At 46.4% G+C, this 70,563-nt stretch overlaps 2 protein-coding genes across 9 annotated transcripts in view; both read left to right on the forward strand.

Annotated features, from left to right (window-relative positions):
- The first annotated feature begins 10,352 nt into the window (after positions 1-10,352).
- On the forward strand, positions 10,353-32,133 carry EIF4E3 (eukaryotic translation initiation factor 4E family member 3). 2 transcript variants are annotated; one of them, XM_075095649.1, is made up of 7 exons: positions 10,353-10,591; positions 20,009-20,081; positions 22,580-22,674; positions 24,668-24,728; positions 27,739-27,805; positions 30,036-30,191; positions 30,708-32,133. In XM_075095649.1, exons 1-7 carry the CDS (start codon positions 10,470-10,472, stop codon positions 30,737-30,739), a joined length of 606 nt encoding a protein of 201 aa, XP_074951750.1. In that variant the 5' UTR covers positions 10,353-10,469; the 3' UTR covers positions 30,740-32,133. The 2 variants fall into 2 exon arrangements, with proteins under 2 accessions (XP_074951750.1, XP_074951751.1); XM_075095650.1 differs by lacking the exon at positions 10,353-10,591 and adding an exon at positions 12,074-13,024.
- Positions 32,134-63,567: 31,434 nt separating this feature from the next.
- The window catches only part of FOXP1 (forkhead box P1), a 390,881-nt gene continuing 383,885 nt past the window's right edge, over positions 63,568-70,563 (forward strand). For 2 of the 7 annotated variants that reach the window (XM_075095655.1, XM_075095666.1), the window contains exon 1: positions 63,570-63,672. The gene's annotated coding sequence lies outside the window, so the exon portion shown is untranslated. Of the gene's footprint in view, positions 63,673-70,563 lie in introns of all 7 variants that reach the window. The other 5 variants (XM_075095663.1, XM_075095664.1, XM_075095653.1 and 2 more) reach the window with 3 other exon arrangements.

Raw genomic sequence — 70,563 nt, forward strand, 5'->3', positions numbered from 1 at the left:
CCTTCTGCAAAGGGAGCTGGTCTTTAAAGACCTTGCTCAATGGAGACAGAAGAAAAGCAGAGAGGAAGAATAGCTCCTTCCTGCTCGCTTCTGTCACTGGCTCTGCTAAACTTAACCCACTGAATTGTTGGTGACATGCTGTTCTTCAGAAGCAGCTCTTTTGTGGAGGAGCTCCCTTGTGACATGGGGAATAGCCACAGTGAGACAGGAACTACCCCTGACATGATGGCTTTCTACAGGAGCTCGTAGCTGCGATTCCAGTCCCACAGACGTGCCAAGAAAGTTACAAAAAGCCATTCCTCTAAAATCTCCAGGGAACCTCCGCAGGCACAGATTTTTCCTGTTCCTTCTCTTCCTCTCTCTGTAGTTGTCTCTCACGGGATCTAAACCATCTGCCTGGGCTGTACTTCCCACCCCTCTGTCCTGGAGGCAGTGAGTGGCTGGAGGAGTGCAGGGCAAGGAGAAGCGGATGCAATCTGAGGCTGTGTCAGGGCGCGTGGCTGCCACCGCTGCCGTGGCAGGTGATGCTGCGAGACGCCATGCCCTGCTGGGTTCAGCTCTCGGTGGGTACCAGGGAGGAGGGTGCGGCCCCTCCTCAGGGCTGAGTTTTAGCTACACGCTCTCCTACTAGCAAAGCGGGCTAAGAAGGAGTATTTCACAAGATCAGGCTTTCTCCAGTTTATACATAAGTGGGATTGCTTCAGGCTATTGAACCAGCCTGCTGCAGACTAGCCAAGCCCAGAAGTTTTATCTGTGCTCTAGCAACCTCAAGCCACTGCTGTTCTGCTTGTGCATCTAATGTCTCAGCTGCTTACTGAGGAGCTAATGAGCTTTTGGAGATACATGGGTGCTATAAACTCCTTAGGCCAGGGATAAGCAGCTTATTGCCTTTAGGAGCACTGCCAGCCCTTGGCTCTGCCGCTGTGCTGCTCCTCAGGCCCAATGTTCTTCGTTAGCAATAAAGGTTGTAATGTCTTGCAATAAATAAGTGTATTCCTAATTACATGCATACATGCCTGTGCTGCAGCCATCTCCATGGGCTGAGGTAAAACCTGGCAGCAGGACAAACAGGAATCAGCAGGCTTCACGCACTGTGTCGTCACATCTCCCTGCATGACTGACTTCAGCCCTCGCAAACTGCCTTCCCCGCACAGGGGCTGCGCCACCTCGCCAGTACAGGATGAAGCCACCACCCTCATCATGCTGAAATGGCCTTTGGCACCCAACAGCAAATTCACCGTGGACAGCGTGGGCAGCTTCAGAATGAAAGGTGGCTGTTTTGCTTATGAAACAACTTATTTCCGTCGCTATCCTTTCTCTGCTTTCGGATAGACCTACTATGAATGCCTGTCTAGAAAATTCACGGGGTTAAAAAAAAAAAAAGAGGTAATGCACAATTGAAAGTTCATTTTCAAAGTCACTGTGAAAGCAGGTTTTTAACTCCTTAGTATGAATTCAGCCCTTGCTGTCCTCCACTCGCTGTCTACGGTGTCTGCCATCAAAAGCAATCCTGCTGCAAATGGTCTATGGGCTGCAGTTGCTACTCTTCTAAATGCTGGAGAGAGCCTTCAAGTAAAATCTGCTTGGCTAGCCAAAGCATCATCTTTATCATGTATTTTAATCCACCCAGATAAATTAGCCCAACAGAACTCTTTCAACGTATAACCAGGAACATAATTTGGTATGCAACTCTCCAATTTTTGTTGAGTTGCTCTCCTTGGAGCAGTTTTGGAATTAATGTGATCATCTGGGAGAATTATCTGAGGTGCTGGAAGTACCTTCTGATACCGTCTTTTAACTTGAGTAAATAAAACCTGAAAGCTGATTTCTTTGCTGCTGTATTTGCCTTATAAATTACCTTTCCTGTTGGTTTATACCTGTGCACAGCTCGGGCTGAAGCCAGAACTACTCTCTCAATTTGGTGCTCTGTGCAAATGAATATTCCCTTCTTGCCTATGGCTCCTTCCCCCTCTTCACAGCTGGTTGAAATGGAAGGATGAGCAATGCAAAAAACCTTCATTGTGACTAAAAGTGTGAGATTCGACAATATCAGAGAGTCCCTGAACACTTGTGGAATGCTAAATTCTTCGTTAAAGGGGTGTTGTCTGTTTAGATAAAGCCCTTGCCAGGGTGCTGGTGAGGATGCTCATCCAGCAGCGTGTTCCCGTGACCGAGAGCAGCGGTTCGGAGGTCAGCTCAAGGCTCGCCACCACCGCTGCTGAAGCAGTACAAACAGTTCAGCATTATGTCTGGAATTCAAATCAAGCCATCACCAGCTTCATGTTCAAGGGCTGAAAGTTGCTAACCAACCCTTCTGTATTTAAATTACTCCCTGAACAAAGGCGTTCTCTCATCATTTAATTTTGAACTATAGAAAGAGCACGTAAAAAGGTTTTGCAGTTCAGAAGCCTTCATGGGTCTCAACCAACTCTGTGGGCTAAGTAAAGCATGAGAAACATTTTTTACCACACTATCCTATCAACTGAGCTTTTAAGGCAGGCTGATGAAACGGAATCTATTATTTTAATAGCGCTTCCTGGTAAAAGGTCTTGCTAACTTACTGAAGCAGAGCTTGAAGTAACAGATAAAAACTGTCAGAAAAGCTGTGATGTAGTTTGGAGCTGAGTGAAAATTGTGACCAAAATCTGAGCCTACCTAAACCCTGAGTTAAATACCAAAATGCCTTAGGATTCCTCGGATCATCATGCAAGCTGTTAAGGATAACAAACAGCGTATTTGTTTGGGGTTGGGTTTTTTTATTCCTTGATTGTTCCTTTTGTGCAAAGGGTTTTTCTTTGGGAGGATTGGGTGGTTTCATTTTTTGTTTATTTGGCCTTTTGCTCTTGTATTTTATCTAACAAAGTTCACTTCAGTGATGCAGGGCTGATGAGGCAAGACCTCCTGGAGCTGTGTTAAACCTGAAGTCTTCATTCCTGAGAGGAGCAGGGTATGGGCTTTTGGGGAGATCCAACAGGATTTCACATTTTTTGTAATGTTGAAAAAAAATTGTTGTGGTTAAAGAAAAACAAAGCTTAGGGGAAAAAAAAGACATTGGTTATATGCATAGTACAAAAGCCTTGTAGAAAGCCTCTGTATATCATTTGAATGCCAATTGAATTACTTTTACAGAACGGACATGATGCCTGGGAGGACAGTGGAGAGCTGAATGAATTTCATCCATGCAATGTGTGAGTCCAGCCTGGGAAACAAACCTCATCCACCAAGTTCTGTAGGGCCATTTGCAGCTATTCTTCTCAAAGGAAGGACCCGGCCCTGCTAGCAATAAATAAAGTGGGACTTCTGATTGATTTCAAAGGGAGCTAAAGAGATCTCCATGAAAAGGGAGGGCTAGCATGCAACGCTGCTTTTCTTTTTTTCCTGTTAGTGTGGCTAATTAAATGTTTGTGGTTTTTAAGCACTAACTGGTTTTTGATGGTTGTTTAGAGACTTCGAGAAAGTCAATAATTTTGATGAAATAAGACTGTAGACTCCAGAACAAAGTCCACATGGAATCTGTGATGTTGCTAGGATACAGCTATTAGTATTTTCAGTGGCTGGGGTCTTTTTTTGGTGTGGGTTTTTTTTTTAATAGAGTCGGCCTAACCTCTCTTACAAACAGTAGAGGAATATGTGACTGCCTGATCCTGTTTACACAACGCTCCCTTAATTTACAGTATCAAAGGAAAACTTGATCCATTAGTTTCAGCCACTTTTATTTGTGAAGAAGAAAGAGTAATTTTGACCTGAGCTATAGAGAGCACATTTTATCTCAATCTTGATTTTTTACAATGATGTGCAGGGTTTTCTCCCTGTGGGTGTTACATTGCTGAAGTCAGTCTCCCTCTAGTGGTTTATTTCCAGAGGGGCCCTTGGCTTTACTGGCTTGGACGGGTACAGAATTTGCTGGTGTGATGCAAACAGTTGCATGACCCCTATGAGCTGAACCGTAGAGCAGCGTTGCACTCATAATTTGCACGAGATGAGCATAAAACCTATAAAAATATTATTTTCTGTGGGTTTTTTAATATTTCAGAATTTATTTATTTTTTACAATGTCAGTAGTAGATGAGGCTTTCCATCCCAGGCTTGCTCTGCGGAACAGGCTAACATGGTTTGCTCTGTGTGTAGGACGTGACTCTTGTTTCCTTCAGCTGTATACTGGGATGCCTGTAAAAAAAATCAGTAAAAAAGCTCATGTTCCACATCAAAGCCAGTGCCAGATGTGGTGCCAATAGCATCCTTTTTGATTTAATATAACACAGAATAGCATTGTGGGTGATGCTATTTTGGGATGCCCATGTTTCAGGAAACGGTATCTAAGTGAAACACTCTGCACATATTTTACTGGGAAATAAGGAAAAGCAAGCTGTTTGGAGTTTGTTTCCAACATATAACTTAGATCTGAGCTCTGTCAGGCTTCTTGCATTTCTTCCCCTGACCTCACCTTTGCTGGGCACCTCTTTCTTTAGCACCTAAGAGCTCCAGTGCCTTACAAGTATGGGGAATGGGAAGGGGGAGGGATGAAAGCAGAAGCCTAGTATCTACAGCTAAGTAAGAAATTCAAGTCTCCTAATACCCGATGTGGATTGGATGCTGAGTCAAGCCAGTTCAGCTCCCAGAAGATGGCTAGGTAAAGAATAAAGGTCTAATCTAAAGTATATTTAAGTCAATACATGCCTTTACTTAACTGTGAAGGGCTTTGGGTGAGGCTGAGCCTTCCTTAGCAAGCAGTGGTAACCAAAGAGAGCTGTGATTCTGGCATGCATCAAAGATCCTGAAAGACCGATGTCTTTCCAGCTAGCAAACTAATCTCAGGTAGGTAGAGGAGTGGCACTGCCTTCTTCATGTTCACATCTGGCAGAAGTCTGTCCTGCGATTCGCTTTTTCATATACCAGAGGAGCTACTTGGCCTTGGTTTTCCCTTTATAAACTGTAAAGAGAGAAAGCTTGGAGAAATTAGGATTACTTGTGCCAGAAGTGAGCAAGCTCCCATTCAGTTTTCACAGGCCGCTGGACCCGGAGGTTATGAGATGCCATCACCTTCCCGTGAAGTATTTTACAGTGCGTTCAGTTCTGTAACAACTTTAAGGGTAAGTTTTTACTTTTGTTTGACTTCTATTTGGTGCTCAGCTTCTCTTGGGCAATCGGGAATCTTGATCCCTTGGGAGACTGCTTAAAACACTGTCCTTGGGACACTGCGCTGTAAAAGCTGCACAGCAGTTCCCAGGATAGTGATTTGGGAGCCAATTTTGTCTTTCATTTTTGTTTTCACTTTTCAGGCTGAATTTTCCACACAGTGTCCTGGCCAAAGGCGATTTGGTTTTGGTTTATAACCTGACCAGGGATTATTCCGTTAATTTTGTTTATATTAAAAAAAAAAATGCATTTACTCCTATTTACTCTTGCACTTTTTAACAGCTCCACAGCTAAAAAAGCAGACATACAAATCCAGTATGCACACCATCCTCTCTGAGACTTGTTCTAGCATCACTCACAGTGAGTTAATAGGAGTCCTGTGTTTACAAGGTGGTCATGGACACTTCTGGGATGCCCATGAACGCATAAACTGGCTTTAGTTCTATGGAATTGTACAGATTTTTTTTTTCCCCAGCCTTGCACAATGCATATGTAGGAACTTTTTTAGTAAGGAAGGAAAGGATCTAGTTGAACTGGACTTTTTTGTGGACCGGTGAATGGTTAAGTCAATTGCACAAGCTAAAGAAATGCTCCTCTGCTTGTTTGACTTTGGTAGGTTCATGCATTTGGAGGACGACTTTGAGAGCAGGAGGTTACAGGAACCAGCTGTGTGAGGAGCCTCTCCCACGTAGCGGTGCTCGGTACGGTGCACGAAACTTTCCATCCCAGGCAGGACTGGACGCAAGCCCGCCAGAAGAACAGGGGCACTGAGCCAGTTTGTTTTTAACAAAACAAAGTTATGCAATATCATTTAATTCTGACATGTTCCCAATATGCGGCAAATGAAGAACTCACTCAATACAGTATATCTCTGGCCATATCATTTGAATATAACTTGTTTCCATGACAACCTCCACTTAACAGCTTGGCTTATATGAAATCATTCCTCGATGAGGAAGCTTTTGCCAAAAGCATTGGGATTCAACACTTTAATAGCATGTTTTAGGTTTTAAAAAACATTTATTTAAGCCTATGGAAGCAAATATCAAATAAAATCCCTTCATCCTCACCTCTGCCTCGGCTCTTGGTTGATCAGTTTATCTTCCTGGGAACCTCTCAGAAGCAGCTCCTGTGTTACTTAATATGCTTCTGAAGTCCCAGGCAGTGTTTCAAGAGCAAGTGATCGTGACACCAGCGTTTGATAGAGAAATTACATTCCATGGCTGTTGGCTCAGCCTACAAGGCAGCGGGGCAGCAGCAGCAGCAGCTGGGCACAGCAGCCAAGGCTTGTGTTTGAGCCATCCCTCAGGTCCGTGAAGGTTTAGGCTCCAAATAGCTCTGCCTTGGAGTAAAAATAGGAGCTTTGGCTGGAGAGAGGTCTAGCCCAACATTTCACACAGTTCATTTTGTATCAAGAGCACTGAACAAACAAAACCCGGGTATCTATTAGATGTTTGCTAAGGTGCCATACTTATCACCTCAGAAATAGCTCTGGAACACTTCCGCTGTGAAAATAAATATGACTGCTCATATGTTGCTTGTTCCCTTCCAGGTGCTACATTGCATTAGAATATAGCTAAAATAAGCCTGATGCTCTCCTAATATTTCTTATGTACGCAGGCATTGCACTTGCCACAGTGATGGTACACAACTGTCAGGGGGAGAAAGGATGGCGCTGATGGTTTTAAGAGGCAGTCTGCCCCTTTGAACCACTGTTGCTTTATGTCACGAGGATTCCCCGCAGGGTCTGTGGGAGGAGCTACTGGAACAGGCAAATAACATTTTACGCACATGTAATGTACCCATTGCTGTCAAGATTTTGGGATCAGCAAGGATTATAAGAGTAGGGAGCTAAATCTCAAGTAAAATTGTGGAGATTTATGAAGTATTCATTGTTTTTTTTCTGGCTATAGTGTGCCAACTTCAGCTCTAATTAGCCCCAGCATGGAGCAACTTGGGCCCCTGCTGAGACAAAGAGGTTCAGGTGCTTGAAACTGGCTGCAAAAAAGCAGAGCTAGGAGCACACAGAATGAGGCAGAACAGTATTTCCCACTCCAGTTTTTTCTGCCCCCAGTTTTTACCTGGGAAAACTTCAGCTGTTACCCATCTGAAATCAGCCAAGCTAATCTACCGCTGATTCTTGCTCTCTATCACACAGTCCTGATTTATAACACCTTTTCATGGCCTGAATCGGTTCACTAACTTGGCAGAAAATTACCTGTTCACCCAGAGAACTCCGCAAGCAAAAGGAGGATGTGGCTGGGAGAAGGAGTAAGGAACAGAGCCAGGCACACCTTCTGCAGCGGTGAGCTTTAAATCAACTCATCTTACCTTTGTGCCATCTTGCAGCACAGGACTGCACCATAATGCAGTTTGTTCGTGGCAAATCTGCTTGAGAAGGTACAAAAGCACAGGAGATGGCATCACCAGGGTTTCTTTAAAAAGGAACCTTCCAGATATATGGCAAATGTCAATAAAATATTTTTTTTAATTAAAGTCCTATAAATATCTCTCTGGAAAAGCTAATAATTTCCTGGATTTTTAATCTCTGAACTGATTTTACTCAAGGTGTGCTGGCAGCAGGGGGTGGCTAAGCAGAATCAGGAGGTTGTTCTCACTGTTCTTTGTGAGATCCATCTCCGGAGACTCATTTTTCCCTCTATGTCACGACTTCTCAGAAATCTCTGTAGGCAAGAGATGTGCTAATTCAATGCATCCTGTGATTGCCCTTCCTCCACAACAGGATTAATTTACAGTTAGTTGAGATTCCCACAACATACCTTGTGCACTGTGAAGCCTGGTATTTACTGATGTAAACAAGAAATAAACAGAGGCTTTATATGTCTTATTTGGAATAATGATACAGGCTTTGCCGCCTGGTACTCGCTCTGTGTCTCGGAGGTGGGGGGGTTGTACTTCTATATTGTTCCTTGCAGCTCAGGTTGTTTGTAACTGAATCATTCGTTTTCAGCCGGAGCTGTAATGTTTTAAATGATGAGCAGCTCTCCAATAGTGGAATCTGGAGGTTTTCACTGAAGTGTGTGGTTCCCATCAGAGGTAGGTGCTGGGTTCAAAGTTAAGTAGTTTTTTTAACATACTCCAGTGAGTTTGGCCTTACTTCTAGAGCGATGCTGCTGCATGTCCAAAAAATTAACACTTTGCTGGCAACCTCAGCAGGGGACACCAAAAATGTATTGGGCGTGGAGGCTGTCAAGAGCAATCACGGAGACACCCTTTAGCATTGTAAGAAATGAGCGCTCTCCTCTTCTCTTCCTGTCTTCTCCAGCTCTTCTGAGTAAATCTGTGCCTAGATACAGCCATTTGTTTTGGGGTTTTTTTCAGGTTTAACATTTTGGTGGGCTTACCATTAAAATAGAGAGAAAGCTTGGAGTGGGCATACCAATGAATTTTTAGATTCCAAGCTCTCCCAAATGGTCATTATCTTGCCTTCTATTTAAAGAGGAGTAAATTAAATTGCAAGAGATGGTGCAACTGGTTTTCCAGATCTTATTTGGCTTAGCAGTTAGCATTTTCCATCTGCACAACATAATCATTAACTTTTTTTGTTTCTTCACTGTCACTGTACAGGCTGCTTTTTATGGGTGATCTCTGCCCCTTCTCACTGTTAGATTTTTATTTCTTGAAAGGAGCGTGTCTTGATTTTTCTTTTAGGATGAAGTGTATATAAAATTATTCATCCTACTAAATGTGCTTGCAAGGAAACCTATGTGATTCATGGTCTTTGATCCTGCTATCACTTATGTGGGTGTTTAACTTTACTACTGTGCATAGTCCCACTGGGGAGAATCTTAATTTAAAAAATACTCTTACAAAAATAACGTGAGGTTTTTAGCACATGTCCATGCTGGATTATGAGGAACAACTCCCTGTAAAACCAAGCATGTAAATTAAATAGGCTGTAGAGAAGATGAGAGGACAGATAAATTATCTCCCCCCCCCTTAAATCTGGAAAGGTTCATTGTTGCATTATTGTCTTCATCCACAGTCAGTTTGCACGGTACTCGTCCTTTCATTTTGTGAATGCGTCAGGAGTTTATGTCCTAAAACTTGGATTTTTAGAGAGATTTAGTTTTCTGGTCAGCATTGCCAAGCCAAACTGAGCCTGAAGCTTATTGTCTTTGGAAAGGCAGCCCAGAGCCCCATCGGCCCTGCAGGGCGACCTCTGTGTGTGTGTGTGGAGAAGGGGTTGCTGGCAGGGTGCTGGGTGCAGGATGGTAACACGGGGTACCCTGCCTGCCCAAATGCCTTATGGCCCTGGGTCCCTGAAGGGCTCCAAGGCAGCAGCTGGATGCCTCCCCTCCGCTGTGCCCCCCAAGAGGGGCAGAGATGTGGATAGGGGTGAGCACATGTGATGGGCCAGGGGTCAGGGCCCCTTTGGCTGGGAAGTGCCCGGCGGAGAAGGCCCTGGGGGTGCTGGCTGACAGCCGGCTGGGCATGAGCCAGCAGTGCCCAGGTGGCCAAGGAGGCCACCAGCCCCCGGGCTTGTGTCAGCACTGGTGTGGCCAGCAGGAGCCGGGCAGGGATGGGGCCCCTGTGCTCGGCCCTGGGGAGGCCCCACCTCGAATGCTGGGCTCAGGTTTGGGCCCCTCGGGACAAGAAGGCCCTTGAGGGGCTGAGGCGTGTCCAGAGAAGGGCAGCGGGGCTGGGGCAGGGTCTGGAGCACAAGTGTGCTGGGGGGCGGCTGGGGGAGCTGGGGGGGTTTAGCCTGGAGAAGGGGAGGCTGAGGGGAGCCCTTCTCGCTCTCTGCAGCTGCCTGAGAGGGGCTGGGGGGGGGGTGGGGTGGTCTCTGCTCCCAGGTCACCAGTGACAGGACGAGAGGAAACGGCCTTAAGTTGCACCAGGGGAGGTTTAGACTGGATTAGGAAAAATGTCTTTACTGAAAGAGTGGTCAGGCATTCGCACAGGCTGCCCAGAGAGGTGGGGCAGTCGCCGTCCCTGGGGGTATTTAAAAGACGTGTAGATGTGGCACTTCAGGGCATAATTTAGGAGGCCTGGGGGCGTTGGGTCGATGGTTGGGCTTTGATGATCCTAGAGGTCCTTTCCAACCTTAACGATTCTATGATTCTACTCTATGATTCTTTCTGGAGCCGCCCTCGGGCGGGCGCTGGCCATGCCCACCGCTGCCGCCACCGGTGCGGCTCCCGCCTCCCCTCACCCGGCTGTCCCCTTGTCTGTCCTTCCCGCCGGCCCCCCCCGCCCGTGCCTGGATCTCGCTCCCCCCCCCTCCGTCCCTCCCCTTGCCCGCCTCCCCCCGCCGCAGCGTCCCTTGTCCCCTCCCCGGCCCGCCCCTCGCCCCCCCGCCCGGCGGGGAGATGGCGCTGAGCCCCCCCGAGCGGCGGGCGGCGGGCGGCGGGGGCCGCCGGCGGCGGGGCGGGCAGGCGGCCGGGCCACCGGGGCTACCGCTCCACTCGCCATGGACCTTCTGGCTGGACAAGTGAGTGGGGCCGGGGGCGGAGGGGGGGCGGGCTGCGGCACTGCCGGACGCACCGACCCGCCGGGGAGCTGGAAGGGTGGTGGTGGGGGAACCCCAAAATCCGTTGGTGGCAAGCATCGCTGCGCTTTAGCAGTAGTGCTCGTCGGACAGGTTGGACACGGGGACACGAATCCTGCGCCGCACAGGGGAAAGTGGCGGCCCTGGGCACGCTGGTGCCGCCCCCCAGCTGAGGGGCAGCGCTGGCGCTTTTGGGGAGTTTGATGGTGAAATCGGTTTCGGAAACGCTTTCGGTTTTGTTGCCTGAATCAATGTGCGTCCGTTGAACTACGTCGTCGGTGATGTTTGAAACTCTAAATTTAGACGTGACGCTTGCCAGCCCCGGGAATAGAAGGCTAAAGGTTATGCTTCGCTGCTGCTGTGATTGTGCATCGCCGGTACCCGATGTCCCGGCCCCAAAGGGACCGAGTCCCACCGGCCCGGCCGTGACATGTGCAGTGTGATAAAGTCAGGTTTGACACCCGTGGATGATCAGTTCTTAAAATCTGAAGTGATCTGGTTTGAAGGATTAGCTAAAATTTATTAATTAACTGCAGCGTTTGCCTAGTCATGTTGTATTTCACGTGCTCGGAGCGTTACGTCTCTAACGGTCGTGGAAAGGGGCTGCAAAGGGAGCTCACCCCCGCGATGGGCACAGCGAGGCACAGGGAAAAAGTACCTACGTCAAAATGGAAATAGTTTAAAACCAGGATTTGATATTGTTTTTCTAGTGTGTATTTTCCGGCATCTTGTTTTTAATCTTCTGCATCTCCCTTTTCTCACTTTTCTGTTGTGTTTCTCCTCTCCCCCCACTCCAGAAGGAAAGTTCTCCTTTACGAGCCTTTCTGCCGCTGAACATCCTGCCTCATGCTATTGGTAAAACTCTCCTCTTTTTTTTTTGTTTAGCTTTTCAACTCACGACAGAGAAATAGCAAGGAACCATTGAAAGCACACAAATATTCTCAGGTCCTGCAAACCAAACCTTATAAATAACCCCAGAAATTATTTCTGGTTAATCCTTTTGAACTCATGACACAGTTCACGTCAGGTTCAGGGGCTGAGTTGTGTTTTCTGTTTGTGTGTGTTTAAAAAGCACCATTTGGACTGCTGTTTAAGCAAGCTGCCATCCAGATCTGCTTGTTTACATGAGTCATGTGGAGATAAGCATCTCTATCTTTTTTAATCAGTGCCGGAATTTAAAATCCATTTCAAGTTCCTGAGTTGCATCATGACTTTTTTTTTCCCTGAAGTCTTGGTTCCACTGTAATTTAGACCCTTAAAATTCAGTTATTCCATAGATCTTTTTCTTTTGCTTCTTTCTGATCACATGTAAGTGCATTTAATGATGTAGTATTGTTGTTCCTTAACTCATAAAACCAAGAGTGTATGTGTAAGAAAAAAAAGTGGGATCACATATACGTAAAACTGTGTGTTTTGTTTACCTGCAACAGTGAGAAGGTCATGGTGGGGAACAAGAATGACAGCAAACAAGGCATGCTTCGTATATTTAAAAACCATTTAAGGCATTAAAAGGCACAGAAGAGATGCAAACATGAACTTCATTTACTGCAGCGTGTGGAGGTTCACATTGCCCTACAGAGCCCCCCAGAAGGGGCTGTGACATCTATTGGTAGACCCACACGGAGCTCATGGAGGGGTCGTTGCTTAGGCTTGTACAGGATACACTTTCCACGAGCGAGAACTGTGGGCACTTTTTTAACTTTAGTAACACACAGCGTGGAACAGCGATGTTTCCTCATGAGATGGTATTGGTTTTTCACTGCTGCTACATTTTACCCTGTACTTGGATTGAAAAGCAGGAAGCAGTGACCCTTAAGGATAAATAGATGTGGTAATGTATATGTAGTTATCTTTTTCCATTAAATTTCTGTGAGAGAGATCCATGACATAGATTCCACCATCTCCAAAATGTATCTTTTCATTCAGTCACACTTAAATATCCATCAGCTAAGCAGTACTTTCTGTAGCACCTAGTGACATTCTGCCAAGGGATTCCCTTGGGGTTCATGAGCTTGCTTTTATCATAGTGTCACTCGATACATCTCCTGCTTTAGAAGTGAATGCCTTTGTTTTATTTACATTAGCACTTGTTTGTGTGAATGCCTTGGCACAGGCTTAACATCTGGAGGCTGGGATCCTGTGACCAGGTTCTGGTTTGTTGCCATCATCTCACACGTGTCACGGGGCACCAGCATTTCCCGTAAGTGCTAAGCCTTTCTTGGTATGTGTGTCTGAAATAGTAACCATCTGATATCGCTCTCTTGTATCTTACCCTGTATATGCTGTAGGAAAGTGAGCATGATGAAAGCATTTGGGAGAACGTTATTCACCAGTTTGACAAACAAGAACCCATCTGTGATCTTCAAAAGCTTGCAGGTCAGCAGTTTCGGAGAGGTTGTTGGGTGTTTTTCTCTTAAGACAAACAAGATTTCCTTTTTAACTGTTAAAATGTTTTAAGGTCATGTGCTAAAACTTTTGAAACCAGAGGTTTAGATCTGCTGTTTTATTTCCTCCATTCTGCAGGTTTCCAGGTTCATACCTACATGTGTCCTTCACAGTACTCTTTTGCATGCAGTGCTGTTATGGTGCATGGGGAATTCCAGCAAGTCTTGCAGATGCCTTTGGTGCCACCTTGGGAAGCTGATCCGTGCTGGTGGCTCTTCCCAGTGCTTATCTCAGCGATAGGTGCAGGGTCCTGCTTATGATGGCCTCTGGCTTTGAACTGACAGGGTGCCTTTCTAGTTTTTGCTATGCTGTGTAGTCTTCCATTTTCTTACAACAAAGCGTCAGTGTGCGTCACTGAATATAACAAATTACAAACAAGGATTTCAAATCCGGTCACGCTATTCATGTTGTGTAGCTTGTTCAACACGGGGTTTGCACAAAAGGAGAAGTCAAGTGAAATGACCATCAAAGGCTGGGATGTTCTGGGTAACAAGCCATGTTAGGCACTTGAAACCATCCCTTAATGGGATTTGGGGTTGTGGGTCTGGGTGCGATCTTTGTGTAAATACAAAGCGGTGAAGCTGTTTATGCTTTTTGATGTACATGTGGACGTGATGCCAACACCCTACTTTGTCAACCTTGCAAATCGGGACTGTCGTTTAGCCTGGGTATTGTGTGCCACCTCATGTTTAATGCTACACCAAGTAAGCCTTTCCCTACCAAAAGAACAGAGAGAACATACTAATACTTGTAGTCGTCTGATTTTTTTCAGCCTCATGATGAGAAGCCTAAGGTTTTGTCAGTGGTAACAGTTTTCGGTCCAATGCATGCATGCACGTGCGGCAATGAAGATGTTGCACGTCCTTGAAAAACGACCACTTTTGAAGATCTAACTGCACCTGAGCTGCCAGCATTGCTGACAGGCCACTTTCAGTCAACAGCAAGGAAAATATCAATACCCTTCTATAAAATCAGTGCTACCAGAAACAGAGCACATATCACACAAAAGCCTAGTACAGAAATATCACTTCTAGATAAACCTCGTCAGAGGTGCCCTTGCTTCCATGGAAGTCTGAGCGTGGAGCAGTGCGGATCCCGTTGCAGGATCACGGCCTACCTGCCTTGTCTTCTTCTCTGACTTCTAAGTGTGTTTAGGTAATTTTGTTTCCATTGCAAGAATAGTTTAACTCTTCTGTATCTTTCTTAGAGGAAGAATATGCTTATAAACATTGTCAAGTGTAATGCAATGTTATTAGTCTACTCCAGGAAAGTGAAAATATTCTTGCATAAAGATATTATCCTTATGTGCTGATTTTTCTCTCTGCGTGTTAAATGATAAGTTAGATTTAAATGAAGTTTAATACAGAAATTCTGATAACTGAACCATTTTCATAATAATTGAGAATTTCCCTGACTCAACACATCAGATGTTTGAAACTAAACATAATATTTTCCTTTCTTCCCTATAGCAAAATCTTATTTATCTAGGATCATCTATTTCATCTATTAAAGCCTATGAGTAGGTGGCTTACAAAGAAAAATGATGGTTAACATTATAAGAACGTTCAACCCAGTAAATGCATTTTGACAGGCTTTGATGGCTTGAAATCAGTCTTTGTATTCAGGATGGATTACCAGATTTATTTAGTTGCCACAGCATGTTTTTGAGTTTATGCTTTGTAAGTAAATACTTTGCTTATTTATACCCGGAGCAGTTGCAGCTAAGTACTTACAGGGGTATTTTCAAAAGTGCTCAACAGCTTTTAAAGCTCCCACTAAAGCTGTGATTAGATTCCCACTGGGAAACAAAGGCCAGTGTGAGCACGTATGAAAAAACTTCTATCCTTAATTCTTTGTAGGGAAACAGAAGAGCTACAGTTCGCATCAGACATTAACATAAGCGCAACCACCTGGAGGTTTAGTCATGGATAAAACAATGGAACTTATCTTTGTATCCTTTGTTCTTTATTCGGCAGGAATAATGAAGGAGTAGTGAAGCAAGCTGGCATTAGGATTCAGTTTGCGTGGGTTATCCCTGCTTCCATGTTCCACTTTTAGCTCATGCCCCTGCAGCTTACTGTGAGATGTGGTACGGTGGGTCTGGCCTGATGAAGCAACTCGGTTATTCCTGATATTGCACTAAAATTTCTCCCATAAACATTGTGAAGATGCAGAAAAGGGCACAACACAGGCAGTCCAGGAGAACCGCTGAATATTTTATGTTCAGGCTCTCTGTGGGGAACCCAGATGTGCATTTGTAGGTGGTGTGGCGACAGACCAAGTATATCCATCCCAGAAGAGCTGTCAGTGCCTGGCTGGGAGGACCTGTCCCCTCCTGTTAGCGTGTCGTAGGGATTTGCAGGGCCTGTTGAGTTACTTGGAAATGAATTGTTCACCGTGGCAAGAACTGACAGTTCAGCGTGGCGTATGGGATTAATTTTATTGTTGATGGCAGTAAAATTATCCAAAAGGGAGGAATCCTGTAATGGTGTCATTTTAAGGGCCAATATTGTCAGGGTTCCTGTTTTGTAGTAGCATGTGTACTGAGGTTTTCCAGCAAAGTACCCAGCCATCTTACCACTCCTAGCTTATAGTGCCTGTTGGAAGAGTTACAGAAATAGGAATTTCTACATTTGGAACTCACCTGCCATTTCTGCTAACTTAATCTAAACTTACTCTGTGTACTCAGTTAAGAAAATAGAGATCACAATTTCATGCATTTCAAGGCATGAAAACCATTCAGTTGGCATTTGTGCTGGTCTGCTGAGTTTAAGGATGGCTATCGCAGAATCACAGTGGTTCAAATTTGTCAGCCGTCTGTAATTTTGCAGGAAATTCTGAGATTTTTTTTCTCCTTCCTTCCTTCCGTCTGTCTGTGATTCAAATACGGTCTCTGCCTTATGCACATCCATTAAACGAAATTTCTGCAGGTGTAGTTTCTGCAGCAAAATGATACTGAACTTTTAAGTTGATGCAAGCCATCATTTTCTCACTTGCAGTCCATTCAATAATTTTCTTTTTTTATAAAAAAGTTTGGAGGTTCATATTCATACCTGTGAATCGCTGACACTTTCTAGAGCTCAGTGGAAGGCTGAAGTAATGCTGTGTAATCTGGTGGGCATGGAGCACCTGCCAGGCAGGTTACTAGGAAAAAATGGTTGCTCACCCTAACTTCTAAAACAGATAATTTGCTGGTCGGTTGGTGTTTTCTGCCAGCTGGTCACATAGTTTCTCTGGAAAATATTATTTGTAGCTATCAAAATGAACCATTTTATGACCTTGGAGTGGAATATTCTGCCTGACTGTCTTAGCTGCTCTTTTAAATGGCATTGAATTTGCTAAATGGCTGCTGCGATTATCTAGATAACCTTTGAAGGCTATCATTAGAGAAAAGATTTTAATCTTCTGTTTGAATAGACCTTAGTATCAGAGCATCTGGGAGGCAGTGCCAGTGTGAGTATAGAGAGCTGCGATACTGTATGTTGTACAACAAAGTTAACCCCGTATGTATTTGCTAAGTTAGCAAACTGGCAAAGTAGTGCTGAAGAGAAGTAATTTCTTGGGCAGTGGTGTGAGACACCAACAGGCAAAGTTGTCTCAGGTTTTGCTTGTTTGTGTTCAATAATATATGAAGTGAAGCTTAGCAGAGAGGTGCTACTTCTGTCGGCAATAAGCTAAAAACAAGTGGTAGTTTGTTGCAAATCCACTACTCCCTACTGACAAACACAGTTAAATCACCTGCTAAGTTTTCTGTCTGTTTTAACTTCCTAATTTTGGGGTTTTGTGCATACAAAAGCAATCTGACTCTGTTTCTGTTAAATACTGCAAATTTCTCTTTTTGCTCTTTAATGCAAAAAAAAAAAAAAAACCCAAACCAAACCCCCCACCTTACTAGAATTCCTTTTGAGCACATTGATGAAAGTTTTGTTTGTTGTTGTTTTCAAGTTATCAGTTTTCCCATGAGAGGTTTCATAGTTCATGAGCCACAGGACTAGAACCTGCACCACAGTGATTTCTTGGGGGTTTTGTTTGTTTGTTTGTTTTTATAACGCCTAGTTAGTGGTTTCTGAAATTTGGCCACCTAACACTGTTCTTATCAGTTCCACCGTTGCAATCTACTGCTATGTCTAGTGATTAACAGGAAAAGAGTGAAGCAGAGGTTAGTTTGTCTGTTTTACGCTGAAAAAGCTGGGAGGGATTTCTCTGCCGGTTTTTGTTGTGGTTTAGCCCCAGGTGGCAACTCAGCCCCATGCAGCCATGTGCTCACTCCCCCCCAGTGGGGTGGCAGAGAGAATCAGAAGAGTAAAAGTGAGAAAACTCATGGGTTGAGATAAAGGCAGTTTAATAGGTAAATCAAAATCCATGTCTGCAAGCAAAGCAGAACAAGTAATTCATTCCCTACTTCCCACGGGCAGGCGGGTGCTCAGCCATCCTCAGGGCAGCAGGGCTCCATCACGCGTAACGGTTACGTGGGGAGACAAATGCCATCATTCTGAATGTCCCCCCCCTTCCTCCTTCTTCCCCCAGCTCTATGTGCTGAGCGTGACGTCATATGGTGTAGGACATCCCTGGGGTCATTTGGGGTCATGGTCCCAGCCATGTCCCCTCCCAGCCCCTTGTGCCCCTGGCAGAGCATGGGGAGCTGAGGAAGTCCTTGACCAGTGTAAGCATTACTTAGCAACAACTAAAACACCCCTGTGTTATCAACGCTGTTTTCAGCACAAATGTAAAACACAGCCCTGTACTAGCTACTGTGAAGAAAATTAACTCTATCCCGGCTGAATCCAGGACAGTTTTGTATACATTTTTAAAATAACTTAGTTTAATAGGACCCTTCAAAAACATTAGAGCTATAATTAAAGTTTTGAAGATGTGATGCTGTTTCAGTCATTTTGCATATCAAATTTCTTCCTTTGCATTACTACCTAGTTTTTGCCCCAGAGCCTGAATTATATCTGCAACAACTGGGAGTTACTTTAGTGTTTTCCTGGACACATTTCATGCCAATCAGATGTATCAGGGCAAACAGCCACATTCGTAGGAAGGCCACTGAGATCTGGTTTGCCCTTATCCTTTCTTCAACAGGTGCTGCAGCAACAACTGCTTTGACCTCTGTTTCCTTATATCTGCTTCCTTGCTTCTGTTTCCAGATTTGGTAACTCTACATGTTTTTGTTTCCTCTTCTGAGATTCAATGGGAGGTTGCTTTGTCTTTGATCTTCATTTTTCTTTGGAAATCCTACTTCACCTTCTGAGGGGGGAAAAGAATGTTGCCAGTTCAAACAGATTGATTGTGCCTTAGCAATTTTGTCCTCATTCCCTCAAATCGTGCCTGTGGGGGTGTGTGCTGGGAATTGTAAGATGGGTGCTATGATGCACTATTAGTGCGGTGACAGGAGCCAGCGATGTCTGGGGATATGGATGCACCATCCCTTGCCGCATGCACTGAAGAGTCGTGATGAAGGTTATAAATAGAATCATAGAATCATTTAGGTTGGAAAAGACCTTTCAGATGATGGTGTGCGGTCGGTGCTGCATGTGCCTAAAGGGAGCAGCTCTGGATGGGAATGGGGAATAGACAGCGTGAGGGTGAGCTGGAGAAGCTAACCTGTGCCTGGTGAACATCAGTGCAACCCTGAAGTCTGGCAGTGAAACCAACCCAAGGACCTCTTGGCTTTACAAGAGCAGAAGGAATAAATGCTCGAGCACATCCAGCGGAGAGCTACCAAGATGATCAGGGGACTGGAGCATCTCCCTTGTGAGGAAAAGCTGAAAGACTTGGGTTTGTTCAGCCTGGAGAAGGCTGAGGGGGATCTCATCAGTGCTTATAAATATCTAAAGGGTGGGTGTCAGGAGGATGGGGCCGGAATCTTTTCAGTGGTGCCCAGCGACAGGCCAAGGGGCAACGGGCACAGGCTGGGACACGGGAAGTTCCACCTGAACATGAGGACAAACCCCTTCTCTGTGCGGGTGCCAGAGCAGTGGCACGGGCTGCCCAGAGAGGCTGTGGGGTCCCTTCCCTGGAGACATCCACACCCTGCCTGAACACAGTCCTGTGCCCCCGCTCTGGGGGTGCCTGCTCCAGCAGGGGGTGGGACGGGGTGATCTCCAGAGGTGCCTTCCAACCCCTGCCATTCTGTGATTCTGTGAAATGCTGGTGGTGGAAGAGCTGCCTGAAGTCTTGGAGGTTTCCTGCATGTGTTGGGTTACAGGGCTCACCACACCACGGAGCTGTCCTCTGGGACTTGGTCTGCTCATCAGCCCATACACGTTGTCCCATCCACTTGGGGATGCTGAGGAGCTTGTCACAGGTGTGACCGGGTCCTGTGAGGACGGTGCCATCGTGGGGGTGAGGGAAGCTGGCGGCGGCCGTGGGCCTCTGCCGCATGGTGTCCTGGGCTCTGGGTGGCAGCAGTGGCTGCTGAGGAAATAATCATAATTCATTATGTAAGCTCTGTGGGTGAGCTTTCTTTTAAAAAGTATGAAACACTGAGAGGATCTTAAAACACTCAAAGTGGATTCTGGGTTGTATTAAATGCAATTAAAAAGAAGCCCGGGATAGGAGCTTGTGGTCCCTTACTGATAGCCCTTTGTGTTGGAACTGTGGAACTTTTTTTGATACCTGACAGCAGAAGGGTTTGGGATGGCCATTAGAAGAAACACTGTTATTCTTGGTTTAAAACTCCTAATTGACCCATTTAATATAAATATTTTACAAAATACTTAATTTATTCAAAAGTATAAAACCACTTCAATTCCTATCTTTAAGTGAATCATGATAATTGGAATTGGAGTTTATTATGCAACTTCGTCATGAATATTTCAACTTCACACTCATGTTCACTTTCCCTGTCCATCTCCCTTCTGCCTCCTTGATAAAATAAATAATTTTATTAACCTCTACTTTGTTTTCAAGGTCACTTCCTGGGACAACAGCGGCTGAATGTGCATCAAATTTGAAGAAGATCTATACAGTACGAACAGTACAGGTAAGGTGTATAGCTTTGCTATAAGAATTGCCACACGTTATTATGTAACTTCACACCTTAAGTTTCATTTTTCCTCATACGGATGAGTCACAGTTGCGGCTTTGCTCACCTGTGGTATGAAATGTGAGTGTCGCTGGTTGCGTGTGGTATTACTTTGTCATTGTTTGAATTTCATTTGGCTTTCCAGACCAGGAAGGGAGGAATATTGTTGGATTGATCAGGCAAGGCCCCCTCTTCTTAAACTTTCCTAAGTTTCTACTTGTGCCTCTGTTGGATTGGATGGATACTTGACGTATTGTAAATCTTTTTCCTGTCTTTTTTCCTTTTTTTTTTTTAATACAGAAAATAATTACACAAAGCTACAGCTTGTGGGTATTTCTTCTTCTTTCTCTCCTTAAGCATGAATTAAAACAATTAGCAAACTGACTTGAATTAAAGTACTTTTAAATCATGCAATACTCGCAGCAATGAGAAATTCTGCATGTGTCTGTATCGTCTGCCAGTGCCGAGCAGTGGGCATCTCTTGCAAGTAAAATCGCGTTTATTTTAGTTAAAGTGGAGTGAATTGGTATTTGTCTCACCTTAATGCTAAGCTGACTCTAGTTCACTTAATCTCTGAAATTCTAAGGTAATGCCAAAACCTCTGTGAAGGAGCCTGGCCATAGTCACCTACTAAAGTTCTAAATAAGGCTTTCTCATTAATGTCTGCACAACTTGTTACGTTGCATGAGATATTTCTTCTCTGCTAATTGACCAAAGAAACAAATTGGCTTTTGGAGTTCTCTGGCGATGAGGTTATCAGTGGAAGTACTTTGGCATAAAGGATGGAAGTGTCCTGCAGAGCCCTGGGAGAGGTTCCCTCTCATGTCTCCGTGTCAGCAGGATGTCCCCATTGGTCACGCAGTGAAGTGACACTCTGAAGTTAAAGCTCACAACAGAAGCGGGTTTGTTTTGAAACTGCCTGCAATGGTTCCTGTTGAAAAAAGGTCAGCCTAAGGCCCACAGACTGGTGTACACAGTATCTGGTGTTATATGTTTTCCCACTCTGAATCTAGCCTTCGTTATTTAAACAATTAAGTTCTACTGGCAGAAAAACTTGAGGTTTTCTTCTCATCAGGTTGGGGTTTAAAGTACAAAAAACTCCTTCAGGTCCTCTGGGAAGGCTCATGATCTGGATGAGGTTATTATGGGCCATGCTGCTAGCTTCTGATGTCTCTTACTGTGCTATCATACACATGTGATCTTCCTTGGAGAAGCAAAACCAAAATCTTAATCCGTTCCGTCACTGTCCTTCATGGGCAGTAGCCAGTCAGAGAGGAATGCCAGTCTGTACCACCCGAGGGATGTTTGAAAACCAAAACCTTCCACACTGAGTCCCTGGTTCAGAACACAAGAGCTCTCAAATATTTCCACAGGCATCTGCCAGCGTAGCTCTGCTCCTTCTACTCCTGTCGTTCCCTTTAGGGTTTGGGCACACAACCAGGTAAAAGTTGATGAAAGTTGAAATGGGTGTTTCTTACCAATTTTTTATATTTTTAATAGTTTTCCATCTCTTCTTGTGACTCGGTAATGGTAATGGCTGGTAGGTAGAATTGCCAAGGGCCACAAAATTTTATCATGTAATGTTGCAGTCTTTATTTCTAAAGTTGTGCTAACGATTAAGAATGAGATAATACTTGATGACTTGTACTAATGCTTAATATTGCGTCACTGCATGTTGATGCAATAGAAGTCTTTAAAAACCCTTTCTTATTCCCAGCTGTTGGATGAAGAAGAAAGGGGATTGGGATCTTTTCAGTGATCCCTCCCTGTTGCTCACCACTGCTTTTGGGTGCCTTTTATCCACCCCAAACACGCATGAAGGCTTCTGCTTTTACCAGCAGAAACGCTGGGAAGTGATCTGATGGTTCCTGGCATCTTGGATCTTGTAATTTCTCCCCCATTCCTGTATTAACATGTGCATCTCAGGTTCTTTTCATCTGGATGAAACTTTTCACTGTGATTTAGACAAAATTGTTGGATTGCTAGTTAGGCATTTAGTTCAACAGAATTATTATTTGTGGTAGTTTTGTAACTCAAGATGATAATAATGACGTTTTAGACTAGTCTTAAGTGAAACAAGGTGGATATTTGAAGTAAGGATATATTTTTAATATTCTAAGAAATTTTTATGTACTGATTTGTTCTGATACGCTTAGTGTAACTCTGTGATTTTTTTTTCTCTCTATTCTTAAGGACCTTGATTCTAAAATAATCCACAGTTCAACTGCTTCCCTTCCTTCTACCCCCACCTTATGCAGAACAGGCATCTTAAAAAAAACCAAAACAACAAAGTGAAATTGCAACAAGGTCTTTCCAGAGCATTTTATTATAATGTAGAAGGTGCCAGCTCTCTAGGAGCAGGACATGTACTTGTTTTAGAAGAAATGAAGAAGGAAGTAAATCTGCATGAAACTTACTCTTTTATGTTAATGCAGCTACTATTTTTTCTTTTTAAGGATTTCTGGAGTGTGTACAACAACATTCCTCCTGTGGCAAATTTGCCTCTGAGATGTAGCTACCATTTAATGCGGGGAGAGAGGCGGCCGCTTTGGTACGTATGTTATCGTTAGACATTTCTGGGAATAGGCAGTGAAAAAACCTGAAGTGGTGAAAGGAGGCAGGCGTGGGAGAGGAGTGTCTCATTTCTGTTGCCTGCAAATGCCTGAACTTAAGAGACCTCTGAAAAAAATATCCCAAGGATCTTGTTAAGCTTAAAAGTGACTTGTACAAAAGAGTCGTTATTAAAGCACAGGCTGTAATTTAATTGTACACCTCTGAACACATATGTAAGAAAGAAATTAAATTATGAAATAGAAATAAAGAAGTTAAATTATGCTTCTGAATTTCAGTTCAAGAATACACAGAATATGTTACTTCTATTTAAATTATTTTGAACTTGCAAATTTTTTTTCTTTCCACTGAAACTAGTGTAATAATGATGCAAATGACTGATGGCCTTTAACTGTTCCTCACTTGTGCAAAAGCATATAAATGCATGTATACTTTGGATTAAAACTGATTTAAGACATTATTAAGTGATTCACTGCAGCAAATTCCTACTTGATTGTAGGATAGTAATGGAATAAAGTATAAATCACTGAGGTTTCCCTTTCAGAAACTGAGTTTTGCATACGTTCTTCCTGGTGCAGTCCCGTCACATCTTAATTAGGTAGCCTAAACACTTTCTGAAGAGTTTTGATCTTTTTGGCATCGTTTGCATAGATTGTGGTTGGATTAGAATTCTTTACCTTGGCTGTGGTATGTCTAACTGGGTGGTGACTTAGTACAGGAGGGTTCTGTCCTAATCTACTGAAGATTTAAATAATTTTCTCAGGTGAAATACATCTGAAGGTCTGTGTTATTGTTCTAAAAATACTGGTCAGGGTAGCTAAACTGGATTTGAAAGAAATATTGGTGTCTGTGTAAATCAACTGGGCCATTGTGTGCAGGTCTTGCTGTCTTTGTAAGGACGAGTGAGAACGCTTTGGGTTTTGTTTCTTCTATTTTTAGTTTTGATTTGGCAAGTGACAAAGGTGTGAAGTGCAGTGATCTTTTCTGCAAATACTACATCAGTTTTAAGACGGTCAAAGTAAATGTAGGTGCTGCATTTTAGGAAAGGGCTTGTGAGAGGTGGGTCTCATCAGTAACCTGTTAACTTTTCAGTAGTTACTGCCAAGAAGCTTTTTCTGAGATTATAGTTACAATATACTGGCTAATTGCAGCATTGTGTTTTAGGAAGAAAAACAAATTCCAAAGTAAGAGTTGAGGACTGCAGGATTTTGAAGATGTCCTTCCAAAGTTTCTCCCCTCCCTTCCCCAGTGTTTGTCTGCATTGTTGGGAGACCATTGACCCTGGGGAACCTCTATAGGTCTCATACTGGGCTTAGATACTCCAAAGATGAGCTTTAGGTTGTTCCTTAAACTTTGCTGTTACAGAGTTTTAATGGGAAGCTAGTACCCTACTTTAAAATCTTATAAAAAGAATTGTGACAGAATAAACTTGAAGCTCACAGGTTTGTACATTGTGCCTTTGTGATTATGAGGCAGTTTAATGGTTATGTCTGCCCTGACCCTGGGCAGCTTCAGTCCTTCTTTTAATAAAGACAATTAATTTCTAGCTGTCACAAAAATGAAATGAAGTGTTCTTTTGTTAAACTGGATAAACTTGAGAGTAATAAGCTGATTCTGTAAAAATATGCCAGAGTTTTTCCAAAATAAAAGGTTACCATAGTAAAACATAAAATTGCTTTGTGGCTTGTTCCCATATAGCATGCAGCCACTTCAAAGATGGTCTGTAGTCAGGGAAAACGTAAGTATTTTCCAACACACAAAACTTAGGAAAGGGATTAGGTGTTGAGAGATACACCTCATATGAACAATGGAAGAATTATCTCTGATGTCAGAAGTCATAGCTTGAGTCATGCTACCTGGGGTTAATAATTGCCTTTCAGATGGGATTTTTCTGGGAAAATGAAATGCTGAACATAGGTTTATCTACATATGGATTTGAATGTTTATTTTACTGATCTATTTCCCATGACCAGGGAAGAAGAGAGCAATGCCAAAGGCGGTATATGGAAAATGAAGGTCCCTAAAGAAAGCACGGTATGTTACACTGACTTTTTACTTAGGCATCGTTCAGTAGGGGGAGTTCTTTAAACTCCATCTGTAAAGCTGTTGTAAAACTTTTTAGTTCTGACATCACCCAACACAACAACCAAACGCTAATTCAATGTCTATAACCTTTTATTTTAAGACAATGAGCAAAAGTTTCTTTTCAGGGAATTCCATCTCTCTTGCTTTTGATAACACTTGCCAATGTATTAGCAAGCAAATGAAGGCTGCAGTGTTATACTCCATTTCCATTTGGGAACATGGTATTTTATAATCACCTGTGCTCTGACGACTGTTTGCTTACAGGCATGCGAAGGAAAATATATGCATCTTTTCAGGGTAATATCAAGTACTAAATTGTAACCAGGACCTCAATAATGCTCTCCAAAAGTGTACACGCACAGTCCAGTGCAACTTTCAGAGGTTCACCATAATGCTCCTAAACTCTCTGTCAAACTCAGCGGGACTATTTCTGCTCGGCGCTGCTTGTTTGCACCTGTGTATGGCTGTGAGTAGCGCTGTGACTAGCTGTAGCCAAACACGGGCCCAGGCGTTGTGTCCGCGGATAGCTAATCCCTTCTCATGGCTTGCTCCCACGGGAAGGGGGAAGATCTCATTCATTCTCTCCCGATCCCTCTTGCACTGGCTCTGGTGCTCATCAGACTGTTTGTGAGCCGGCTTAATGCACTCTGATGCCACAAAAAGTCTCATATTGATTTTATTTTTAATTTGAGTGTATGGCCAAGAGACTTTTTTTTTATGGGCGTAGGGTGACAAGGGTAAACGAGAAAAGACAAGTAGGATCATCCCCTTTGGCAACAGTGAGTTGTCAGATCACCTTGTATGCATCTTGTGAAACTGTAGTGCTGCTCAGGCTTTTTCCCTCTTTTTTTTTTTTTTTTTAATTTAAAAATGTGAAAGACAATCAGTTCAGGCATGTCATTATTCTAGCCCTGCAGAGGCAACTGGGTTTCTTTTAGTGCCCCTAATCAAAAGCATGTGAGTAAATTCTCCTGTGAACTGTCACAGTGAGGAGATTTGACCTCTTCACACATGGTGTTTATGTGTGCAAGTGTGTTTTGAATCAGGCCTTTAAACACGGGAAGTGAAGTGTCAGAAAAAACGTGATTAAATGCTGAAAGATGGTACTTGAAATTTCAGCCAAAAGTTAATTGATTTTTGCCTGTGGGCTTTTTTCCGTATGTGAAGTGCAGCTTTCCTCCCTCGCAGTCCCAAGGAATCAGAGAAGACTGAAATTTTCTTTTTCGTCTTATAATCCAAGGTGTGAAGATTGTCAGAAGTGACAAGTGGTTTGGGGAGCCTGCATTACTGGGTGATGAATTTAGGGACCTCAGAGGCCGTGTTTTTCAGAGGCTGAATGACAGCCCTTTTTTGAAATGAAGGTAATTTTGATCTTCAAACTATGTACCACACATCCCAGGTCACTTCTGAAAGGTTTAATTGAAGGTGAACTTCAGTCAGCTTTTAGGGCCTCTGTAACTAGCATAAATAATACCTTTACTTCTATTTCTCATTTTTGGCTTCATTCTTCAAATCGTCACGTGTACACACAGCTTCTCCTCGGCTAAGATGAACCACCATGTGCAGACCTAACTCAAACAGATGAGACGCTATAGCAGTGCTCAGCGAGGCTGTGGAGAGAGGGAAATGTAGTTTTTTCTAAAGGTGCTAGTCTTTCCAGTGGTATGAAAAACCGACTGACAAAATACTGACACTTAAATGTTGTTGCATGTGTACAGTGACACTTCTGTATGCCAGGTTTTAATATGAAAACTAATACTTTTTAGATCCTCATAGGCCTGATCCTGCAACTGCTTGCTACTACTGGATTAAGTGCTTCCTGCCCTTGCGACCATTAGGACAACTCACAGTAGTGAGCACCGCGCCTGGTAATGAGTGTGCGTGGTCAGTCCCATCCTCAATATACGAGCTGTTCACTGGCAGGCAAAAGGCACCGTGTCAGCGGCTGTCATGCAGATGTCATCGGCCTGCCTTGGGAGCCATCGCATGGGATGGCCCTTCCCATAGCACAGCTTTGGATGGGGCATTAGATCAGGTGATGAGTCACAGAAATCCTTGTCATCTAAAAAATGGCTTAGGAGTACTCAGGAACGCCATTAAAGCAGTTTACTAGTTTGTCATCTTCGTGGCTGCTTGCTTTTTGTTTTAACCTGGTGCATTTGATTTGCTGGGGCTTTTAATAGTACTAAAACTCAAGCTAACATTCCTTAGAAGTAGTATAGGAAAAAGTCATTATGGCGATATAAACAAATCCACAGGTTGATGTGTTCTTCAAAAAATAAATAAATAAAACTACTCTGTCCCTGTACACCCACACCTTGGAGCACGATGTTGGTTCAGACACATTTGGAGTTTTGTACGGGCTTTAGCTTAGGTGGTAACAAGTGTCGAAAGCAAATAAGTGTAATTAGTGTAACAGCCAAAGTAAAGTGGCAGGTAGCTTTTCCCCCTGTTTTAATTCTCTAGTGAGCATTTGAATTTGTTGAAAGATGGACTTATTTCATAGTCAAGGCAAATCAGAGACGGTGTTTAAATATAAGTCAGTTTAATTTCCTAGTAGGGTTTTCAGGTACTTCTCTTAATGTGGTTAGTAATTCTTTTCTGTAGAAACAAATGATCATAAGTGGAGCCTTACAGCCTTTTATCACAGGAAATTCTTGAGAGAAATCCGACTTGAACTAGTGCATTCAGGATGAGCTGTGGACACAGGTATAGCGAACGTAAATTTACTGTCAAATGTTTATTCTGTGTAACAGTATGTATTTTCAGGGTCTAAATTCTTGCTCCAACTGGATTGAGGAAATTAATTATATAACACAGTGTGTACTTACAATAAATACTCTTTTTTTTTTTTTGTCTAGACAACCTCAGAAAGAGAATGCACTCAAAACTGAGCTAGCAAACCTAGCTTTTAAATTGTAATAATGCAAATGTAACACTTTTTTTTCCCCCTGCTTAGGCTACAGTTTGGAAAGAGCTACTGTTAGCAACTATCGGAGAGCAGTTTACAGATTGTTGTGCAGCAGGTAATGTAAAAATGATTGAGGCTAGCATGACAAATTGAGTTTGAACACAGAACATGGAAACACTGCTAAAAATGGGCTCTAGGGCTGGAAGTCATGCTATCATTAGGAAGAAGACAAGGTGTTCTGACTGTCTTAATGCAAGGCTCAAGCTCAACAGCTGGCATCCCTGGGAAGCTAGCAGGTTTTCTAGTTATTAAATATCTGTTACCCAGTATTTAAATGATGAATAGTCATTCTCCGATGACAAGATTCTGGAAGCCCAAATGATGCTTCTGTACAGGTTGTTTGTACTGTGATTGTTGGAAGCAACTGTATTAGATGGCCCCCAGCAGCTCTCCTGGTCCCTTCCAGTTAGGAGTTGTCAGGGTAAGCACTAGTGCGGACCTGAAGCAGAGAGAAGCTGCGTGGTTTTCCTGTGGTGACCCATAGCAGGGCCATAACACAAACCTGGCTCCACTGAATCCCAGGTTAGCACTCTACCTAGAAGCAGTATGTTCATTGTTGCTTAAGAATACTGCTTAGGCCAAGGTAATTTGTAGTGTAATTGAATTTACATAAATATTCTTAAAGTACTTTGCTGGTTTACTGGAAAACAGTCATTAATCATCCAGAAGCTCACATGTGATTTTGGTCAGAGGTAATAATTTAACAAAGTTGCTTTCGGAATAAATACCTTCTCTAGGCTTGCAAGGTTGCACATTTCATTTGGAAATGGACTCCGGGAAGGGACTGTGAGCGCTAGCTGGCTTAAGATATATCATCAAATGCTGCTTCTTAGTCATGAAAAGCAAGTACAAGTCTGTGACTATTTAATTTATTAAGGTTCAGTTACAGAACTGTTTCTTGCTTCTGGTCGAAGCGAATGATGAACTTACCGATCCATTGGCCTAGAGGGAAGGTGTTCTGGGAGCTGGTTACTAAACTAACTTTTCAGCTCAAGTGACACTTCTCCATCATTTCTTTTGACCATATTTACTTCCCTCTTAAGCGTGAATATCTGATTAAACTGGCTGTTGTGGTGACGGTGAATAACCCATTAGGAGTTTTCCTTCTCTGCTCTATCATTCCAGAGGAAAGAATCATATTTCTCAGGTTCACAGAGCAGTTCAGCAAAAACCTTTCAGACAGCTTCTCTTACACCTAGCTAATATGGTAGAGCAGGCCTGTTGCAGTAGCCGCTGCTGGTATATTCACCTTGGTGGCTTTGGGTTTTCTACAAAAAATTTTGGTTGAATGAGTTTCTCAAATAGTGTATTTCTCTCATTGCCTCCCCAACTTTCAGTATTGGAAGATACAGAATACAAGCCTCAATCCTTGAGCTGAGAGAGACATTTCTAAGAGTTGCTTTTCAAAATCCTTAATATGCGTAATTGAGTTGGCGTCAAGAAGGGAGTGTTCCTGCCCTTTATACTGGTAGGGTGGTCTCAGGGTCAGTTTAAGCAAATCTGTGATATTTTGCTGCTTACAGAAGTAGTTTTTGCCCTTGGCTGTGTGCTCCTGATACCACCTTTTGCGTTATTGTTACTGACCCCTTCCTTAGGATGGACGGTGCAGCTGCGCCGCGGAGGTCACTGCTGGAGGCAGCCACCGCTCCCAGCGGTGACCTGGACTTAGGCTGAGCTCTCCATGAAGCTGCGCCCTGAGAATTTAACACCAAAAAGGGCTTCTTCAGCAAAGCACGAAGTTGCCAACGCTCGCAGCAGCAGCAGCCTGACTGTGGCTCTCCTTGCCCCCCCCCCCCCCCCCCCAACCCCCCAGCTGTTGCTGCCTTGATAAAATATAAAGGAAAAAAAGCTGGTATCTGATCTCCTCCCAGTGCTGTTCCTGGGTTTTTAGGGGTTTCGCCCTCACCCCCCCATTTTTGCTTATAGACTTTAGTGTAGGTGAATGATCTCTAGTAGTTTATAATGCTAACCTTACTGAAGGGAGTCTTGCAATTCCCTTCTATTCAAGTATAAGAGCACTAGCAGCAAAGATGAATAATCCTATGGCACTTTATTAAAACCACTATGAGGTATTATTCCCAATAGCTTCTATAAATACAGAGTTTGTTTCTTTCTGGTAACTATTTTGTCTGGTTTGAACATTGGTATTCTCCTCACTGGAGATTGCTCTTTTTCATTTCTTCAGTTTATTCAGCTTTTGGGCACTGTTTCATAATACATAAGTATGAAATTAGACATGTCTCACTTTTAAAGTATTCCTTAATGATGCTTCCTCTTCTGTGCAGATGATGAAGTAATAGGGGTTAGCGTCAGCATTCGTGACCGTGAAGATGTTGTGCAAGTCTGGAATGTGAATGCCTCTTTAGCAAGTGAAGCAAAAGTTTTAGAAAAGATACATAAGCTTCTGCCACACACGTCCTTTAAAGCAGTCTTTTATAAACGTAAGTGTTTTGAACTGTTAGTTTCTACCTTCAGCTGGAAAGATGCTGGTAGGGTATTTTCATGGGAATATCCTGCCTGATTCATCATTAACCATTTAGAAACGTAGCAGCTCTCATTGCACTAAAATTGTGTCACTTCAATGTAAAAATTAGCTATCATTCAAAATACAAGATATTTTTAGTTTAATTGTAGAATATATTTGGTTTCGTGTTTAATATGCCTGATTCGTAAAATGAATGAGGCATATCTCTTGATAACTCTCCAGACTACATGCTGTTCAATTGAAGTATTCATTTAGAGGAACCATTTGCAATTAGGATTTTAACGGATCTCTTATTTTAGGCTCTATATCAATGTATTAACAGAAGAGTATATTCCCAAAGATCACTCATTGGCATGTTTTGTCTTCCTTGACTGCTTTATATGTTGTTGTCTTCTATTTTTTTTTAATCTTTTCAACTCCTTGACAGAGTTTACATGTTCTTTTATTCTTTTTTTCCTTCTCTCTTACTTAGCACACAGAGAGCATCATGCTTTTGAAGGCTGACGTGGAAAACATTGAGCAGTCTGTGCCAAGCTCATTCATTGTTATCTGGTGTTTTGAGATGGTCTGGACAAGGAGAAGGGTGGAGGGAGCCCTGCAGAAGCACTACACGCAGCGACCCTTTTGAGTTTCTAACATTTCAAATTGGGAAAATGAGGAAAACCAGGTGCCTTGACTGCTAAATGTTCAATTCGTTACTTCTGGTTTGTTTGGTTGTTTGGGTTTTTTTTAATTTTTCATTGTTTCTTTGAAAAGGTATTTTGGCCACTTGTTTTTTTTCAATCAGATTGTATTTGTTCCTCTTTCACTGGGATAGCAGGCTTTCATTTCTTCTGTACTAAGTTAAATGCAAACGTGCGCAGAGATGGTATGCTGCTCTTTCTAGATTTGCTGTATGTAGAGGAATACTGGCTTCGTGAAATGTGTTTTCAATTTTCATTTTAAAACATTCCTATCATGTTAAGATTTACTCACTGGTTTCATCCCAAGAGAGAGAGAAATTGCACTGCGTTTATTCTAATAGTCAACATAATCTGGTTTTGCACTGACAACAGGACGCACACTGTAAAGGTAAATAGTAAAGTGTTCACTAAACGAGTAACTAAAGAGAGCACATTTATATTGGGACTAAACCTCTGTGGGATGTAGCGAGTGCTTTAATTGTAGGGATTTCAGAAGAGCCCCTGTTCAGACTAGAGTGAGAGACCTTTCCGTAGGAAACCCTGCAAACTCCACACCTCTCTCCTATACATATGAGGGGATGGGTTTTGAATAGTTTTATATAGTTTCTTATCATATTTCTCTGTACTTTCATGATAAATTGTCATGAAGCATTTCTAAGGCATTAGACTAACTGGATCCGTCCCTCACGCTTCTGTGAGTACTTTTGGCCTGTGCCTGCACCCACAAAGGTCCGTATCAGAACTGCTGTTGACTTCAGTGCAAAGGAAGAGATCCCATCGTATGTAGTTTGAAGCCACCATGACTTCCTAAGTGACCTTTTAAAAAAAGAAAAAATAGGGAAAAGAAATGGATTTTGTGTTGCAGCATGAATATGAATACAAAATGTGTTGATCTTTATTAGTCGATACTAATTATTTGAGGTGTTGGCTTGTTAGTATACTAACAAAGATTGCTTTAGTTCCTTTTACAAGAAGAAGCTGCAAGGAGCGTACACTCCACTGCCCGTTACCTCATTGTTAAGAGGTTTTTTGTTTGGCAACCGTTCAGGTTGCGCTGATTTCCACATCTTTAGTGTAGTAAGAGGCAGCCATTAAAACCATATAAATTTTAAAATAACAATCGCACATTTGAGATTTTTTTACTTCCTTTGTATTTATGAATTAAAACTGTGCCGTTAATGAGCATTATTAATTAAATAAATTTTCTAAAATCCAGATGTCTTGCTTCTGTAATTGGTTTGAGATTAAATGTTACTGGACCTGCTTTTTTAAACCTGCGTATTTTGCAGTAAAACTTACTCTCTTAGAAGGTATCTATGTTTTTTTCATAGATAAAAAATATTTTTAATGGATTTTTTTTGTTATTAAATCAGAGAGGAGGCCTGATGTTTATGAGTAGTATTTCTTGCGTGTATTCAGTTAATATTAAGAGGTATTTTTGAGTTGCAGTGAGATTGAGGTTTCAAAATGAAAAGCACAGACTATTACTAGTTTGATTACATGATGTTTTTCAGTTCACACTGCAGTGACAGTATATGAAATACCCCAGCTAGCCTTGCTTACATTAATTTTTACCACTGTGACTTTCCAAGATGCATCTAATGCTGTGAGGATTTCTTTTTGTAATATTACTCCCTTTGGATTACCTCTAATTTATCTGAGATCTGTTTTTTAAAAAAAAAAAGAAGAAGAAATAATAATTTCATATTTAACTACAAACAGTGCTGAAGCTTAGGGTAGTTTCTCTTGTACCTACGTCGTCACCCATCGACTCCTATGCGGAGATACCCAACCCTCTTGAGAAATAAGGGAATGTAGGAAGGTGCTTTCCCTGCAAGGTGAAACGCACTCGTTGCTGTGACCCTCATTTTTGCCTGCAGTGAGCATGGTTCCCCTTCGTCCAGGGAATGGGGTGTCCAGGCCTGAGGACGGCGGTCACCGTGAAGCGCTAGCTGGTATTTGCAGGGGTGATGTGCCCGGACAGCCTCCAGGCCTGTGTGACGGAGTCAAAAGTCAGAGAAGGGAGGGGTGGAAAACTTTGAGAAAAATGTTTCCAACAGCTCGATGAGCAAGATTTCTCACTCGAAATACTTTCCTGTCTTTGGAGGAAATGTGACTGGAATCCTAACAGAGAATTAATCACACACCTCACCCTTCACTTACTTCTACTTTTGGAAACAAGCCAGAGCCCCTTACCTCTCCTCCACGTCCATTTTGTGCACAGATGCTGGCTTCAGTAGAGTTGGATCTGCTGGCAGAAGTGGCTGATACGGTGATGTCATGGAAAGTTGTTAATTTAAGATATTACTTTATTCATCCTATTGAAGGAAATTATTTTTACATAGCTGCCGTGCATGGCATTTTTATATTAAAGACCACTCTGCTTGAACATTGGAAAGAGGTTGAGAGAGACTTCATCCTGACCATAGGATAGGATGGCTGCTTGTTGACCACCAGAGTTCACATTATGAACTGCTGTCAATTTTTCATTGCTCTAAATCCTTAGTCTATAAAACTAGAGATTTTTCTGTATGGCTTGATTCTGTTGATGTTGTTATTACTTAGGATCTGGGTTGATGGATGTCTTCTGACTAAAATTCACCATATTGTATGCCACAATCCAAAACTGGGCTTGAATCAAAATGGGTATGCAGGTTTACAGGAACATGACAAATTTTGCAACCATTAATTTAAAGACTTCGTAGAATTTTTGAACTATCCTTTCATCCCTGCTGATCTCTGTAGCACAGATGTATTTATACCAAATGATGTCGAGCAGTTAATTTTTTTTGTCTTTTAAGTGTTTATTATCTTCACCTGGAGATCTGCTTTATTGAACTTGATTAAATGAACCCCCCACTACTTCAAAATCATCTATGTTGTTTAAATGGATATCAAAGAAGAGCCTACAACTTCCTCTCAATATTAATTTCTGCTGGCATTTCAACGTAAAATTAAAACATGTAACTTCCATGGTGACAGACCACAAAGAAACTCCAGATTGCTGCGTTAGCTGGATTAAAGGAACCTGCTTTGCTCTTGGGGTGGCAACGAGCCCTGGCTGACACCTGCCCACACTGGGATTGTGCCTTTGGGCTTTATTTGGTGTCTGCTGGTGTGGCAGGTCACACTGAAGCCTTTCACGTGTCTGGGCATGTGTGTTTTTTACCCTGGCTGTTTTCATGAATTTTGTAGGAACTTCATATCCTTGATATACTTGTTCTGCTACCCAGGTCTGCTGGTTGTGGAGTTACGGTTGCGTGGGGATCATTTTAGCCTCTATCCTGGGAGGCCAGGTAAGGTGAGAAGTGGGGGGAGATCCTGGGTTGGCTTTAGACATGTTTGTAGTACCTTGTAAAATGCACGCACAGCATCTTCTTGGGAAAAGCTTTGGTGCTGCGTGGTGTGAAGCGGAGGGCGGTGGTGAGCTGGCTGAAGGAGAGCTGCGCAGAGCGTGCAGAGGGAGCATGGGGAGGCAGCGGGAGCACCAGCCCTGGGGGAAGAGGAGTCACTGCCTGGGCTGTGGCTGAAGCAGCTGGGAAAACAGAGCCAGGAGGGGCAGCCGAGGAATGGTGAGAGGAAGAGCTTTTTGCTTCTGAGTATTACGCTTCTTCAGCTGGTTTGCACCTTCCTGGGGCTGAAGATGGCCGCTGGCAGCAGGCGAGGGCTGAGCTCTGATCGTTCCCCCCAACTTTGGGGGCATATCTAATTGCTTTCAATGGCTCCTCAGGCTGTGAGACAACTGCTGCTGGAGGGATTAGCTGGGAATTTCACTTAACAAGGATGCAGGGCTGTCTTCTGGGGCTGGCTAATTAACAGGATTCTACTCTGGTAATTAAATAGCGGTTTGCTGAACGCAACCTTAGTTGATGAAATCTTTGGAAAACATAACAATTAGCAGGCAAGGAATGGCAACTTTGCCTCAAAAGCCTATCCCCAAGCAGTTGCTGATATGGTTTTAACCTTTTGTTCTCTGGCAAAGATGGTATTGACGCTTACTTGGTTTTGCTGCTGTCATTGGGCAGCTTGTTCTCTGTCTGCTGTTGCAGCAGCAAGTTCCTCTGGGGCTTCATCTCAGCTGCAGGGACTTGAGATGTCCCACTTGTCACTTTTTCAGAAGACCCTCTGGTGCTGCCTTCTGGAGGCCAACGCTGGAGGACAGGAGTATTTGCCATCCAGAGAATAATCCCCTTGCCCTCCTGCTGTAGCAGCGCTGCGGGGGCTGCCAGCTCAGCTGTGCGTGCCTTTGTGCAACCTGGTTGTGCCTCCTCTGCGGGGAGGAGGGTTTCCACCATGGTTACTCCACATAGAGCAGCATTTCCCTCCCCTCTGAGCTACATGTGTTGGAAAGATCGCACAAAGCACATGGAGTTTCCTCCCCAGGCATTCACACCATTTGCATGCACTGGAATGGGCTGCGGGTGCATATTAAGACTACGCTTTGGTGGGCTCCCTCGCTTTGTACTGTTGGGTTTTTTTAACTGCCTTTGCAAAGTGGTCCTGGAAATGAGAGACATACCAGAATGAATTATTTTGGTCTATGGGTTACTTGCACAGAGATGCTTGTGGAGTTTTGTTTTGGAGAGTAGTGTTGAAAAAGATCATGGGGGAGCAGGAGCAAGCAGAGGGAACGATGCTTTTACGCTGTGTGATGTGCCTTAGCTGCTTGATTGCCACTGAGGAGCACATCAAAGCGTCTTCGATTTAAAGCTGCTTCATGCTACAGGCTTTGCTTGGTCTTCTGTGCGCTTTTATTTTAGCGTGGCAGGTTCAGGACAGGTTGGCACACTCTCCTCGATAATAATTAACTAACTTAATACTTCAGAGCGAGGAACACAAAAGCTCCATGGGTCTGAAGGGGCTCAGTCAATGCTCTGCCTTTGCCAGTTGATGGGAGTACAAAAGAAATCACTTTTTATATTCTTCCTATGGCAGGATTGACCAGAGGGGATGAAGCTTAAGGGTTGTCGTAAAACACAAATGTGGCTGTGATAGAGGAAAATTACTGATCCCCAGCAGCTTATATAAACCCTCTCATCTGCACCCGCCCACAGAAGGAAGGTGTTTTTAGCTGGAAACCGTTCATGTCTTCATCTCTCTACTTCTCCCTCTCTCCTCTCTTGTAATGATTCTCTTAGGACAATGACGACAAGGAAATTAGATTAGGCAAACAGTGGGAGATCCCGCAGCTTGCTATAAAAGCCACCTCCAGTCTTTGCTAGACTTTGACAGCTCTCAATTTCCTAATTTGACAAGGTAATGAAGACTGGATTATTTCCGAAGCTGTATGTACCGCTCTGTGTGCCACCGGAGAAGGGGGGGCTGCGCTCTGCACCAGGACTACCTGCCCCAGCACCTTCCTCCCACCCAGGCTGCAAAATCATCATCCCTGGGAGGGAGGCAGCGTGCGCTGGAGCCCAGGGCCAGGAGCTGGTGGTCGCAGCTGTGGTGTTGGCGCAGGGCTCGGTGAGATGCTCCCGTGCCAGGAGACAAGCGGACTTGCCTCGGGTGCGTGTGTCATCTCTGAGAAGCTGTGCCGCAGCATTTGACCTCCCGGTGTTTGGCTTGGCTGGCCGGTATATGCTGTTTCCTTCCACTCTCCCCGGTGCTGTGTGCAGGCAGTGGAATGGGCTGGCCGAGCCAGCCAAGCTAAATACAGCAGGAGACGTCCCACTCGCGCCTCCCAGGCACAGCATCCCTGCAGCGGGTGGGTGGGCATCCATCCGCCCGCGTGGCCCTGCTTCCAGCCTGGTGTGCTGCTCTGAGACACGGGGCCGGAGAAAGGGCTTTAAACATGGTGGAGAAACTACCAGCTGCTGGGAAGAGTGTCAGTGGGAAGCGCAGCACTTCTGGAGCCAGCGGTCCTGGGTTGTCTTTGCACAGCAGCAAGGCCAGGAGCAGTTTCAGGTCTGATTGCTCCCCTTCCAAAGTGCCCATTGCAAGTCTGGTGCCCCTGATGGGCTCTGGCTTATGGAGAAACTGGGAGAGGAGGGTTTCTGTCAGTGCACTGAGGCTCCATAAATAAGCAAATCGGAGCATGCTGGAAGTGAAGAGTGAAGTAGGTATCATTCATCATGCAAGGGGGCCTGCAGTATGTTCCAGCTTGTAATGCGTAAGGGAGAGCAGTGTTATGAATAGGCATGGGATGAATCCCCTTCTTTTTGGATCATGATTCTGTGTAATAAACATGCAAGACAATTTGTATAAAATAGTGAGGATTCTTTCCTAGAGAAGTCATTTAAAGCTATATTTGCACATCAGGAAATAGTTTGTAGGAATGTTTTGTAGCTAAATTTCCATACAAGCGTGCAAAGAGAAAACAACACGGTCAGCAAGTGATGGATGGTGCATGTAAACCTGTGCAATGCTGTGCTCTCCCTGGGCTGGTAATCGCATTGCATGGCCTTTCATTGTACGGGGGAAGCATCCAGCCTGGCACCCCGTATCCCTGCCTCCTGCTGCCTTCCCCTGCCTTCTCCCGCCGCAGCTGTCAGAGACATGGCGTGGTTCACATTGTAAATGCAATCTAAGGTAGAAGGGATTTTTCCTGAGTGTCTTTTGGTCACGAAACAGTGTTTTTGGAGTAGGAAAATCCTGACCTAAGTGCATTAGCACTGCCAGCTCTTAGAAACCTTTAAGAATAATATTTGCCTGTAAAAGGAGAGGGTGACTTGCCAGGTAAAATGCAAAATGATCCCGCAATGTGTGGCAGAGGCACGGTCTCACAGAAGGTTTGCTGGCTTTTGGTTTTTGTTTTGGGTTTTTTTTGGGTGGGTGTGTGTGGTAATTTTTGGGGACTTTTTTGGTTTTCTTTTGCTTTCAGTGTTTTCCAGCTAGCTTGTTAGTCACTCCCAACACCCTGCAGCTGCACCACTCTCAGATCCCCTACCCTCTCGCTGTGGCTGTGTCATGGGGGGTTACCAGGTGGCTCCCCACGGAGTTTCACCCAGTGGGACACCCAACTGGAGGGCACCTGGGCAGCCCCCTCTCTGGGTTTTTGGAGGCAAACAGGGTGATGTTTCTCCCTCTGGAGTCAAGCCAGTGACAAAAGGTGATGCAAGCATCCTTGTTGCCCTTGCCTCCATCCTTCCTGCTCCTTTTTCACCCTTTCCAGGTGCTCACAACCTTCATCCCCCTCAGCACCCCTCTGTCCCTCTTTCGCGTGTTTCTAGAGCCAGCCCAAGGTCTGCAGGGAGGAATGTGGCCACTGTTCCCCCCCCACCCCGCCTATTGCAGCATCTTCTTCACGTAAAACAAGCAAACCACAAACCCTCTGCTGACAACCATGCTGCCCTGCTGTGCTTCCAGGAAACCTCTCAGCTTTTTTTGGAGATGCAGATCCTACCTGGCCCACAGTCTTTACAGGGTCAAACCCAAACCAGAGGGATGGATGCAGCCCTGGGGGCCGACCCCTGCCTCTGCAGTGTGGAAAACACCTGGTGGAGAGCTCTGGGAGCGGGTGGGTATTTTCCCTAATTTTTTTTAACCAGACATAAACCCTGGGCTCTTCCAAGGAGGGACCCGTGACCTGGCTCTGGCGTGGGGCCAGCAGACCCTCTGTGGTGCCGACAGCCCATTTCCCAGGCTGGCGCTGGCCTTTGCAAACAGGGTCCTGAGCTGGTAGGAAAGAACATCTGTTTTCCTGGGTTTTGCCTGCTAAAGCAGAATCCCCTCCAATGCTGGTGCTGTGTGTGCTGCTGCTCCAGGGAGCAGAAAGCTTCCCTCTGCTGCTCACATCCAGCCCTTAACCCTCGGGATTAGGCCTCCCTCCGATCCTCCTGCAAGCACAGGATGAGCTGAAGCCTTGAGGAAAAGGCCTTTTGAAAGCGTGGCTTCCCCGGCACACCTCATCGGCTTGCCCACATGCCGCAAGACAGGGAGCAGCGTCTAGTTGTGGCGTCTGCTCATTCTGCTCCTCCTCTGCGACGGAGCTGTGTCCGGCTGCGCGGACGGAGGTGCTCCCGCTGCGCACCCAAGGGTGCTGGATGGAGAGGGGTTGCTTTTGGCATTTGGTACCCCCCGGGCTTTTACTGCTGGAAACTTTTCAGCGCCATGAGGAGGTGGGAGGGGACATTCAACATTTGCAATAGTTTTACTGCTCGAAGCCTGCAATGGCTTCCAGATCTAAGTACGGTTTTTATCTTTTTTTTTTTTTTTTTTTGCGTTCTCTCTACTGAAATAAAGGAGCCATTAGAGATGGTCTGTAATATGGAGGACACATGTTTGTATAGTGTTACCATTTATATAGCAGCAGCCTGGACTGGAAAGATGATCATCTTCTAAGAAAATAAATTATTTCTTTGCTGCTTGTGCTCCATCCTGGAGCTTCTTTGAAGGTTCTTAAGCTTTGGACATAGAGCTTTTGGTAATTAAAAACTTATTTAATCCTTGGATTTTTTGGGGGAGTTTATAAATCTAAAACCTTAACAGCTCAACAAGAAAATACCTGCAAAGAGTTGAAAGAAAATGCAACTCCTGGGAGAGGCTGGCACTAGATCTGCCATAAGATGGCACTGCAACATCAAGCATGGAGCAGGTCTGTGCTCTGCTGCGCGCCCGGCCTGAGCTGCTTTCACCCCGCCGGGGCGTGCAGGGAAGCACCCTTCCTGGTGGGGAAAAAAATGCCAAGGAAGAGAAATGACTTGTGTAAGGATAATTCTGCTATTAGTCAGGGGGAGCTGTCACGGTGCCGTGTCTGGACTGGACTTTTCCTGCTTACACGAAGTGCATAATGCTGTAGGAATTCACGTATAAACAAACAGTGCAAATAAGAGGGGGGAGACTATATAAATTATGAACAGCAGTAAGGAAATGGATTTTCTTTAACTGTTACTGGCAAATTCAGAAAGTCTTTGATTTCTTGGGGGTTTCTGAGCACAACTGTGCATTAAAAATAGTCATGGTATAACTTTCTACCAGACTTTGTGTTTCTCCCTTTCTTGGAGCACATACAAAGCTTACAATGAGCTGTAGGAACAGGGGAGACACTGTCATGGCTGGGCAGGTTTGCAGTTGAGGCGGGGGCTGGCTGTGCTGCCCAGGCATTGCTCCTTGGCGATGGGACAGGGTGCCTTCCCAGGGGTCTGCGCTCCTGGTAGCACGCGGGAGGAGCACTTTGTGTCCATGCTGCGGCAAAGCAGCATCCTCATCACAAAATGCTACGTAACACATCGCTAGCAAAGCTCTGTCGCTTTGGTGATGTCTCTGACACCATAAATGAAATGCTCTTGAAAAAAAAGCTTTTGCCAACCATTTTGCCTAAAGCCACACAGAAAGCACGGGGCGGAGCATGCTACAATCTCTAATTAATTGTAATTAGAAATACTACACCATGGAGGGGGCCTTTTTATGTGCTGCGAGTGGCTTCTTCCTTCTCTTGAGCTGAACCAAATAGCGGCCGTTCCCCCTCTTCTCCCCGCGCAGCAATATGCATTTTTAGTGCTCAGACAGGGCCTTGGCTGGGTCTAACTCTTGGAAAGTAAGCAACAGCACATCAACTGCATTTCTGCAATCAGTGAGTAAGAGTGGGCTGTGTCTCTGCTGCTTCCCTGTGGCACTGACAAGGAGCAATGCTGGAAGAAGCCAGCAAAACACTTACATGTGAGTGGGCTGGGGGTGGTGATGCCCTTTTCCTGCCCCACAGCATGAGGAGGCTTTGGTGGCTGGGGCCAGCAGTGGGGGGGTCTTCCCTGCTGCTGTGTTAAACCACCATCATTAGCTGGTGGTGGTAATAACCTGCCGTGCTGCCGGACAGCAGAGGTGCCAGGGCGTGGGAAGTGCTGCGGGCAGCCGGCCGTGTTACGTGAGCATTCTTTAATGTGGTTACGGCTGCAGCATCCCCTGGTTTCTGCCTGCTGCACGGTGCTGGGCAGAGCCCTCCACCTTGCGTAGCCATCGCCACGATGCGCACCCTAAAACACCCGCCACCCCATGGAGTCACACAGACCGCTCCAGGGACCTGCGTTTTCCTGGGCTGCTGATAGGAGAAGGGCTTTGGTAAGAGGGGGCCTAGTACTGGGCCCAGCTTGTTAGCAGGGAAAGTATTTCTTTGCTGTCAGATATTCCAGAAATCCACCTGAGCTCAGAGACTGTGTTGCTGTGACTGCCGGTTGAGATTAGCTTTTCCCAGGCACCGTGACCTGTGTCATCCCTGCCCATTACATAAAATACAACAACAAAAAAAAAGCAGCCTCTTGTACTTGACCTGTATTTCTCCAAGGTCCCTTCTTCTCTTTTTTTTACCCCGCAATACCTGCATTTGAGTCTGGACAAGGAGCAGAGGCAGGACATTACTCCCTCCCTTGCCGCTCCGAGCCAAGCTCGGCAGCCAGCGCTACGCTGGGCCCTCCAGGCACTACTCTGATGAGCAGCCAGCTACCGCATAGGCAGGAGCACTGCGTTGGCTTTGTACTTTTTTTTTTCTCCAAAGGCACAAAACTTAGTTTTTAAGGGTGTTTTTCAAATAGGACTTTGGGGAATAATTACCCTTTATGCTACTTCAAAGAAGTCCCCAGCACGCTTAGCGCTACCCTCAGAGGACTGTGCCTGTTAGGAAAATACGCTGGCTTAAGCATCCTATAAGTAATACGAAATTTGACTGATGGTACTTAGTGCAAATGGGCCAACGGTCACGTGGCTGGGTCTCCTAATGCCATTCAGGATATTTTTGCACCAATTGCAGCCTATTCATCAAAATAAAATGCCAATAAGTAAATCATTACCATGCTTTCAGAGGGGAGTGCGCAAAGGAAAGTAGGTGAATTCTGCCCCCAAATGGATATTCAATCTTATAACAAGTATTGTGTATTAACAAAAGGGGAGCGCTTGGCTCCTCGCCATGCTGCGATCATAGGGCTAATGCTTTATCTCCATTATCTTTCAGCTGCGCTCCTGCTTCCGTTGCACGCGGACACTGAAACAAAGTAACTCACGGCCAGCTAATCAGGATCTATTTCATTAGGTTGTCCTCTAAAAATGGTAGCCGGTGTCCAGTTCCCTGATAAGGATGCTGTAAGGGCAGGAGCTGGGGCTGCAAGGGCTGAACGAACACCCTGGGATGTCTGAATTTGCCTGGGAGGTTGCTTGCCTTGGATATTTTTATTAAGAGGTTGTAAGGAGCAGGGTGGGAGAAGCCAAAGGTGCATCAGGAGTACCTCCTACTTGCACGGCTGTGAGCAGTATCACCCAGCCTGGTCCCCTCCACGACGTGCTGGAGCCGTGCCGTACTCAGCCCCTCTGGTGAATGGATTAACTGAGTATTTCTCCCCTCCTTCCCATGCAAGCAGCCAGCCATGGTCCTGGCCTGGGCTCGCAGTGTCCGTTTGTGCAGCGCATCCTGAGATGTCTGGTGGGGCTGCCTGATGCTGCAGGGAGCTGAAGGTGTCACCTCAGGGTGATGGGACCCACAGCTCAGACCTGTTACAGCCAACCCCAATAGTAAATTGTTATTAAGAGAGTGGGGGTTTTGCTGTCTACACCCTGAGCTCCTGAGTTTATGTTTTCCAGCTTTTCCTCCATGACTCCAAGGAGGCAGCTGATACCCTTCCTGTTTTCACCACCCCTCCCGAGTCTTTTTAAGGGGCACCAAGAGCCTTGGCCACCTGAGCCCAGGACATGGTGCTTTAAAGAAGCCAGTTAGCTGCAGTGAAGCCTGCAGGAGCTGGCAGCACCGTGGTGGCAAGTTGTAGGTTTGGAATTCACCCATGGGGAGCAATTGCTGCATGCAGGAGACCTTCACTGTCACAGCCGAGCTGCCTGCATGTACCTGGCAGCAACACCCCAGGAGGCAGGATGGGGATTTCTAGCCACCATGGCCATCCCATGGGGGAGCTTATACTACCACAAAAAGGACTGGTGTTGAAGTGCCACCAAGAGGATATGTCTGGCATGGTGGGGGGCCCCAGGCACCCATGGGTGCCAATGGTGGGGAGATGCCACGCAGCCTGTGGTTGCAGGGATGCTCAGGGAACATCAAAATCAAACCCCACAAGGCTTTGGGCTGGGAGGGCAGGAGTGCAGAGAAGCTCTCCCCTGCTCCAGACCATTTCCATCCCAGTCAGTCCCGTCCCTGGTCCCTGCCGAAGCCAGCACAGCAGGGCCCTGGCTCCTCACACCCCTATAGGTGTGTATGTTTTTTTGTTTAAACCATTACAAATGTAAATGATCCTTCTCAATTACAAAATCCTGTGTGAACTGGCATTTTTAAAGGAAACTCTGAAAGAGCTCCTGGAACAGAGCTTCTTCAAATATTTGGAAGCTTTGCTAAGTCTCCTGAAACAAAGGCAGGCGCAACCTCTGCTCCAGCCACCACCCTCCCTCCCACGAAGCCGAGCACTCTGTGAGTGCACACCGAAAGGCCATCGCTGCTCGAACGGTAACTGGGTGACACGAGGGATGGCAAGGGACGAGGGACGGAGAAGCCACCTGCCTGGGACAACAGCAAGGGCTGCCACAGAGCAGCACCTTAGGAATTATCTTCCTTGCTTCAGCGCCTGAGTTTCCCCTCCTGATTTTCATGCTTTTGCCCTGCTGCAGTGGTCTAAACTTTTTTTCCCCCCCTTAGCACAGCCTCTCTCAGGTAGCTATTTCTGCACTAAAGGTGCCCCAGGGCAATGAGCGGCAGTCCTGCTGCTCCCTCCGCTCAGGCTGAACTGATCGCGGCCAGGCGTTCACGCTGAAAGGATGCGCGCGAGCCATTTGGACAGCACATCGCTCAGCCAGATTGGACCAGATGGAAGTGAAATGAATGGTTAAATAAATGCGGTGGCTGCCTGTACACAATGCGATAGTACTTCCAAAACAATGAAACATATTATTTCAGATTTGATATCTGCTATCAATTGAGTTTGAAGGTATTGATCCACGCTGATTGCCGAGGACAATCAGAAAGTGGAAGGGTAATTGACTGTCGTGTCCCTCATTGATCGGACACCACAGTTCACAGCAGCCAACATTGTTTCCAAGTACTTCGCAGCATCTCTTCTAATAAAGAAATACAGACTTTAAGTTACAATAGGTGACTTACAGGCGCTGCTGTTTAGCGGGTGGGTGAGGCCGCTCTCAGCCAACATGTCATTGCCTTAACCAAACTGAAAGGTGGTGTCAACAGAGTGCCAGGGAGGGAAATCATGGCTTTATGTTTGCACATGTGTCCCTGTGAGCCAACCCAGTGCTGTAGGACCATATCGCTCCTTGCTGCACAGCTGGAGCAGATATTAGAGGGCCTGCAAGACAACGAAGGCACTGCACGCGGGCCACGTGCCAGGAGAGCGTGGCCTCCTCTCTCTAGGTTGTTTAAAATGATAAAGCAACAAATATTTAATACCATGTGTTCCACCAGGTCTTGCTAGCAGCTGATCCAGAAAAACTGTCCTGGGAGAGGAGCAAATTGGGAAACATCCCAAGTTGCTGCAATCAAATCCACAAAAAGCTCATATAAAATTTTTACATATAATCAGAAGGATGGAAAAATTACCTTATTCCCTGCTGTGCACTTCGTATTAATATAGCCAAACATTATTCAATCCTAATACTTATGGTGACCATGAAACCTTTTCCTGTACTTACTAGGAATAGGCAGATAAAATGGCTTTTCTCCTAGAGGACATGTATCTGCTGCTGGTTTTTAATAATCTGTACTACCTGACATCCCTGTTCCTCACCTGCAAGCTTTCAGGTAGGGTCCGTGCCCTATGAACAGAGGTCCCGTGACATCAATGGGATTTAGTTGTTCAATGAGATTCTTGTGCCAAAATACCTGTGTGAACCTGACTGTGGAGTGGCTTCAGCGATAAAGGTCCTAATTCTGACTCCACAAAACCACACCCAGCTGTGATGCAGAGGGATGGCTCAGGTGCTGCTTGTCCTGGATGTGCCGTGCAGTTTCTTCAGGGATGCTCTCCCCAGAAACCCAAGCCCCAGGCAAGCCCAAGCTCTGAAGCAGGACTCGGTGGGAGCCTTTCTAACTATCAGTGACTGGTACAGCACTAGTGCTGGGCGTTGCTGTGCGCTTGTGCTCGCTTTGCTCCAGCAGCGTGGCAGACGTGCACAGCGTGGGGGCTGCTGAGGTTTGTGTCACAAAAGCAACATTTGGCAGGTCCATAACATTCAGCTCACGTGGCTGCTGCCTCCCAGCACAGCTCCCGGCACCACAGGTGTCCACCCATCCCAGAACTGGTTGCATTTCAGTCATGGCTAAAGCAGAGCAGGCTGCAGAGAGGAGGGTTACCGTATAAGCAGGTTTCCCCAGACATTTGCCACCTGAATGTTGTGTACACGCAGATTTGGAGGCTTTTGTGTGTTTGTTTCAGATTTCCCAATGTCTGACAGCCTGTTGGGAGCTGCCAGATGTCCAGAGATGCTGACCTCGCCCACTAAGCATGCACGAGCTCTTCCACAGCAGGCTCAAAGCAAGTCCAGTGCTTCCTGCACCACGGGGCCAGCTGTGCACATACTGTCTGGTCCTTTTAAGAGCATGTAGGAAGCTCAAGAGATGCCAGGGTTTCTGCCTACACGCTGTGCCAGCTGTACAGTTGGCTTCAGTCACTGTGGTGCATCCTGAAGTCCTTGTCCTGGTGTGCAGCACTAGCTGTTCATATCTTTTTAGGAGCACTTCAGGAGCAATATATTGGTGGAAAAATGTGTGCAGCCAATAGATTTTGTGCATATGCATAAAGCATTGTCTCTGAGAGGGCCGTGTCAGCGTGTAGCCTCTGCTCCTGAAGCACTTGCTTAAGCCCCAAGGTTAGCTTCTTGCTTATAAATGGGATTTAATCAGCTGTCCTTGACTGTAGCGAGATTTCTGATTTCCTTCCCAGCTTTCAGATGGTCAAACTCCATTGCAGTGAGTTTTGGGCACTTTTCACCCACTGAAGTTGCTACGCTGAGCCAAGCTGTGCTCCTTGCATCGGCTTTCGGTCTGTTAAACAGCTCATCCCAACCTGCTTTTGATTTGCTTCATCTTGACGTTTTGGTGCTGCTGGTGAACCGAAACACCCGTCGCCCGCTCGCACCTCAGGGCGCAGGCAGGGCTGCCCGGGGGAAGGCGGCTGAGCCACCGAACTTTCACAGCGATGGGCGGCAGCCCCGTGGGCACCGCTCGTGAGTCAGCCGCCGCCGCGCTGGGCGGCGAGGGCGCCTGAAGAGGTTTCTCATCCCACTTGAGTTTCCTTTCCTGGGAAGCGAGGTGGCTGCGCTGGGGTGCGTGGGCTGTGCGAGCTCCCGGGGAGTCAAACCCAAACTGAGCTGACGGAATAGCTGTAGTCTCAAGCGCCCAAAGCAAAAACCTCCTGTGTTGGAGGCTTAAAATGCTGATTCAACGGAGCCGGCTGGTCCCCGGTCACAGCCGAGGTGCTGGCTCAGTCCATGGTTGAATGTGCAAGAGAAACAGAAAAAGTCCTATACTAGATTGGGTCAACGGATCAGTCACTTCAGAGAGAAACAAACAGCACCCATGTGCTGCTTACCCCCCCTCAAATTTTTCTGCTAATCCCAACAGTCCCATACTGGTGGGTTTATGGAAGTGTAAGACTGGGATCGCCTCCGGCCCCTCCTAAAATAACTTCTGTGAGGACTCCATACATGCTTCTGAGTGAAAAGCAACTGCACTCTTCCCGTTACATCTGCTGGAGAGAGGATGAAGAGAAGGAGGAAGAGGAATGTTGGCTGAACCAGCAGTTAGCACTTAAGACAAAAAAATAAAACCTACAATGTCACAGAATTAAGTTACACAAAATAAGGAGCGTTTCTCCTTAGAGAGTGGGTATATTGCAAGAATATATTGCAGAAGAATCAGAGCAAACTCATGCCACAGCTTAGTGAAACAAGAGTTAAACAACACCAAATCATTCCCCGTGATGGCTCATTAAGAATGTGGAGTCTAAATGCGCGGTAAGATTACAGCATCTTGCAGATGTTCCTATACAGGCAGCTTATTTTGCATATTGCAAAGTGTATAGATAATTCCTAGTAGCAAACGCACGCAAAGACTAGCCCGTCCTACAGTGAATGCACATTTGGGTTGTTCTACAAGGTGAATTTTGTGGGGTGGAAAGGACTGATCTAAACTGCTGCCTGGGATTACAGCTGTCTCTAGCTGTCAGCAGAACGTGTCTGCCTGTGACCTCTCCACCTTTGCCCAGGCACGGTTTACAGGAGGGACAGACGAACAGAGTGTGAGATGGGTTAAATAAACAAGAGAGGGGGACTAAGTAAGTAAATGCCCAGGATTTCTTTTTTTTTTTATTACATGTATATATTGTAACAAAATTTAAGGCAACGTTCCTCCAGCTAATTAGTGTTTCCACTGCAAAAAGTACAGCTGTAGGAAGAATTCAGGAAAAGTAATCAGCAGCACAATTAAGCAATCTGCCATAATGACAGAACACAACATTAGGGTAGAGTGATCAGAAACATATATATTTTTCCTTCTTGATTTTCATTTCCCACCCAATGATTTGCTTTTGCAGGATGTATATAAAGCGATGCCTGATAGAAATGCCTGTATTTATCTGCTACACCTTGCAGATCTTGCTCGGGTGAGGATGCCCATGTTAATTCTTGCCAATCACTTGCAACTGATGTTACTTTTACTATATTTTTTGAAAACCCAATGTTTGCCCTGCTTTAATCCTGATTTTGCCACCCTATCTGTCTCATGTAGAAAGGGTCCGACTCCTTTAACTGGAAGGTGTCAGTCCAGACAAGACAGCCTGGAGCTGAGGTCTCTGCATTTCTGGCAGCCATCCCATCCTAGGAAGCAGAGCAGGGAGATGGTTCACACAGTGTTTCTGCAACCTCCAGCTCCTGCTCAGGAGAAGAAAACGCCTACACCTGTGAGCAGACAACGCGGGGAACGGGCCTGACCTGCTTCATCTGCGCAAGCTGTTTTCCCAGAGCTCCTCAAGGCTATAAGAGCCCACAAGGAAGGTAAGCTCCCCTCTAGAGATGTGGTTTGTAAGGGGAGAGGGAGATATAGCCCCTGAGAAGGGGCTCCCATACATTTCAGCTTACTGCCAGTTATCCATCAAGGCTGGTTGGATTGAAACTGAGGGAAAGAGGGAAGCTCTTAGGTTGCTGTGGAGAGGTAGGCCTTCTGCTTGGGGAGGCTTACTAGCTGCTGGGAGGGGGATGCTATAAAATAGTGGGAGAGAAGTGGTTTTGGTAGAGCCGGGAGTGACCTGTGTGCCCTGGGAGGCTGCAGGGGTTAGTAGTGGGGCTCAGTGAGTTTTGTGGTGGTACTTCCCAGGTGGCTGCATGTTGGTGGTGGTGCTACTGGAGAAGATTGTCAGCCTTTCCCTGGGAGGTGGGAGCACAGTGGTGGTGTTGCTGGGCTCTGGAGATTTGCTCCGTGGGCATCAGGGGCTTGGGGCTAGGAGAGGGAGCCTGTCCTTCCAGGATAGTGAAGCATGTGGGATTGCTGCTGAAGGTGTCTGGATGGCATGCTCAGCGTGTGCTTTGTTTAGCAGGGTCATGATGCCCTGTTATCCTCCCACAGTCATGTTTCCTCCCTCTCATTCATAGATTGAGCTTTTGCTTACTGGTGCCTCTTATGGAAAGAGTTTATTGTCCTTAGAGGTTCTTGGGAGAAGTGGCTAAAGTTTGTAACCTCTGGTGCAAGGCAGGGCCTTACGTGTTTGAATTTACACGTGGCTGCTAAAAACTTAGCTTCCATCAGAAATAAGCTAGAAGATGTAAATGTGTTTCACTAATGAATCTTTATAAAGGCAGTTCTGTTTTGCATTTTACATAACATAATGAAATGACAACTCTGAAGTTATGGGTTTCGAGAATCAAAATCTCATTATAATGGGATAAAAGCAGCTGGAACATAGTACCTTTATAATCTAAAACACTTTTTTTTGCTTTAAGGAAAAAGCCTAGGATAAAAACTGAGGATCCCAAGACCCCTTAGTGTGCAGGAAGATGTGTGTTCCAGCCCATTTAGGCACTACTGAAAAATCCTACTGCCACTTAAATCAGTTTCTGATATTTGCTTTTGCATAGCCAGTACAGATCAGGCATCTTGGTGGCCAGATTCTGCTGTCACTCAAGTGGGTGAAAAGCCACGTTACCCCTACCCCTTCCAGAACAGCTTTCGTGAGTTCAGAGCTGCTGTTATTCTGCATGTTCCTTTGTCATCTGGGAGACTGTCTTGTCAACATGCATGCGTACACACACACATGCAGAGCTGTTCCTCCTTTTCCCATGTGTCCATGGAAGTGGAAATCATTGAAAGCACCGGGTCCAGGGAGCAGAGATGCATCTGCAAAACTCGCTTACGAAATCCCAAACCATGGAGGAATGCTGGGTTAATTTTTCATCTGAGTATCAGCTGAAAGTAATGTATACCCCAAATTAATGCAGACAATGCCTAGTCTGGTCTGCAGGCCCTCTGTATTTTAGAATTCTTTTCTACTAAAACTCAATAAAAACATGGGGGTGGAAGGTGCTGCTGGGAATTTGCTTTTTGTTCTGCTTAAGTGCTGTATTTCTCAGCAGTCTTCAAGTTTCTCAGCATGAAGATATTGTTACATCAGAACTACCGTGGGTTTAACACAATTCTCAATTTGCAGGCAAATGGATGTATTGTGTTGGGGCTTATCCACAGAGGACTGTGAAACTACAAATTACAACACAGCTGCATTCTCTTATCCTGATTTTTTTCCCCATGTGTCTGAGTCCTCCCCTGTTCACAAATAGAAGGTGCAAAAGAGAAATTTGAGTGAGAAAGAGACACAGGCCTAAAGTCAAAAGGGATGATGACAGTGCAGAAGATCCTGCCTGTGGATGCTGCAGCTGGATGGGATGGTGTGGCTGGTGACTCTTCTGAGCTGGATGGAGCTACAGTGTTTTGTATTAGTAGAGGATGTGATGCCTCTGGATTTAATATTTTTGTGATTGCCTGGAGACTTTGTTTTTGTAAGTCTCCCTAGAAAACCAAGGCAACTGGGGTTATAGTCAACACATCCACTGAGGCCTTCTCCACCAAGGAGGAGGAGATGGCTACCTCTTCTCTCAGATTACTAAATACGGTAGTAAAACAGAGGATCTACCCATTTCACTTTCTCTGCTGTTCTTCGTCCGTATTCCTCCTCCCTGAAGGGTACGATAAACCACCAACAGGTCTGGATGGGACAGGCAGGTGGCACTTGCCCTCTGCAGTAGTTTGAGACTAGGCTCTACCACCTCTTGCTAGTCCCATCTAGGTCTCTCCTACCTTGTCACAGTTACACAACTGAGGCCAGGTTATGTACCAGAGCCCCGTGCCTGCAAGCGTGGACACTCAGAGGCAGTGCTGGAACAAACCAAGTCTGTCTGGGCAGAGGTACTGCACCACCGATAGCTGGGATGAGCTCTTGGCCTCCATTTTTCAAAGCAAAGGGCTGCGTTACCTGAGTTTAGTGATGCTCTGGACACCCGCTAGCCAGTAACAGGGTGAAAACTCAATGACTCCATGATAACATCATTATGTTTATTTGCTTCCTTTCAAATGGCTGTGGATATGCAGGATGCTGACAAATGGGACTTGAACTCATGCATTTAGTTGACCAGGAAATAAATATATCTGAGTGACAGTACTTCTCTGGACTCTTTTGAGACTTGGGAGTTGCTGGCCATTCTGTTTGCTGGCTCAGTTTAAGCAGCAGCAATGTCCATGTGTTCTGTCAAAGCACTTTACTTGTGACAGGCAAAGTGCTGCCCTGAACTGGAAAACCATTCAGAGCAAATAAATGCATTAGTTCAATGCAGAGTATCTTATATTTGATACACACCACTTCCTAATCACTTTATTGAACATCTGGATTGCCTTGAAATGAAACCAGTGCTGGCGTCATCTTCAATTTGGATGTGGGATCCATTTCTGAAGCCTTTTTCCAGGAGAGCACCTCGTGAACCTCAGTATCATTTAGGTCGGGTCCTACAGGTCTAATCTAGAGTAAATAAAATTAAGGGTTGCTTCAGTACTGAGAGAGGACAGAAAGTATACAGGAGCCAGCTGACTGCTTTGGTACTTGTAGTCCAAACTGTAGAATCATATTAAAAAGTGCAGATGTTATGAAGGAGGGAGGACTTTTCATGTGTCTTTGAAACGGGGCCTGTGCCCCTTTCTCATAGGGAAGTACCGAGTACAGGTGTGCTCTTGCAGAATAAATGAGCATAATTAATTGTGCCTGTTAACGTGGCATACAAGAGACTGAAATTAAACCCATTGTGTTGGTAAAAGATGTGAAAGAACACACAGCGTGCAAAGACACTGGCTGCTCTGTGTGAGTGAGTGAAAAGCGAGAGCAAAGGGGGTGACATAATGAACGAGAGATGCGTTCGCATCGCTGCAAGTTGGGCTCGGCTGAACAACAGCAAGAACTGTTTGCAACATCTTTTTGTCAACATCTGTTTGTCTTTGAGTTCATGAAAGTGGAACAAATCTCATTAATATTTTTTTTCTTGTGTTGAAATTTTGCACGATTGTTTCTGTTATTTTGGCAGCCAAAATGATGCTGGAATGTTTCACCTTCTTTTTCCAAGTTTTTGAGCTGAGTCGTTCAGTTGAGGTTTGTCACATAAATCATGAGGTCTTGCTTCTGCTGCTAGCCAAATCATAGACCTTATATCGTAAGCCTTTTGTTGTTTATTGGGTTTTTTTTTTTCCTTAAAGCTCCAGCTTCTGGAATCATGAGAATGCATGAAAATCTCCACTTCTGCTTTCTGTCATGTCTGTGTTTTTCCTTGAGTTTTTGGCACCAAGAAATGTGGAGAAATTTTGGGTTTCATCTAAAAGCTGGGAAAAAAAGGAATTAATTAAATTTCTTCTTTTTTTTTTTTTTTAATACCAGTTAGATAATTTTTGGAAACTATGACTCATGATTTTGAATGTTTAGATTTGGCAATGCTGTAGTTCTCTGTGCCGCTCCCCCGTGACCAGGAGTGTTGGAAGAAGCCATGCGGGGCTTGTTTCCACGGACAAGTTAGAGCACAGAGAGCCGGGGTGTGAATTTACAGTGCCCTAGTTATGTTGCACAGATTCCCCACGTGGATGCAAACTGTGCAGTACCTGCCCTTTGAAAGCGTTCTCGGGGCATGCCTCTATGTGAGTAACATATGGTGCGCAGCTCGGAGGCCCTAGAGCTGACAGCAGCGCACTCCAGCTCGTGGACCAGAGGTAGCGCAGCCACTTCGTGCTTCAAACCATACTTATTAGCATGGGCACAGCTCTGAGGTGATGCTGCTGTGCAGATACTGAGCACCTCCTGCCTGTGCCATGCCGTTGTGGTGGGTGGGATGCCTTCTGGGTGCTCTGAGCGTTGCTGAGCCCCCTTGGGTGCCAAGGGCTGGCTTCTCATGGCACCTATCCCCTCTATCTCAAGGGGGAGCTGGATGGCCGGTCCATTCTCTGTACCTGTTGGAGGGGAAGAGGGTGAGGTCCTGTGGCTCTGGAGCTGGCCCTTCTGCTCAGCAGAGAGGCAGGTGTACTTGGCAGTACCCAAGGGCCATGTGTGGGAAAGCAATGACACCTGTGTGACCTCTGGAGGACTTTGAGGGTTGCGTGACTTTATTTAACATTGAAACTCGCCTGTGGGTTCCCACCTCTAGTGGCTGATTGCCATGAGTGTGTCTCAGCTTGGATCTACAGGGCAGGTACCAGTGGGATGGGGAAAGTCTTGGATGGTCAGTGGGGGATGCTTGGGACAACCTTGAGGAAGCAGTTTCAAGTCCCTTCTGGCTGTCCTCATCAGCTCTAGAGAGCAAAGGGAAAATGAGCCATTGGGGTAGACCTGGTAAGGGGGACAAGGGGACAAAAGCCCTTAGGAACAATTCAGCCCATGATCAAGGAAGAGCTGCCTCATACTTGCTGCATCCAAGGCCAAGTTCTAGCACCTGGCCAGGATGAGCAGCTGTGGCATGGGGCATCGAGACCCCCGGGAAGGGTGCTCTGCCACAGGGAAACCAGGATACTGCAGGGCCCGCCGGGGCGGAGGGCGGCTGGGAGCGGGCTGAGGTCTCTGCCCCTCAGGAAGCTGTAAGGGATTTGTGTGTTTTCCAAGGCAGCAGAGACAGGATGCTGAGGGGTGGGAGAGAGACAGATTTCCTTCTGCTGTGAATAGACTGGGGGTGGGGGGATGGCGGCTCTGGTTTAACCCTTGCCTGTTCCTTTCATCTCCAAAAGGAAATGGTGGCTTAGGAAACCATTCCAAGAAACTGCAGAAATTAGAGGCACAAGAAGTACAGGGTTGTTGGCACCAGGGTGATGCTGTGAGTTTTATTATCCCAGTTCTCTCACCCCCAGGCGTGTCTCCCTGGTTCTGGCATGGCTTTTTACTTTGATGTTTGTTTGTTCAGTGGCATTGCTATGACCAAAACGGAGATGCCAAGGGAGAGGCTTACAGGACGTTACCTTGAGTCAGGTAGAAGCAACTTGTGGGAGAGCGCTGCAGATTTGGGTGCTGTAACAAATTTAACTCAGAAACCTGAAAAAGGCAGGATTTTGTTTGTCTGTTACATCAAGGAGGGGGGGCAGAATCTTTGGAGTAACTTCTGAAACGGGTCCCACCCTTGTCCAACAGCAAAGGCTCTTCTGCATCTATTGCAAAGTCATTAACAGGACAACCTAGAGGAAGTGGAGGAGAACCCAACTGCCACCAACGCCCACCACCACCAAATCCGAGCCCTTGGAAATGCTGTGGAAACAGGACCTGTGTGAAGACCTTTAGGGTGTGAGCAAGTAAAGACATTTGGGAGAGGTACCTGGTACAAGGGAAGCCAGGGGAAACTACTTTGTTTACTGCACCGGAGTCTCCCAGAGCAGTGGAGAGTCCACATGGCTGAAAGTTGGCAGCCGGGCTGCAGGTGTGGTGAAAGAGACATATTTTCTAAACACACTAAACACTTATTGCTCTGGCCTTTTGTAGATAAAGATCAGCTTTGACTTTAAAAGAAATTATAGCAAAAGTGCTTGTATCTGGGAGGATGAATACCTGCTTCCAGGTAGGGCTTTGTAGAATTGAACTTCATAAACAAATTATTTGATGTGATTAACCAAGTCAGAGGGTTGATGGAAATGTGCCGCTGACTCTCACAGTATCGGGGTGGAAGCTGTAATGTGTTAGCCAGAGAATTACCCTGTTGGGAATAAACAGCCCGAAGGTTCTTGGGTGTGAGGTTTCCCATTGAAATAATTTCGTCTCTCTGAAAAACCCACAGCAGAAAAAGTAGCCCTCCTGAAAGTCTGAAATTTTGCCGAGATTCAAAACACTGCCTTTACTCTGCAGGCGTTTGATGTGCAAAGATGGCAGAGAGCAGTTGTGAACCACTGAGAGCCAAAGAATTTGTAGCAAAACATCTGGTCTCTAGGCCGACCAGATAAAGAAAGCTTTCGGTAGCTCTGATAATGTTTCTGCCCTACAGTTGTGCTAATTTCACTAGGCAAAACAGTCCCTCTTCTGACCTCATTCAGTTTTACAAAGTTTGAAGGTTGGAATATAGAGGGATCAGCCTACTTGTCCCTATGGTAAATGTGACTTTTTTTAAAAAAACAACCACCAAACAAACAAAAACAAAACAGCTTAAAAATAAAACAAAACCCCTGAATGTGTTGATGATGATGTAGGCAAAAAATACCAAAACGGAAAACGTTTAAAGTCTGAAGTGGCGTGGAGGGCAAGGCGAGCTGACCTGCTCCAAGAGATGAAAACGTTTCCTTGTGCCAAGCGTGCTCTGTGTGAGCTGAGTTCGCTCGGTCTCAAGCTGATGACAGTAGCTTTTGCTGCTTTTGACAAAACAATGCAAAGGGGAAGACAGTTCTCTATCAGGAGAAATTATTTTTCCTTTTCTTTTTCTTTTCAACCGGGCCATCGGGCCCCTGCCTGGTACCAGAGCTCATTCACAAACTGGGCAAGGCTGGACAAGCTGTTTCACCCAGGGAGAAAATCCTACCAGAGCCCTGGGGTGTGCAGGGTTTGAACGAAATACTGCTTTTTGCTGTTTGGAAATTGTTTGTTTGGGACAAAAGTGTATGTCTGGGAGGAGATTTACCCCCCCAAGGTGGGATTAGCTATGCTTTGGTGCTCCCAGCAGCTGACAGGGAAACAATGATGGAAGGACACAAAATATTATGCTGCGCCTAAAAGCAGAAGGGTAGGCGAGAGCCTCGCAGGCAGATTTCTGCCTGGGGTGTTCTTGGTTGCGTCTGCGTGGTCTATGGCAGGCAAACCTGGGCTTGCTCTACGTGTCCTCCAGAAGCTGGCAGCGAAGATCATTGCGTGGCCCCTGTGAGCTGACAGCATGGGCAGAGGCAATGCTGTGTAGAAACGCGGTGGAGGTGCGTGTGGGGGGAGACGTGGCTGGGCCACCCCCTTGGCACAGCTCATGGGCTGTGCAGGGGGTGTGTGGGAGCATCCATCCAGGTGATGTCCCTCCCTGCGATGAGCGCTGCCTGCCCTGTCTGCTCCTGCCTCTGCTCCCAGGCTCGAGCTGATGTTCCTACCCCATCCAATTGCTCCAATTAGTGCTGTGGTTTGTTTTTCTTTATTAAGATTGCTTGAGACCTGCCTGTTTTTGAGTCCAGCTCCCTTTAATCTGTCCCTACCATCATTGAGGTTAACTAAGTTTCCTGCCCAGCAGCTCCTTTGGCAAATTAGAGAGAACCAGCGAGACACGGCCAATAAGCTTTCCACCGTATAGATTTTGTCCAGTGGAGCCTGAATAAATCAGGTCATGCTGCCATATGCAATCCATGCACTTGAGGTTTGACCTAGCTTCTGTGAAAACTAATGGGCAGGGACATCTCTGAAAGCTGGACCGGAGCTATGGCTGAGACAGCTGAATTTTGAAAGAGCTGGGGTGGAGCCCTGCCCTTCATTTTTGTGGACCAGTTTCATTTGTAGAGGAAGAAGATTGATGTCTTCCCCACAGGAGCTTTTGTCTCTGGTGGAGCGTGTCTCAAACAACATTGCCAAGATACCTTGGGGCTAGGCCCTTGTTTATTTGATTTCAGCATCTAATCACAAAATAAGTTCATCATTTTACAAGTTCAGAGAAAATATACCTGAGAATTCTTCTCAACGGCTGTGCATAACACTGCCATCTTCTGCATGACATTGGCCTTTGGTCTTACAATTTCCCACCGAATGACTCGCTCTCTTCCTATGGCCCCGGTGATGCAAAGTCACCCGTTTAGGAGAAGGCAGGTTTATTCTGCTTAGCTCTTTTGGGCAATCGGATGTCAACCCTGCAAGCGTTGGTGATGGGCCAACACAGCTACTGCCATATCACAATTCATACTTGCTGCACAGAAGATTAGTGCACTAACAGGGGAGACTCCTCTTTTGAAAAGAGGCTTTAAATGATGTCAAGAACCACCACAACGATATGGTTTTTACATAAATAATAATTAATTACATGTAAATCAGACTTTTCCCCACCCCTTCCATTAGTATCGTCTTTGCTAAGCTCTCTGTCTTGTTTCTGTTCGCTCACTTTGACTAGTTGAATGGCAGCAGACATCATTTGCAATGCTAACGTCAGATACGGGTCAAAATGGACAAGGAAAACACAACCCGGGGTTTTATCAGTGCAATAACAACCAATTCTGTCTAGAGATGGCAGCGTACTGGGGTTTAACCTCTTCAGTGCCACACTGCAAGAACCACCAGGAATTTACTTTTCTCGTCTCCTCTTCTGCTATTTCTAACTTATTTTCCACCCTTTCCTTCTCCTGGCCGCTCTCTTTTTCCCCTCTCTCCCCTTCCTGATGTTTACTAGAGCATCTGGTAGTGTTTATCTCCCCAGACACAGGAGACTGCTGTTTTCATAGATATGTAACTAGAGTAAAAGCTTTAATCTTTGTTGATGTTGGACTTTTGGATTTAAAAAAGTCATAATAGTGCAAAAATTAAGATGAAATAATATTTCAGCACAGTGCACTTTTGAGGCAGCATCAACAGAAAATCCTTCATGAGGAAAGTTGCAATTACTGCATTGCCTTTACCGCGTAGCTCTGGGAAGGGTTGCTTAACTCATGGGGAGAGCGGGGCAGGGAGTGAGGGGACCATCCCGTTGAGATGGGACTGGTCGTCCCGCTAGAAGCTAAAAAGAGCAGCGTGTCCTCGTGGGGATTTCTGTGTGCGCACCGCAGCAGGAGTTTGAGCAGTATCAGAAATGCCAGCAAGATGGGAGAAACCTGTTTCCTTCCCTGCTTGCTTCCAATACTGCCTTCCAGCAAGGGCAGGGAAGGAGCTGGTCTGACCTTCAGCAGAGTCAGACGACGTATGACCGGGTTTTGAAGCCCCTGTGGAGTAAAGGCTGTCCTGGAAGTCAGAGGGAGGAGATGGTGTTTTGAATTGGGTCTCTTGCTCTAGAGAAGTACATTGGTTTTGTACAGAAGCTTCAAAGATGCTGAGACTGGGTTAATTAGAAGTTGTCAAGATACAGCAAGAAGCGGTGCTGTCACCAGAGAGATGTAGAAAGCGTTACAGAAATCTGGTAGCAAAAGGCAGGTAGGTGTCTGTTATCTGCAGAAGTGATTGCAGGCCTACGGTGCTCACAGCAAAGATCTTATTTTTTGCCTTCCCTGGGGACTAGGCACTGTCCCAAACCTGCAGCAAAGTCAGCTATGCTGGAAGCAGGCACGCAAAATCCGGACGGCTGCTAGTTTCATGGAAAGAATATATTCGGTTGCTAATATTGTAAATGCTTCGTGGTAAATTTTTATAGTAATAGCATTTTATGTGATTCAGAGACTTTAAACTAAATGCCATAGTTCAAGTGCTATATATTCCTATTTCCACCCCTGCCCTCCTGCTTGGTAAGTTGTAAACCTGACTGAAACCTCTCCAAACTTCGCTGGAGAAAATGTATTTGGAAAACCCTCGCTTTGGGAAGGCAGCGAGCCGCTGAAAGGGAGCTTAGCCTGCAACTTTGGTAAGGCTTTAATGAACCAGGCTAATAAATTACCTAATGTCACCTTAGAATAGGTCCGCGGCAGCCTGTCACACGGCAGCGCGTCAAGCCGGAGATGCACAGTCGGTCTCTCCTAACCTTTGTACCTCTTCCCGCTAACCGCGGGGCTGGTTCTGGAAAAGACGAGGCCTGCCAAGTCCTGCAAACCGAACGGTAAAATATTAATAAGCCAAAGAGGAGCCGAGAGGTGTCAGCGAGGCTCCGCCAGAGCGCAGCCGTCGGGGAGAGCGCTGCTGGCCTCCGCACAAAGGCGACCGCAAACGGGGCTTCTGCACAGAAAAAAATTTGCCCGACCATTTTTTGCATGCAGAAATGCAGATTCAGCAGCACCAAAACGGTTTGTGCACACATGCCAAACTTGTCATTTATAAAAACTCAAAAAAGCTCTGACAAATGCTGAAGCTGTTAGTTTTGACACTTCTGACATGAAACACTTTGATTTTTCATTTTGAAACTACTTTGTGTTCAAAATGTCCTTTAATTTTATTTTCAAGCAAGGGGGTGTATGTCTTTTTTCTTATTCCCCCAAAAAAATCAAAATTGAAATGAAATCTTCGGATTGACTCAAAATGAAATTGTTCTTGGATTTTTGGTTTCACCAGGTTTTTTTTCTTAGATGTTTGTGTTTGGCTTTGAGTCACTTTTCCTCCTCCCCCCCCCAAAAAAAAAAGAATGTGCCATTTGGTTTAGCAGGAGCCACAGCGACCATCAGCCCCTTTGAAGGGGCACAGCTGGCACAATAGAGGATTTTTTTTTTCATGGCTGTCAGTTGCAAAAAAAAAAAAACCAAAACCAAGGAGCCTCGCTTTTGCTTTCCAGGAGATTGACTTAATTTTCTATCTGACTGGGATAAATAATAAACAGCGGTTTTTTGGGTGGGTTTGGTTTTTTTTTTTTTCTGTGAAGGATTTTGTTATGTTATCTGTTTAAACATTCCGTTATGTTTTAGTAATGTGAATAATGATTATTCCTGTGCTTCTGAGCTCTCCCTCTTGGCTCGGGCGCCGGAGGTTCAGGAGACACCTGGCATTGTTGACAGAGCGCTGAACTTGAACGCCTCTCACTGTGACAGGGCAAGCCCAAATATTTTGGGAAGAGTCCTTGTTATGTTACGACAGGGGTTGGTAGCACTGATGCTGGGGACGGGTTTTGCTTCAGTGCTGAGCTGATTACTGCTTTATTATTGGAGGAACAGCGTGAACTTTGGCAGGCAGGCTGCTGTGAGGAAGGAGGATTGGACTTGGGCATTTCTTACTTGTAGGATGTGCTGAAGGTCATCTGAAAGATGCCGGGCCTCAAGTGGGACCAGGAACAGGAGGCCATGAAAAATGTTTTTCTATGGGTGAGAAAGGGAACCATTAAAGCTTTTTTGCAAGACAATACGAATGTTTAGGGTAGTCCCTCTCTGTATACAAATACCTGGGGAAGAGCTTGTATTAAAGTACCTTTTAAATCATATTTTCCATCTCGAAAAGCATTGTTTGCTTTCCACAGCGTACATCTTCCCTCTTTCATTAGCTGCTTCTCCAGCCCATCTCCTCTCCCGAAGTCAGGCTGCATCTTGGTAGCGCTTTGTGCATCTTCAGCACTGCAAGAGTGTCCAGCTTGTGGAGGTTCACGTTAATTGGTCATAGACTTTCAACAAGATTGGATGTCTTGTGGTGTTTGCCAATTCACGTACAGCACGTAATTATATTCAGGAAGCAATAGGAATTAAATGACATTAATTCCCATGAATATTCATTTAAGAATCTCTACCAAATTCAGGCAGATTAATGGTCCAACGCAAATACAATGGCTACTCATTGCCCCCGCAGGAATAGGAAATATGTATTGGCTGGCAGCTCAGGACAAATGGAAATGTGCTACAGAAAAGTTACCTCTGGGTGGCTTCTGGTACAGCGGCGATTGGAGGGACACCTTGAAGTAAAGGAGATTAGCATGGGAAGGGACGTGGGGAGCCTTTCCCATCTGCTGAGGAACCCCGAGGACTCTGGGGTGAATCTGAAACTCATGTCTCTGCTCTACCTACGCAAATCCAAAGCAACTCCGACTGCTGCGGAGCTCCCCTGGACTCACAATAGAGTAAAAAGCAGTTTATTTTGTGCCTGACTCCTGCTGCCGGGTGCGTGAAGCCAGCCTCCAGCCTGCTCCCCCCCCCCCGATCCTGCTGCTGTGGGGCAGAACAGCAATTTGTTTTCCATGCAAGCAGCAGTAGGCAGGCTGTGCTGCTCACCGCCGCGGCCTGCCCGGCACCGGCCCTCGGTTCTGCTCCAGCTCGTCCTCCCAGCACAGGCCAGGATGCGGCTTCCACCGTGACCAGGGGAATCAAGAAAGTCTAATAGTAAAAGCAGACAAGGGGTGCGAATGCGCTTGCAAAGCAGGCATCAGAGTTTGGATGCTGAAAAAAACCCTCAACTTTTTTTCACAGAGATGATATAAAACAATATTTACTTTAAAAAGTTATCCGCATCTGGTTACAGTCCTCGTTTGGGAGGACTTATTTATACATTTCCTTTCGTCAGACAAGCCAACTCAGGACCTTAGCTGTGGCACTTTGTGGGATTTCCCCAGTTGGACAACAGGCCCTCCTTCCACTAAAGTTGGTGCAAGCGTGGCCGCTAGTGCTGGGCTCAGCCTCTAAGCTGGATGCTTATGCCTTTTAAAATTCCCCCTCATCACCAAGTCAACCCTTTCAATTGTTAAAGTTATCTGGGAAAAAGAAACGTCCAGTGTTATCCACCTCGCGGGATAACGGACGGGCGGAGCTGCATCTTTGAGGGGTGCCTGTTGCCAGGCCGACCCGCCTCGCCCCGACTCCAAACATCAAGCGAGGGAAGGTGGAGAGCAGCATCCGCCGGCTTCCCGGAGCCGTGTTTGCCACGAGGTGCACTACGAGGGTATTTGTGGGTTCTCCTCTCCGACAAAGCGCTGTGAGAATGTTGGACTTATATGAAAGTCAGAAACCAACCAGTCCTCTTTAATATGTCCACTGACTTTTTGGGCAGTACATTGGATATCTCAACTTTTCACACCTGATGTAAAAGGTGGAATAATAACCGAGTACCCACACGGGGTTTTGCACCTACGCAGGAGCAACGTGGCCTGGGGAACCAGCCGCGCAGCCTGGTGAGGTGTTCTGCAAAGCCTCATAACCCAGTGACTAAAGAGGAAAGGACTCCAAGGCCTGGCTCCTGGGACATCAGAGGTGTGGTATTGCAGTAGCTTGGAAAACATCCTGACTTTAAAACAAGTAACACCTATAATTACAGAGGCGTCGTCACCTTCATAATTTTTTTAATTTTTTTTTTTTTTAAGCTAACAAGCTGCAGTCGTAGCCCATGTGCACCCTCGCCAAAATCCGCCAAGCATTTGCTCTTGGGATGGTTCTGCCGGTGGTGGGAATATCGAGCATCTTTCTCCAGGCACTTGTAAAACAATACAGCAGTAAACAATTCAAGTGCAATTAGCAGCTACACTGGTGGAGGGGGAGGGAGAAGTCCCACCGCTGGTATTGTCTATGGAATTAATCATGTTTTACAGGGTTGATGTACTGGTTTAGATTTGCAAAGTCAAAAACAGGAGATGAAGAAGTTTCCAATAAACAATGTCTATTCCAGGGTGAAATGTAAAGCGAATAGTTTTTAGAACAGTAAGGGGGGCCTGTGGTGTGTGCGTGTTTAAAAAAAACACTCCTTCAGTAGGTTCATTTCCTTTTTCTTCCTAATGAAGAAACAGATGAACAAAAAATTTAGGATGAACCAAGAAATTTAAACAACAGGAGTTTAAGATGACGGTGAGCGTTTGTTTTTAAAGCCGGTGGTCCCTCTCAGTGCCCCAAATCCCGGCGTTTTCTGCGGGGAAGACCGGGATGCACAAGTCGTGCCATTCCCAGAGCTTTTTCACTCCCGGTGGTGCCACCGAGGCGCAACCCCTGACGACCTGCGAGGACTGCTCTGAAAGTACGGCGCAAACATCATCACCGCAAATATTTATTTGCAGCGATTTTTTCCCCCCTCCCCTCCTCTTAATTATTTAAAATATAATGAATTAGGCATAAGTACCTCGCCATTACTGTAATTTAAGGTGTTAATTGCTACCGGAGCGCTTCTGCCGAGAGGTGGCGCCGCGCTCCCGGCCCTGCTGCCGGAGCCCCCGGGGCGGGACGGGGCCGGGGCGGGGGGCTCCGCCGCTCATCCCCGCCCGGTAGCACGGGGTTTAATCCACCCCCCCCAGTCCGGCCCGCGGGATTTGTGTCGGTCCTGCGGGGAGGGCAAAGGCGATGGCCAAAAAACAAAACCTAAAAAAAACCCAACCCGAACCAAACAAAAAAAAAAAAAAACACAAAAAAACAAAGGAGGGGAAGAAAATCGGGTCCCCGCGGTCGAAAGGAAAAAAGAGGTTTTTTCCCCCCGAACAAAGTCGGTCGCTCAGTGCGGCCGCCCGGTAACTCCCGCCTTGCAGCGGGGGGGGGTCCCTCCCCGCGGGGCGCCCCTCGACGGACCGGCCCCGCTCCCGGCCCCATCCCCGGCTCCTCTCGTCGCCGTCCCCCGGCCGGTGCCGGCCCGCGTGGAGCCGGGCAGTGGGTCGGGATGCTGCCCGCTCCCCCCCCGCGCAACCTCCGCCGGTCCGCCCGCCGCCGGCGGTGATGTTCAACCTTCAACCTCTCGGTGCCGAGTGCGGGAGCCGCGGGGTTTGGCGGGGTGTGTTTGTGTGTCCTCTCCCCCCTGCGCGGGCGCGGCCACCGGCCCCTCCACGGGAGTCCCGACGGCGCGGCAGCTCCGCGGGTCCACTCCGCGCCGCCCCGGGGGGAGAGGGCCGTGGGCCAGCGCAGCCCCCCGCGGAGCGGAGCCACTCTCAGCCCGGCCCCCGGGCCGGTCGCTCCCGCAGAGCGGCCGGTGCGCGCCGCTGCGCACCCGCGCAGTGTTTCTAAAAGCAGTCTTTGCGCTAAGAGCGGCGTGCGCTGCCGGGTCGGGGGGGAGCGCAGGCTGCGCCCGGCGCGCCGCTCCGCGCGGGTAAGGCGGACTCCGCGGGCACCCGCGGAAGGCCCAGCGAGGTTCTTCCCCCTCCCGGCCCCCCGCGGGGGGCGGCTGCGGAAAAGTTGCTCGGGGGGCGCGGCACTGCCCTCCGCCAACGGGGCGGCCCCGGTCCGCGTGCCCCCGCGCTGAACTCACCCGGGCGGCGCGCAAGGGCTGCGCAGGGGCGCGCAAGGCTGCGCAGCGCGCTCCGCCGCCACTTTCGCTTCACCCGCGGGGTCCGCCCCGCCTTCCCGCGGCCGCTCCTCCGCGGAGCTCCGCGCCGGCGGGGCCTCCGCCCCCCTCCCCCCCCCCCCCCAGCGCCCCCAAAGCTTTTATTATTTAATTTTATTTTTTTTATTATTATTTTTCCCTTGCACCGAGCCTTGTTTACCCAGCAGGTGGATGTGACGTCAGAGACTGACAACAGCAAAAAATAACAACATCTCCCTCCGCGGGGGTGTCGCGGGACGCCCCCGGCCCGCCCGGGCGGGCGGCGGCGCGGGGCTGCGCGGGGCGGGGAGGGGGCGCGGGCGGCGGCGCGGGGCGGGGGCGCGGCGGGGCGGCGTGCGGGGCCCCGCGGGCGCGGCGCCGAGCGGAGGGCTCTATTGTTATTTACCGAGCGGCGGAGCACGCCGCCGCCGCGCCGCCCGGGCTCGGCGTGCCGGAGGGACGGGAGGGAGGGAGGGGACGGGACGGAGAGGCAAACCCGCGCCGCTCCGCGCCGCCGCCCGCCCGCGCCGGGGCCGCGCCGTGCTGGGCAGCGGCAGGCCGAGTCCTGCGGGTGAGTCCGGCCCCCCCCCGACACTTTCCCCGCTCCTCCGGGGCTGTTGCACTTTTCCTTCCCCCCTCCCCAACCCCGCCGGCCCCACGTGCCAGGGGTCCCCCACCCCCTCCTCCACCCCATCCCGGCCGGCGCGGGAGCGGGGGGATCGGGGGGGGGGGTGGGGGGGTGGGCGGCGGTGCGCGGGTGCAGACCCCCCCCCCTCCGCTGCCCGCACCCCCTATCCGCCCAGTTTGGAAACTTCCCCCCCCCCTCCCCCCACTCTACGCGTACCCTCCGCGGAGAGTGGGATGCGGCGTCCCCCCCTCCTTGCACCCCCCCCCCCGCGCTTTCCTCGTGTTTTCCGCCGGGTCCCCCCGCGCAGGGGGCGCGGAAGCCCCAACTTCAGCGCTCGGGGCAAGAAGTTGCGGCGGGGCCGAGCCCCCCGCTCCTCCCCCCACGCTCCCTCCACGCCGGGCCCGGCCGCCCCGCTCTCCCCCCCCGCAACCCTTCCCCGGCACCTGCTGCGGCTTTCCGCTCGCGCAGCCCCTTCCGCAGGCGCGGAGCTCCGCGCCGCGCATCCTCCCCCCACCCTCCGCGTCCCTGGGGCTCGCTGAGCCCATCCCCCCCCCCTTTTTTTTTTTTTGGGGGGGGGGGGGAGAGACGAAGTGTCTGAATAAACATCCGCGCGTCCCCAGCCCGGCGCAACTTCTTGCTGCGCGGGTGCGGACCGCGCATCCCTCGCGTGTCCCGCCCCCCCCCCCCCCCCCCCCCCCCCGCGCAGACCCGCGGTGCGGAGCCTCGGGACGGAGCGGCGGTTCGCTGCGGACCGGGGGCGGCCGCCGGTGCCCGGTAAGTAGGGCCGCGCCGCGCACCTGCCGCCCCGCGCATCTCTCTCCGCGCAGCGCCCGCGCATCCCGCCTCCCCCGGGCAGCGGGAGGGTGCGCGCTGCAGGCGGCGTCCGAGCGGCGTGTCCGCGCCTTTCTCCTCCCCCCGCCCCGTGGGGCTGGTTTGGGTTTTTTTTTTTTTTCGGGGGGTGGTTTTAAATTTTTTTTTTTTTTTTTTTCCTTGAAAAAGAAAACCCCAGCCGCGGCGCGGGGCGCGGGCAGGGGCGCGGGGCGGCCCCCTCCCCACCGCCCCCCAACTATTAATTATCCGGCGGCCCCGGCGCGGAGAGCATCGCCGGGCTGGCTGCGGAGCGCCTCGATTTTAGCGAGTCTTCCTTCTGCCACTTCGCTGTAATGATTTTAATTGCGTGCTTTTTTTGCTTTGAGCCAACTAAGCCGAGTGAGATTACTCCTATTTATTTTTTTTTTTCCCCCCTTTTCCCCCCCGGTTTCCCCCAAAGGCTGGCAGCAGCAGCGCTCAGACCTCCCGTACCTACCCGAGGTATCTGCCGCCTGCGAGCGCTCTCAGAGCCGCTTCTCTAGAGAAGCTGGAGCCCAACTTCTGTGCTCAGAAGTTTTAAGGTTTCATTTTTAGTAACTGTTCTTTGAGTGAGTAATGTATGTATACTGCTTGTAGCGTGTCGTCTACACAATGTAGCCTGCTGATTTCTAGGGTGCTGGACGATCCTAAATATTAAAGCGATTCTCTAAACTGCGTTTCCTTTCCGTATAGTTTTTCTGAACTTGCGTTTTACCTGCTTTGGGCAAATGTTGATGTCACTAATGACGGTTTCTTAATTAGACAAAGTTTCAAGAATGTCGTCGAAGAAACTTGCTGCTTGTACTGTTGAGCCACGGTTTGCTTTAATATTTTGGCGGAGGGAGAATAGGCATTTCACTCGGTTTAGGATTATTTTTACAGTTTCTGTTACTGCTGAGAAGCTCCTACTTTTTGTGAGTTTGAGAGAGCCTGAAATAATTCAAGTTCTCAGAGAAGGGAGTGTGGGCAAGGAGGGACCGTGCATCTTTGCAGCTAGGTTTGGGGGAAGAAGGGGAGATCAGGGCTACCGGTTTCAATTTCTCTCCTCTGAATGTTTTTCCCCTGCACATTTTATTTGAAATATCTCACAACCGTGCTGAATGGACCGGGGCACTGGGGTAGGAAGCTCTTCGCTAGTTACCATTCAAAAGGTGTCGGCTAAAATCTCATTGCAAAAAGGTATTGTAGCTTTAACATCTCGCATTGGCAGCATTCTTCCCCCTTAGTCTTTGGATTAGTCATTGTATGAGAGACAGAAAAAAAAAAATCACTTTTTTTTTTTTTTTCCCCCTGGAAAAAGTAAAGTAAACAGCCTCCAACAAGTGAACCTTGACAACCCAGATTAAGGAAGGCAGGAGAGATCAAACAAAGCTGCTGCTGGGCTGTTGTCAGGAGCTGCCTCACTGAAAGCTCTGGACTATTCGATCAGGCAGCAAGGCTATATGTTCACTTATGCAGAAATGGACCATTGCAAATGCTGATCTTTGTTGTGAAACCAAAGGATAACTCTGAGAAAAATAACTACTATTTCAAGCGAGGCTTTCTGCTGCTTACGATTGTGATTGCAAAGTTAGGGGTTTTTTTATGCATGGGCTGGGTTTTGGGTTGGTTGGTGTTTTTTTTTTTTTTTTTTTGAGTGATAGTGGTTTGGAGCGCGTTGTGTACATTTTTTCAGAGAGACTTAGGATTTGATTTTATTTATGCTGTCTAGAGCTGTAGAGGAGAAGGCGTTTCAGTAGCGTAATGTTGAAAACCATAAAAGTTCTGTGGAATTCAGCTTTTATTTCTGGATCTCTGAATTGTAAGGAAACATGGATTTTTTTTTTTCCCTCTGTCTGTGAGTGCTGTGCTGATGGATAATAGAGGAGTTTGGTTGTGATTAAGCGTTGTATGTTGTATGTCTGCATTCCTAGAGTTTAGAAAACTTGTAATATCTTTCCTTCGAATGTGTCACCAATCAGGCAGGGTCGCACCTTATTTTTGATATGCCAAGATTTTTGCAAAGCTGTGTATAACTTGGCTTCATGGCTGTATTTGGGAGACTCTTTTACCGTGTAGTTTTTTTAGTGGAAATAGTAGTAGGGAATATTAAGAGATACTTGATTTTACTTTAATAAACATTTTGGATTTAAGTATTAATCAAACTTAACCGGGGCAAGTTAGGTTATTTCTGTTGCTTGACAGTTTCATGTTTGCATTCAAGCACTTCACTGCGAACTCTACGCGTATGCCCCCTCTTTCATTTCTTTAAAGTATTCCAAGACAATGGAAATATCTATTAAAAAAATAAAAAATCCGAGGAGAAGGCTGTTACCCTAATGTATATTAATCAGGAGGCAGACCAAGTGCACATCTACTGAAGAATTAAGAAATCCAAAACCTTTTAGCATAAGCATTTCTTTAATTAGCAGTGCAGATCACACAATAAGTACTTTATACTTTTTATAAGGTAAGGTTTCATAACTATCCTGCATAACTTATTATAAAGCCTCTAGATTTTTATGGTACATGCTTTAATTAGACAATAAAAAGTATGTGTGTTAAACATGCACATGTATGCTTTTAAGCAATTTTGGGTAACGTATAATGTTTTTTAACATCTATAACCGGTTTCTCCTTAAATCAGTTCCACCGGTAATCGTAACGCAGCTAGTTTTTGTACTGGTGAGGGAAGGAGCAGGAAAGTTGAGCAGAGAATTATGCATTGGACGTTATTGCACAGCATATGCTGCAATATGCTTTTCTCTTGGAGTGCATCACCTTTTTTGAAGAGCTAAAATTTGCGGTATTGTCCTTGGTATGATATACGGTAAACATTTGTAGCTCCAGAATTATTCCTGTTTCACGGCATTGTAAAAATTAGGAAAAAGGGCTGGTAGTAAAAAGGCAAATTTATGGAATGCAGCTTAGCGTTTAGTATTCGTACCGCTTGTGGTCATTTATGGGGAGAGATTGAACTGGATAATGTAATTCCTTTTGTGAAATATCTGTTGAGCATGTGTTTGTATATCAAATGAAATAACATATGCACACACATATGTAGGATATGTATGTAAACTAGTTATTTCTGCAAGGCTGTCCGGTTATTTATAGGGCATAATGATACTTCTGTCATCTTAAATTTTCTCTGAGAAGCTTTAATAAATTTAAATAGATTATATGCTGTCAGAAAATAGTATAAATTTTGTTTACGATTCACTTGCTTTAAGGTACTTACACTAAAGAAGCTCATTTAACCCCAAGACTGAGTAGCATTAAGTGGTGAGAGGAGTCTGCTGAAGAGCTGCTACTGCCCTTTGCTCTTGTGATAATCTTAAATTACTACAGTTTAATTGCAACTTCAAGGCACTGAGCTGAAATATTTTTATGCAGCTGAGACAGGGCTGAAGAAGATGTAGTGAGCTTTTCGCAGGTAGCTGGACTTCTCTTTGGGGGCACTGCGTTTGTCCAGGCCTTGCCTGCCTTTCCGAGTGCATCCGGCACTGCATCGTGCGTGTGCATGGACGCGGCGCCGGCGCCCGGGGAGGGAGCTTTGCAGGGGGTTCCCACCCCGGTGGGAGCAGGATCGGGCCCCGCCGTAGTCAGGCAGCTTGGGTGCACATGCGTTTTGTTTGCTGTTAGAATTCAAGCTTGCATTTGAACTAAGTAGTGTGTTGTAATGATTCCTCAAATGAACCTTGCTATCGGGTCGCTTCCCAGCGAGCCTCCGCTGGGGAGGCAGGGTGGGAAGGGGCTGGCAGCTGGAGGCAAGGACCAGGGGGTGGTCAGCAGCGCTGGGGCACGGGTGACACCCTGCTCTGAACATAGAGCTTGTGGGTATGACGTGGTCTCCGTGCCCCCAAAGACGAGTTCAGGGTCAGTCAGCCCCCCTGGCCGCACAGGGCCTGATCCAGAGCACGCTGGCATCAACCGGGGCTTCTGCTCGCGTTGCTGCCTTTGGGCTTGGCTTCAGGTCTGTGCAGCTAACCCGTATCGCTGAAACTTTTTCTCCCTGCACCCCGCCTCCCGTGTACAGTAGCGGGTTTTCACACCCGGCGAGCGGTTCAGCGGAGGTACGATATGCGATAGGAGCCAGAAAGCATTTGCTAAGTGCAGTTTAGAGACGTTGTGCACTAGAGACCAGCAGCGTCTTTGCGACTGTTCTTAGAGGTCCTGGCAACCAAACTTTACTGAAATGCTTAGAAAGGTATGGCTGGGCTCGGAGTCCTTGACTTCATGCCATTAAGACATGCATAAGTGCTCGGCCGTGCTAAAGCACAGCGGTTTCTAAATCGTGAGTCTGATTGTTTTTGTGTTGGCCAAATCCTTGTCAAATGTCTTGTTGCAATAAGAAATGAAGATCTTGTGTTTGCTAGAACTGCTTGCTGTTGCGCTGACAGAAACGCTGCTCGCAGCCTGCTGCTCACACAAACTACTGTGCCGATTGATTCCCGCAGCTCGCGGTGTGTTGGGAATTGCAGCTACCGTAGGTAACAAGGTGAGGCCAATGTATATAGAGGGGAAAAAAAAAGTAGGCTAGAATAAATCAAGTAGTCATTAGAGGAAAGACTTGATTGTGGGAACTCTGCAGTCTCTTAATTTAGAAAAATAATATATTTTGGGCTGTAGAGGAATCAGCTGTTCTATTTTTAGGAGATCAGATATTTGTTGGTCGGGATGTCTGGAGTGTTTTAACATGTGCTCTTTTTTCTTACTTCAGCTTTGGAGCTACCAAGTCAGAGAAGCTGCTGGCTCTGTTCGCGTGCAGCCTTCTTTGCAAATATGCTCTAGGGTTTTGTCTTTCTATTCTCCTGGCACTGATCTCTTCCATGCATGCAAGTGAACAGGCTTATGTGTAATGGCTGTTTGTGTGTGGCAAGTATCCAGAATAATCTTGATAACTTTTTGTTCAGCGCCATCCTGAAAGTGAAGATAGCATTCTATGGAAAATGAGCAAAGAGAAGAGCATGGGCAAAATCAATTTCTCTCCAAGCAGCGTCTGGTACCTGAAGAGGACTAAATAATTTTTCTCCTCTCGTTGACCCTCCCTGTGCTGTTTTAAAAACATCTCCATTTTAGTGCCTTGAAATTGCAATTAAGTTGTAGCAATTTAAGATTATTGCGAGAGTGCAAAGGGCAGTTGAAGCTCTTTAGAAGTCTCATCTCAACACTTAATGCTACTCAGTCGGGGGGTTAAATGAGTTTCCTCAATGTGAGTACTTAAAGTAACTAAATCGTAAACAAAATTTATACTATATTCTGACAACTAATAATCTATTTAAATTACATTAAAGTATGTGTGTGAAAATTTAATTAAAGACAAAAATACTGTCAAGCCCTGTAAATATCCTGACAGATCTACTGAAATGGAACCCATATCGTAAAATATTTACATATATCTGATAGGCTACAGCGTTTCTGGGAGTGCTATTCTGAAACTAATTGTGGGCTTTTTTCCTCCCAGTTTCCCGTTCAGTTGCAACGGTCTCGGAAAGCAACACAAATACCCAAAACATTTTATTCGGATGATTCTCCAGTGTATTGTTTACTGCTAATCGCGCTCTGTACAATACTTGTCACTGTTGTGTTTTTATTAGAAGTGCCTATTTCTTCAATAAGTTAGTTTGGCACTGCTGTTAATTCAGACGCACACTGAAAACGCAGGCTCCTTGTGCGGCAGGATGGGGTCGTGTAGTATTTGCATCGTGGCAGCGCTGCATGTGCAATCTGTAAGTCAACCTTCTTCTGGATGCCTGGCCCAGAGCACGGTGCTGCAGGGTCTCTTGCACTGTTGGGACTGTTGATTTAATTGATTTTTTTTTTTTTAGGTAGAAAGCACTTACGGCCTTTTTTCCAATTTTTTGAAATACATATGAAAGTGTTTCCCAAAGTGCTGGTGTGTGCGTTGGCTGCGCAGGACCCTTCTTGCTGGCGCAGCCACGGTGCGTCTCCTTTGCGGTGCATGGTCCAGGCTGCTCTCAGGGTGAGGAATGTTTTGCCCTGGAT

The sequence above is a fragment of the Phalacrocorax aristotelis genome, chromosome 6 (assembly GCF_949628215.1).
Source record: "Phalacrocorax aristotelis chromosome 6, bGulAri2.1, whole genome shotgun sequence".
Taxonomy (NCBI): domain Eukaryota; kingdom Metazoa; phylum Chordata; class Aves; order Suliformes; family Phalacrocoracidae; genus Phalacrocorax; species Phalacrocorax aristotelis.

What these genes read in the sequence shown, in the direction of transcription:
- EIF4E3 (XM_075095649.1), top strand. Translation starts at nt 10,470, where the DNA reads ATGGCGCTGAGCCCCCCCGAGCGGCGGGCGGCGGGCGGCGGGGGCCGC. An exon ending in TGGACCTTCTGGCTGGACAA is followed by an intron (nt 10,592 to 20,008) that starts GTGAGTGGGGCC and finishes TTTGTTTTCAAG; the next exon opens with GTCACTTCCTGGGACAACAG. An exon ending in TAAAGCAGTCTTTTATAAAC is followed by an intron (nt 30,192 to 30,707) that starts GTAAGTGTTTTG and finishes TCTCTTACTTAG; the next exon opens with CACACAGAGAGCATCATGCT.